Source organism: Apteryx mantelli, chromosome 4 (genome assembly GCF_036417845.1).
Source record: "Apteryx mantelli isolate bAptMan1 chromosome 4, bAptMan1.hap1, whole genome shotgun sequence".
Classification (NCBI taxonomy): domain Eukaryota; kingdom Metazoa; phylum Chordata; class Aves; order Apterygiformes; family Apterygidae; genus Apteryx; species Apteryx mantelli.
In genome coordinates, this window is record NC_089981.1 from 38100869 (window position 1) to 38172957 (window position 72089).

At 39.7% G+C, this 72089-nt stretch overlaps 1 long non-coding RNA gene across 1 annotated transcript; it reads left to right on the plus strand.

Moving 5' to 3' along the window:
* Window positions 1–19867: 19867 nt before the first annotated feature.
* LOC136991983 (uncharacterized) lies at window positions 19868–53006 on the plus strand. The gene is made up of 3 exons (XR_010884010.1): window positions 19868–19878; window positions 20578–20723; window positions 52936–53006. It is a non-coding gene; the product is annotated as an uncharacterized lncRNA (long non-coding RNA).
* Window positions 53007–72089: the final 19083 nt, after the last annotated feature.

Consider the following 72089-nt stretch of genomic DNA (forward strand, 5'->3'; position numbering starts at 1 on the left):
TAATTTGAAAACTAGGTGGCAGTAATACCCAGCCATAGAGCTCTCCTATGAGCAATGCTGGGATGACTCATACTTTTCTTAGGAATTCAGAGTGTGCTGCAGTCCCATACTGAATGGCTTAGCTATTAATAAACATTTAGAAAAAGTAGAGGACCAAGTGTTCATATAGGTTCAATCGCTTAAAAAAACAGAGTTATAACATGATCTCCTGTAACTGAAAAGGTATAACAGGAAGAACTGAAGTGCATACTATGGGAGAACTAACTAATATAACTGGGCTTGTTTAATTATTATATACATTAGAAGCAATTTCCTTCCTACTTGCTTTGAGTGAGAGAAGAGGAGGAGCTAAGATTACTTCTGAAACTCTTGTTTCTTGTGGTTGTGGCTGGGGTCCAGCAAGTTTTCTAAAGTCCATAAGCAGATTGCTATTCACATCAGATGGTTATATTTAGTCTATGGGATGGGTATTCCTCTCATGCCAGTGTAAGCTAAAAGCGACATGACTAAAATCAATGGAATTAGTGTAGAGGGACTACCAGCTTTAAAGCTCTCAGGGGTTCATGATGAACATCTTCATTTATTCAGAGGCATGGACTGAGGCTACAGTCCTAGAAGAATTAGACAACTCTAAGGTTTACTGTCTGGCTTCATTGTTTAAATGCAACATGCTCTCTTTAGATACATACAGTTTAATTGCAAATGCAAAGAAGAATGTGGTGTCTCTCTCCGCTTAGTTGAACTGCTCGTATGACAGGACTGTACACAAAAGTTTGGGGAATCCTGCCTGATGGAAGTGATTCTCTGTCTGACAGTACTGGAAATGTGTAGTATTTGCTCTATTCCCAAGATTTGTTTTGTTTGAAACTGAGTCACCTAAACATTCTCAGAACTGTCTGCACTGCCGCAAACTCATCGCATTTCAGTGGATAGCGCAGAGATTAGTTCTGTATTTGATTAGAACGTCTGCAGCTCTGTCTGCGAAAAAGATCTTTTCATATCTGCTGCTTCTCCCACAAATAGTTCTGCACTTTGCAAGATCTTGTTGTACGCGCTCAAACTCAGATTAAGTCAGTGGCATTCCTATCTATAATATAATTAGAGCTGGTGTGTTTCCTCTTGCCTTACAGTGAGAAATATTAAATACATTTTAATGCTTTTTTCTGTGCCATTTGGGGTCTAACTGGGGTGTACCAATGAACTCAGTGCAGACACTTGCTTTTTTATAGATATCTTCACAAAACTCTTTCTATTACTACTTCTGCCCTCCTGAAACACATATAAGAGGATATGATGATATCATAACTATCACTTACTGAAAAAAGGGTCTCTTTCACAGAGTATTCACAAAAAAATACCTCTGCACAGACCTAGCAGTAATAGAAAGGCAATTATCTTAGCTATAGGATCACTTCATAGTGGTGGGTACAAGTCATGGGATGACTTATATATAACAATTAATGATGAAGTTTTATCTTAAAGCTAATTGTTCATTTTATTCTAAACTACTCTTGTTTTCCAAAGCCCCCATTTTCACTTTCCCTGACCTACTCTACATTTGTATAAAAGTGAAGCCTATCAAACCAGTATTTGAAGTGCTTGGTGAAAAGTGTGATAAGATTATTTTATTTATATATTTTTTGCATATGTTCAGTTGTTTATTAGGAAAAAATTGTTAAGTCTTTTGTAACTGAGCCAAAGTCACTCTAACCTCTCATAAACTAAGTCTCCTGAAGGGATGGAAGACAGAGTTTTGACCTATTTCTAAGGACGTGGGGAATAAGATAGGCTTTGGGGTAACTTACTACTTCTGCGAGTCTTGTAAATAAGCACAGTTGGGGCCCAGCATAAATTTCTGCCTGCCTGGAGTCTCTTAAGCTGCTATCCTCACTTTTATATGTATGTGGCCACTTGTATGTACCTCACCTCAGCAGGTGGGAGTTTGCCTATAAGCACCAAAAACATACTCGTGTTTTTTTTGTTTATACACATCTTATAGGTTTAAGTGCTCTTGATGATGGACTGTAGGCTTGTTCTTGCTCTCCTGGAGTCCTAGAGGAAAACTTTTCTGTGACACTGGTGGCATAGGGTCAAACCTAGTGAATACGTTTGTTTGTGGAATTTTGACCCTGGAATAGGTATCAGCAGCAAGATGCTGTCTTCTGTCGATGAACAAAGCCAGGGGCCAACTGAATATGTTCCAGTGTTTTAAACTTTTTTTTTTAATTACTTTTACAGAATTATATTGCCTAGAGTTCCTGTTGCTTATAAAAATGAGATTAAAAAACAAACAGACCAGGCTGTGATAGGTATAGCTATCAGCAATGCAAAAAAGTTCCTAGCAATTACTTTTATAACATCAGAGATCTGCTGTGGGTAATTAACATGTATTGCCTTAAGATCGCAGCCACTTTACAATCGCATCATAAATAGTAGGATATCTGTGATCTCTTTCATGTCTGTGAGTCTGCTTTTGCTTTCACATAGAGTGTTAACCAGATGACACTTTCTGTCCCATAATTTATTCTAACAGCCTCTTGAATGCCAAAGCTCCTGTTGATGGAAACTTTGTCTAAGGAAGGAAAAAATGGGTAAATATAATCTCTATGTGAATTTACTGAATTGTGTTCTCTTCCAAACTCCATAGAAGTGTATCTTGCAGAAGTCAGTGTTACCTTTCCCTCCAGAGGGGGATTGCAGAATTGTGCATAACAAAAGTGAATTAAAGAGGATTCTTTAGCCTTTCTGGGAAAAGCAGCAGTACCTTTCTTATTTACAGGAAACCAAAAGTAAATATTTAACTTTGAAGACTTGGAAGTGAAAATACTATTTGGATCTATATATGCTGAGGGCCAAAAATCAGTAGAAGTATATAGGAAGGAAAATATGTTTCTATGCACTATTTTCCCAGTTAAACTGCATAAATTAGTAAAGAAAGGACTCTCTGTTTCAGATAGCAAGTTGTGCATGATTTTGAAGGAAATGAATATACCTGCCTTAAAATGCAACATATATCTTCACTTTTTGAATCTTCTAATGAGTTCAGAGACTTCTAACTTGCATGTCTGGAAGTCAAAGACTATTTTGCCTTTCATTTCAGCAGGGTCAGGATTGAACCCAAGTGTTAGATTTCCACAGAACTCACTTGTGCATTACATGAAAAAGAAGACTAAAAGTTTTACAGAAAAAGAAATATTTGTTTCCAAACTAGTCTTTTTTGGTCCTGGTTCTGTCAATATGTACGCACATTTTTTCAAATGCACAGGAATCTTTAGGGTCAAGGACAATAGCCCTTAAAATATTTTTTTCATATGGTGTAAGACTAAGGTAAGAATCCTGTCACTACTGGAAATGGTATACACTGATTGCTATGAATGCTTTATATATTCCAGGCAGGAAGGAGGCAATTCCTATTTCTATTTACAGAAACATTAATCTGCAAGTTTTCAAACCGTTCTGCACATGCTTTCTTTTAAGCACGTATTCCCATGGTAAGCCTACATGCAGGTATAATATTAATAAATGAGCATTTGCAGGATTGGAAGCCCTAATCTAAATGTATACTAATGCTGTCATTGTCTTCATGGGAGCTTTTGTCTACAAAATGTTTCTCTGAACTATTCTTCTAAAACAGTATAATATTGATAGTGATGCATGTGTAACATTTTATACAATTGTGTAAGTCTTTCATGATAAATGATCCCAAACACTTGCATACGTAAGAGTACCTTTACCTGCAACAGTAATCCGTGTTTTTCCTGGGATAGCCACAGCACATGACACAAGAGGATGTCAAAAGAAGTGAAATTACTAGTGCAGAGCAGGGTTTCCCAAAGGAGAAGCTGGTCAGGATCCTTAGGTTAACTTTCCCATTGCCTATGCAAAATATGAAAGCATCAGGTCTTAATGATCACATGTGGATAGGATGTAGGATTGTTACTCAATCCAAAAGGGCCCAAGTCCTCATAAGTAATAAAAGGGCAGTGATAGCAAAGGCTGAACAAAGTTTGTGGTAAACAATCTTTTTGTGCTGACTAAACGATTGCTCTTATCAACCTTTTTTCTTTTTTTTCCCCGAAGTACTAAATACAGGTAAGCCTTTAATGCAGATGTAGTTATACAAAACTAAAGAAGTCCTGTGTAACTTTTACTCCCTTTTGAACAGATTTAGCTATATGTGCCTAAAGCAACTTTTACACCACTAACTGTGGCATAAACAAACTCTACTAAGATACACTGTATTATGCACATCTCTTTAACTTTACTAGCATTCTTTTGGATATAAATGTTACAGTCAGGTCCTGAAAATCTTTCTCACTCCACTGGAATCTGGATTTTCAGGCTGGAGGATTGTCTTTAAAAAATCTAAAGACAATACCAAGCCTTATGGTAGTAGGAAGTCTTCTTTAGGCAATCAGAGTAAGAAATGTACTCTTTCTGAAATTCAGAACATTTATAGATTTTTCATATACTTAAATAAAAGAATTAGTAGTCAGGTAAAATCTCATTTGGCTCATTTATGCCAGCTAAAAGGCTGACCCTTACAAGTGACTTTATGGATTCAAAAGGCTCTAAAATTTCTCTTCTGTTATTTCAATTTTTAATGTACCATATGTTTTATGAAGTTTTCCAGCAGAAATATTGTGTGGAAACTGTATGAGATCTATACTGGTTTCTTGACTGACATGGTCAATAGGTGTATTACGACTTTTATTATATATTTCTCAGTGAACATGATAATCATTATAACCTCATAATTTTGTCTGTAGAAAGGTATATAGGGATGTGACATTCATTGATTTTGTTATAAGCTATTGTAGTTACGTGGATATCTGTTGAGTTCACTCATGTGAAACTCAGTCTCATATTGTACCTTTTATGTTGTACCTCTTATTAGGCCACTCAAACACTATTTTTGGGGACTGATCCATGAGTTGTAAGACTGGCTCCTGCACAGACCAGGAACAAGATGGAGCGCAGCAATGTAAGCTTTGTTATTCAGCCTCCTGACAGTGCTTCAATTCTGCTCTAGATTAGTTACCCTTCAGAGTAAGAGGGCATAGCCTAACCTACTTATCTGCATATGACCCTGTAGGCTCCTGCGCATTAACCTCCCACCAAATCCAGCAAGAGGAGGGTTCGCAGCCTCTCTCAGGACTGCATCTGACAAAAAGAGTGACAAAAATTCTTGCTGAGAAAGGAGGGGGAAGAGTAAGGGGAAAGCTGCGAGTAATCATAAGGAGGGAATGAATATGTCTTTACTGTGGAAGAAGCTACTTTTGCATATGCTTGGTTGGTTGTTTTACCCTACGCCCAGACCAAACTTATTTAGCATTTTCAAATGTTTTTTTGTGGAGGTTTTCTCCTCCTGATTTTCTGACCTGATCAGAGATGGCAAAAAAATGCAATCTCTTGTTAAAACATAGCGCCCTTTCGTTTTGATCTTTTTTTTTCAGTATTTTGTACTTTGGGTGCTTACCCAAACTGATGGAGAGTCTACTCAGTCTGCTTTTCTGTTGTTCTGCACTTTAGGTCTGTCTTTCAAGCAAAATGCTCCCCATTCTTCACTGCTAGGGCCCTACATCCACTTTCACAGCTCATTTCACATTTCCCTGATATACAGCATATGTATATATATGAATGACTGATCTTAGTTTTCACTTCTGTGTTGCCTTACCTTTAAGGGTACCAAAGAGCCTTACAGATTGTAATAAAGTATACCCCTCAATGTCCGTATGGAATGTGAGAGGCGTTGGTCTAATCTTACAGATGATGATTCCCCTGCAAAAGATTCCAACAGAATTTGATCAAATTAATAATGTTTCTGTAGGTTTCTGTAGAACAAAATAGTGATATTTCTGGTAAGATGTTCCAAAGTGGGTTAAAAACTGGAAAACATAAAAAATGGAAAACATTCTCTGTTAGGATACATATATGTTTAGAGAATGATATATATAACTCTATACATTTCTACACATCAGCTGAAACCTTATTATAATCTAATACATCTTCTGCAGAAAGCAAACAAGCCACAGACAAAAAGACTTTATAAAAAACACGGAGATCTTCTGTGACACTGGCAAGAACAGAATTGAAATCTCCCTTCTCTTCTCTTTTCTTGCATCAGGAGGAACTTCCTGACACACTCAAATCTCAGTCCTATTCATTGCTAACATTTTGCTGCTGTACATTTAAATCAGTGTGATATGGCTCCTTGGAACAAATTCTTTGAGTGTCACTTATGTGCTGAAGAAAACCACCTCCACGAGTATCTTCTAGAGGTGGATGATATGGGTAAAAGATGCTGGGTTTGGAATTTGATGCCCTGAGGACATGAGCACATTTGTTCAGCAGCGCCTCTTCCATACCTGCAGCCACACAACCCCAGTCCTTTGTGTTGGGAGAGTTCGGCCTTGATAATACAACAAACTGCCTGTAACTTTTACTTCTTGGCCTCCACTGCTGCTTCTGGGCAGTAGCAGAGGGCAGAGCTGGGGGGCTGGGAGAGGCGCTGCCTCTTAGAAGCTTTTACTCTCTGCAGAGCCCACCCAGCTCTGAGCAGCAGGTCTCCATGGAAGTCAGCACGCCTGCTCCCCGCGCGCTTCGTATAGCTGCTCTTACAGGTGCAAAGGCAGCCTGAACAGGTTTGTCTACACCTCACTCCTTTGGAGTGTGAGGAGGGTGGAGGTGAAAGTAGCCACTGAGCAAAGTTATTACAATGACTGTTTTCTGTGGAATGCTTCCCCTTGAGAGTACCAAGTGTCAATTTTCAAATGGAAAATATTCCATGTGCCACCACATAATACAGATACTGTGGAGTTACGGAACATTGCTCTTGAAATCTGTCATGAAATAAATATATATGTGAGGTTATAAAAATGGGTTTTGTATAAACTGCCCTCTTTTAGCAAACATTTCACTTCCTATAATTGTGTGCGCTTTTGTTTGAACTTATCAAATATGTCATTGTTCTCCTTCTCCTTCAGGGAGATAAGAAATCCACCCTCAGGATATGCAGAATGATGTTGTTGTAATCATTCTTCAAAGGGAGATCCACAGTAAGCAAATGTTGTTAGCATGTCGCCTCTGCAGCTTCTTTTGGTGAGCTGCAGAACTTCATGAAAAAGGTTGGAACTAAAGAGAAGAGAGCTTTAGCTGAGGAGTAAGTAGATATTTTTCCTGTTTCCAGTCCCAGGAAAGATCAAAATTTATAGGTCTGTGTAAGAACATTCACTTCAAAAATATTTTTATATAATTTTTTCAAGCAGAAAATGTTTTGCCTCAGAATAGGTTGACACTTTGAATCCTGCCAGCCTTGCTATAAGCCGGCAAGACTGGGAAACAAAATTTTACCTGAAAAAAAGTGCTTGGACCATATAACACTATATGACAGCAATAGAACTTCAAGGCTTGAGGTACATAAAGAATTTTACTGTTGTTGTCATGCCTGCCAAAATCACACCTCCTCATCGCTACTTCTATGGTGACATAATTTGTCAATGCAGACTATGACTTACAGACATCTTTTTTTTTTTTTTTTTCTGCAGAGCTAATGCTCCTAAATATTATTAGATCAACCCTAAGGAATCAAAATGTTCCAGTCCAGTTAACAAGTTCAGTGGTACTAGTGTGCAAGGTTTCCCAGCCTGTCCAGTAAGTGTGTTTCAGCTTTGTCATGAGGAGACTGTCTCTGAAATGAAGAACCGAGCCTCTCCAGTCTTTCACTCTAGGCCTTTTGGTTTGAAACTCCTAACAAAACCATGCAATGTTAGTGTAGATGTGGTCACTTTTTGTGCTGTGGACACAATTGAAACAGAGTGGGGCTAGGATCACTGCCTTACTCTGCTGAGGGTTTGAATCCTCTGGAGGGCAGATGCAGAACATTTGTGAGCACAAGATCAGACATGATGAGTAGGAAAGAAAATGCTTTTGCTCATAAGGGACCTATGTTCTTTCCTCATGAAAAAATGTTGCTTTTTGCATAAGCATGATGGGCAACAGAACAGAGCTAACCTTCTAGCCAGTGTGGAGGTGCTTGGTTCAGTTTTGTATTCTGTATGCAGTCAGACTTGCGTTAGTATGCAACAGATTTCTGCTCACAGCTGTTTACCACTCGAGGAACTGGAAGCTGAAAGCCCAAAAGCTATGTATAGTACAAATCCTTGTCTGTTAATATTGTCTTCTACTGGAATAGATGGAAATCTGCTCTTTGGTTTCTTACCCACCACCTCAGACTTGTAAGAGAGAGATCTCTCTCTAGTTCTTGTAAACTGTTAAGAGAACAAAATCCAGGGATTATAAATTAGAGGTTTGAAATGATTTATTGTTACATGGTTTGAATTCTTATCTGAACTGGATCTGTAATTCTGAAACTTCTGAGGTTTGCTGATCCCTTATATAATCCCTAATCCATAATATAGATCTTTAAGGTCAAACTGAAATCAGTGAAGTTAAATAGTGCTTAATGCATGGATAATAAAAACCAGAAGGTGATTCATATGTTGTAGGATTAAGCTACATTTGCTGTATAATAAGTGTGGGAAGAATCATCTCTTCTTTTCAAATTTTGAGCTCTTTCTGACAACTGTAGCTGAAAAGGGTTGTATAGTAAATCAGAGAGAGAGAGAAAAACATTCAGTGCCATTGTCAGCACTTACCAGATTTTGGTCTCAGTTAGAAAAGCACTTGCCTAATTTTACTGCTATTCATGAAAGTGCTTCTGGATATGTTTAATCTTAGCATGCTTAAAGCCACCATGAGTTGCAATGTTTTCCTGAATCTGGGCCTCAGATCTTGCAATATCTCCTTGCCTCCAGTTCTGTTGTGTACATTTTAACCTGTGCCAGGTTTCTAGAATTGAAACAAGCAACCACTGCTCACAGTATTTATGCTCTATTTGAAACAGGTTGGAGTCATACATAAGGATTCATCTTTGCAAAAGGAAGGGAAAATGTGGAATTACAGTCTTAAAATTTTGAATAGCTAGTGCTAGTACACATGGTAACAGCTGGGAACCACTGCAACAGAGTATTGAATGCTTTACTGAGAAGATGAATTGTGAAATATTATCATCTTTAAGAAAGACTTTCTATCTTCCCTTTTTCTAATCCTCCTCCTGAAAACCATTAGAAACATTGAACTTATTTACATTTGAAAAAGTCCTAACCAAGGAAAGCAAATTTACACATATGCTTTGAGTTAAGCATATGCTTATGTGTTTTGCAGATTAATCTTATTATTTTGCACTTTAATTTTATGATTTCCTGCTGTACCTTTGGTTAGAAATCTCTACCTACAACTAGAACCTGTTGCTAATATTAAAGGGCTCATGTATTCTCAATGATTGTCATCCCCCCAGTGCGCAGATGAAACAAATCCATTAGAAAATGTAAATCCAAGTTGATTTTTCTTGCTTTGGAAACAAAGGCTCAATTGTTAGAATCCAAGCGTGTCTTCTATTATCTAAGCATTTTTTGCAGAACGTACATGGATTCATATCCCTCAGCATAGTGCATCCTTTGTTTGATTTGCTTTCAACATTTTTGATGCAGATGATTTTCCTTTTTTCTTTTCTGTGCTAAGAAAGGTAGTTTCATTTTTCATCACTTCTTTTCCAAAGAATAAAATGTTTGTCTTTACAAAGCTTTCATCAAATGATAATCTATAGCATATTAACTATTAATTCATTGGAAGGATATTTGGTGACTACAATAGTGAAATATAAACTTTGTCTTTATGGAATCAAGATTTTCTCTATTTTTTACAATGGTGCCATTACCTCAAGATCAACAGGTAAGAGTAAATACTTTCAAAATTAAATCCACATCTGAGCACCTTCACCAAATCAAATTTCAATGTGTTTAGCACATCCAAATCCTGCCCAAGTCAGTGGGAGCTGTAGGGGCTCAGCAATTTCAGAAACAGACTATGTTTTCAAGGTACTTAAAGATGGATTAAGGAGGCTAAATCTAAACACCAAGACTGAAAATGTTGGCTTTTATTTCCTTTGTGCCAAACTAATTTCACTGTCCCTGATAAAATGAGGCTCTGGAAATTACGGCTGCTATTATTCAACAAGTGTGTGGATATTAGAATCTAGCCCTTCTATGAACACAGAAGTTTTGTAATGTTTGGTAACTTGCTGAAGTTCCCCTGGACACTAAAAGACCATAAAAATGCCATTTTTAATTGTCTCTTTCCAATGGTACCTCTAGACACAGAATGGCCTTAAGTAGCTGCACGTTTTCTATTTGAATCTACTTGAATGAAGGAACATTAACTCTCATACAGCCATTCTCAAAGAAATTCCATTGAACATATATAACCCTAGCTGTTGCATTTAAAATTTTCTTGAGAATCCACTGCTTTCTTGTTGGCACTTCCTTCAAATTGCTCATGTCTACTTTTGTGTCAACACAATGGTCTTATTTGCCTAGTATTTTAATTCTGGCACAAAGAAAACTAAGAAAAGAAAACTATTTACTCCACTGCTGTAAGAGAATTTGTTTGAAGCTTAAATTTCACATACCCTTTATGATTGGGTTTGCAGTGTCTTGTTTGGATGACTATTGGCTGATACTGCAAGAAAAAAGCAAGAGCACATGCTAGTATCCTTAGCTACCATTTTGAATAAAATCTAAAGCATCTAGGAATAATTAACCGATGTGAAAATCAAATTGGTCAGTCTTTGTTAGGCAACAATCAGTAAAAGGAATACAAGTAAACTTTGTAATGGTTTGAACTCACCACGACTCACATACAGTACATGCAAATATTCTAACACTCTCTCATGCTCATTCTCATGTTCTTCTGCTGTTTTCTAAGCAGGAGATCTCTGAGGAACAATTCCTGCTCAAATGAGTTCCTGGTTGCTTCCACCCATAGGAGAGAGGAGAAAGCTACAGGTGTGCATATTGTACAAAAGCATTGCCAGAAATAATTATGTCTGACAGCTCTAAATCCACAGTCTAGTTAGAGTACCTGGCTAGATATTCTATAGATGTAATACCACATGTTTTGGTTAAATGCTGAAATGTTCTGTGAATTCTACCCTCTTCATAGCTATTTAACCAAGTGGCAGTATTTACATGCATCTTTGAGAAGTAGGGTTTGATTAATGTAAGATTTAACTAAGATCTACAATAGCAAGGATAGACAGCACATTGTTAAATGCAAAAACCACAATCACCAGAAAGACTTTTTGTTTTGTTGACTGACCCAAACCACAGGAATTCTCTCATTACTTTCTTTCTGTTCATGCAGATACCATATCAGGATGGCCGAGCTTTCTTCAGCTAAGCAAATTAATCTGCAGAGAAACAAAGCAAAATGCAAGTTAACAGGTTTCTGATTTTGCCTATGAAAATAAGCTGCAAGCCTGAGGTTGTGATCTATGTAAATTAAATGTAACCCTTCAGTATCAGAAGATAACTGCACTTGGGCCACTTAAGGACAAAAAACAAGGACAAAAATGTGCCAAGGGTCCATGGTGTAACACCAATTAAGGTACCTGTTGTGTGAGAAATAAATAAATAATAATAATTTTACAAGCTTCTGTGTCCTTCATCTGTTACTTGAAATTAGAAGAAACAAAAACTCTAGTGTAATGATTTTTCTCTTTGCTTTCACAGTGCTAGCTTGGAGCTGCTTTTTGCCACTGAAGTTTATTGCTCACTTGGACTTTAAATTGGTTCCTTCTGAGTGAAGCAAAGATTGTACTGGCCTAAATGTCACTTGAATTAATGTATTCTTGTTTCGGTCTTTATTCTCTTGGAGCCACTTCTAGTTTAAATTACCTTGTATTTCAGGGCTTGAAGACAAGGTCACAGTCATGCAAAGAATTAGAAGTGTGGGACATTTCAAATTTGCTTTCAGTATTTTAAGAGAAACAAGTTCCAAGACAATTATTCCTGAGTTTAGAAAATGAAATAACTATAGCAGTAATAATAGTGATCATTATTACATAAAGTCACTCACTCAGTGATGTATTCTTCAGGAAAAGTGAGGGGGAGTGACTAGCCAAGCCATATAAAGAACAATGTGTAAATCATACTTGGAGCTGGAGAACTCCTCTGCCATGAGTAATTCTGCTGAGGATTTTCATCTCATTTTTCTGATGAACGGTCCATTCCATTTGCAGAGACCACAGCCGTCCTGAGTCTAACTGCGCTGCCACATAGCTTCCACACAATAATACTTGGTCTGTCAGCTGTTCGAGAGTGAAATATTACAACTCAGTATGCAGTTGTGCTGGTTAGAGTCATGGCTCTCCTGGCATGTGTCTGAGCACTCAGTACAAAAACAAAATATTACTGTCTAGTATCCAGGAATATTCTTCAGGGAGAATATGCACAATTATTAATCTAAGTTCACTTTCTACAATATTAACCAAGTTATTGCGTTCTGCTGGTTACATGCTCATGGCAATTTTCCTGGAAAACAAAGGCAAGGGGTGTAATCTAGCATAAGCAGGGTTTTTCTAAGAAGTGGACTCTGAAATTTTGTACCATTCTTGTAGTTCCAGAATTATTCTGTGTGTCCTGAGGTTTTTCAAAGTTTGTTGCTACAACAACAGTATTAGCATATTAGCAAAGCAGTGTCAGGGTTTTCTCACATTATGGGAAATAATTGTCTGTGCATGACAACTCTCAGTTGCACTTGTGTAAATCCCAGGGACTGAAAGGCTGGAGAAACTGGGAATAGGTATGAGTGTATAACACAGAATGAGCATGGTAGGGGATAAATTAACAGAAGCAATTACTACGATAGAGAACATCAATGAGCTCTAAGCAGACTGTGCATAATAAGCAGATAAATTAGAGGCAAGAACAATAGAAAGTAAGGCTTGAATTTTCAAGACTGGTCGACACTATCAGGCGACAAAAAATCTTGAAATCTTTGGATTTTGGTAGCGTTGAATGAAGTCCTCTTCCTTGATTTTTGTCGGCAGAACCATTTCAGAGGTGTGAACTTCAAATGGACCAAAGGAAAACACTATGCTGTCCAAGAGAATTTCAGTATTTCATTTCTGGACACTTTATATTTTACAGGTGCTAAATATAATGTGCAAAAGGGAAAAAGAGCCCTACAGCTATCATTTTACTCAAATATTAAATAAGATTAGGTTCCTTAAATAAAGCTTATATTAATATCTGCTATAAATCAATTACATAATGTCATGCTTCCTGGTCATTAAATGTCCAGAGGTTTGTACAACCTCAGGGATGCAGAAATGTACTATAACCAAGCCAGGTACTATTTATGCCACAATTCTCTAGTAGCATTTTCTTCTGTTGTCCTTCCATAGACCAGACAAATTCACCTATTGTACAACCTTCTGTGAAATAAATAAACAGACAAAATGAGTAAAAATAGCTAAGGAAGAAAAAGAGAGACATATAAATCAGACAAAAGGAGATACTTCAGAATTGTTGATAAATCATTGAGCGTGAACCTTCAGTTTCTGGAAGAAGAACATAATATACAAGGCAATAGGGAAGAATTCAGCTGGAGCTTTTGCTTTTTTTTTCTTTTGTTTATATTTGTCTACTTACTATCTAGGCCTCTTTGTTGTCTCTTAGAATGTATTTCACTTTCCTCTGCCTTATTGTTTTTCTGATGCTGCTTATGGAGACAGTTCTATATGCTGAATACTTTCTATATGAACTGTGATGTCTAAATTCAGTTTCTACTCTCAACTTCCACCATTTAAAAATTACAAACTTAGCTGTTTCCTGTGTTCTTCTGAAATAGGGGCAGCTGGGACAATGAAATCTCCAGCAAATCTCTAAGCAATCTCCATTTAGATTCATAACCTATTTTCCTCTTGCTTGTCACTCTTTGTTTTCTCACCTAGCATAGGTATATAGTTATCATGCATATTTCAAAAGGTTAATTGATTATTGCAGGCTCCAATAAACTGCTTATAATCTTAGCTTCTAAGTGGTTTTCACACTTGGAAGATACCCCCTCATTGAAAGAGGCTTTTAACAGCTGTTAATAATTTTTTTATGGACACTTGTTTAGCAGAACATTAAATGCAAAATAGAAAGTGATTTGAAAATATGCCCATTTTTATCTTTATGTTTTGCTTGTAAGACGCTCATAAAAATTAGGAAGTGATTTGAAAAATTATCAAATAGCAAAAATTTGGTCATTCAATTATTTGCATAGGGCAATGTGAAATGGTTTACATTAGCTGTTCTGAATAGAAAATGCTGTAATGCTGATAATTCTGGATGCATGGGGAGAACTGGCAGATCTGTGCTTGCTGTAAATTTGATATGTGCCTCGGATTAGGGTCAGAAAAAAGCTGGAGTAAAATGTTCCCTTTTCCTGTCCTGTTCCTTAAGGAGTTGGGTGGGTCCAACATCTAACAGTCCTATAAAGGAAAGCTTGCTTATGTTATTTGCAGCAAATCCAAAGCTTCAGCTAAAAGTTGTGGCTTATCAAGCTCATAAGTGCAGTATTCAGGGAAATATGATGTTGCAATGCATATTACATCAGTACTGTAGACACTGTACTCTTGGTACTGCTGTTGCTTGAAATTGCTGACTTGTAATTTTTCTTTTGAATCAACTGAGTCAGCAAGTTCAGTGTATTTGGAGCTGTTTTATTTCCACAGCAATTCTGCTTTCAAATGGTTGCAATGAAAATACATCACAACATTTCCTGCATTCCTTAGCAAAAGCCATTGTTTTTAATTTTGTTTTTTGCTTTGTGTACAGCTGCAACCCCTGGAAAAGGAGGAATCCTCTTCACATATATTTGACAAGCAGCAGAGTCTACATGTTAACAAACACCAGGGCAGTATTTGACCGCACTAAATGCGATAAACAGAAGTAGTTGCAGGGTCCTTCCTATTCGTTCTTTTTGGACTCAGGATTTTGCATGGAGTCACCACTCTGCACTTGAGCTAGGATAGCCCATAACATCAGACTGCTACGATACAGATCAGAACCTGGAGGAAGATTCAAACACCAGGTCTTGGTTTATCTCTGCTCAGACCTGACCTGTGTTCTCAAATGCCATTTCTTAATGATACAGTGGAGGGCCTGCATTTCACCCTACTCAACCATTTATAATGTACAGGATGAGGAAAAGTGAGATGAGGGCATGGAAGAAGACCAAATGAACATTAGCTTTACATATTATGATAGAGAGTTGCAGGGAGGGATGCAGATTCAATCTGGTTGCATGCCCTGGCCATGTAATCAGGTTATCAAGGCCTCCTGCCTTCTTTTCCCTTTGGACCACGTGAGGAGCCTCATAGCACACAGCTGCCTTGCGGTCTGGGCATAGCCTGGAGTGGCATAGACTGAGAAATCTGGCTAGAGTGCATGAACATTTGCATTTTAGCTACAGAGAGGCAACTTGGGGGACTAACCAGAGTTAGAAAATCTGTGCCCACATGAGACTGGTTGCAGAAAAAGAGATGTCTTGCAAGACCTGAGAAAATGAAAATGAATGATGTATAACATAAAAAGGTTACAGCCAGAGAGAAAAGGCCAGGCTTAAGAAAGTCATTAATGCTGAAGAAATAGACAAATGCGTGGCAGCTATGTGGGAGGAGAAGAGCTCACATCAGACGTTAAGTGGAGGGAGAAGAGAGCAGAGAAACAACTAATTGAAGAGAAATGCAGTAGAGCGGAATAGTCTGCCAATCTACAGAGCTAATACACTGATCAGTGAAGGATTTTTAAGTAATTTTGTTGGTCTTTTTATAAAGGATACATGCAAAGTAAACATGCAAATAGTACTTTCTTTGTTAGAACAAGAAAGCATTTAAGCTTGGTGCATATGTCACAAAATGTTTGAGACTATTCAAGAATAATTACAGCTTCATAAATCGCGAAGTTAGTAAGAACAACTGCAGACACCAACGTGAGGGAAAAAGCCTGTATATTCATTTGGCAAAAGGTGGGAACATATTTGTAAAGATGGTTTAAAAGCTTCTGGCATGTGGCAGTGCATAGACTCAGAGTAAATATATTCCATACATCACTGGAGTTTAGCTTGCAGGTTGGCAAATGTCCTGCAGGCTTGAGTTGGAGTTTTAAATTTGATCTTTCACTTGTATGTTACTTGTGATTATATAGTTGTCATCTGACCCCTTTCAAGCATTTCATGTCTTGTGTGATTTCAGCTGGCATCCTCTCTGCACTGGGACTACAAGAGGATCCCCTAGTCTGATAATTTTTGGTGAAAGCTACAGAGGTCTTCCTATTTAGGAACCCTCAAAAGGCTGAGAGCCTGCTGAGTGAAAGATGTTCAAAGAGCAGAAATAAGAAGCCTCCAGATTTTGTTTCCTTATATGAATTGAGTCTGAACTCTGATAGATCTCAAATCTGCCAATCACTTGTAATATTTTAGCTAGAAAATGTTTGGCTTAATCATAATGGACATGATTTTTAAAAAGTAGTTATATATGGTTCATCTGTTGTATGTAATTAGAGGGAATCAAAGCTCTGTTGCAATGATTTTTGTCTTTGCTTTCATAGCTTCAGCTTTCTTGCACTTTCCTCAAAAACAGCTGGTGCTGGCCACTGCCCTTCACAGAGTAGTGGGCTAGATGGGCCATAGCTGTGGTCAAGGATGCAGAGATGGAGGAGAGAAGCATCTGTGGAAGAAACGGTGGGGGAAGCATAGGCAGCATTTTTCTGCTTGTTTGGGTCAGGCCATTTGCCATTTCTGGAGTAAGAAAAGGAGTTGCACCAAGTGGTGCAAAATAATAGATAAGGTTTGAGTCATAATAATGGAGAAATAGAGCTATTTAAAATATTCCCTTTGTGGGAGCTAGATGGCGCAGTAGATCAATGCTCCAGCCTTTTATCTGGGGCTGTTCTGGGGCAAACCCAGTTTGGTCAGGTAACAACTTAGCAATGAATTTGCTTGTGGAAATTTAGGCCTAGATCAAAAAAGATACTCAGATTCTTAAATCCTTCTGGGTATCTAGCCTCTGGTGGACATCAACAAGAATTTAGACATCTAATTAGAATCATACTGTTATGAGCTGGGCCATAGTCTTTAGTGGACATTAGTTCTTGCTGCAACATGAACCACTTACTTGCCTGATTGTTTGACTCTAAAAAGACAGATGACTCAATTAGCAGAAATTATGCCTTTGCTGCTGGCACTGCACCTGAATTTAATCTCTGCTCATCAGCCACAAACTTTTGTTTTTTCACAATCACTTAAGTGAAAAAAAGGAAAAGTAAGAAACCAACAACCCATAACTCCCCTGACAGCATTGAGATGTATTTCCGGTTTTTCAGGCTATTTCTGTTGTGTTGTTAAAGGATACTTGCCTGGAATCATCCAAACTTTCCACTGAGCTATAAAATACAAAAAAGCACAATAGAATAAACTGAAAAGCACATCTCTGTGCACAAATGTCAGCACACTTAGACATGGGATTTGTATTCAGACAAAGTCTTCCTCTTTCTTTTTGTGGGAAAAAAAAGAGTCTTGCTTAAAAACAAATGGCTTATAAAACAATGCAAAAAGACTGGGGAAGACCACTTTGTTGTGAAAGACTGAAAATTCAAAGATCACCATGCGAGAATTTAAACAGCAAGCAGTGATGGGAGCAGCCACAAGACAATTTGGAGGGTGACTGGTGGGGACTGGAGACAGCCTAATGGAGGTTAAATATCCAGCTCAGGCAGATACAATGAATTGTTGTTCTGTGACTGATGTGAAGTAAATTCAGTGATAACCATATTGTTCTAGTGACTATAAACTTGCCATCCCCCAACCCTACACCATCGTCACTGGCCCCAGTGGTTAGCAGAAAGAACACTGAATAATTGGCCTAGGAAATGAGTTATCCTTTCATTTCAAGAACGGCTGAAACATAGTGATGTCATCATCAGTCTCAGCTCTGTGAATATGTAAAAAGCCTCAACAGTCAGTTGAAATGAAAGTCAGAGTTCAGATGCGCGTGGCGTGTTCAGTGTTCAGACCAGAGTGTTTTCAGCTTTCCTCTCTGGGGCATCTGGTACCATTTACAATTAGAAGTGCAGCCATCAGAACGAGGGCAGTGAGATGGGAGATCCAGACCCCATTGCTGCAACCGGAGACGAGCCGCTGCACCCTTCCACGGCTCTGTTTCCCCTCCCATCCTTTCTCTTTGGCCTATTTAACATGCAGGCTGTCGGAGCCCTGAGCTTTTTTGCTTGTTTGTTCAGCAATCAGTACAATAGGGCTCTGATCCACCACGTGCTACCATGATACAAATAATTGCTTTCAAGTTTCTAAAAAAATAGAAAGAAAAATAGTATCACTTAGACAAAATATCTTGGGAAGAAGCTCACAAGTTTTGTTCCAACAAAAAAAAGATGCGTCTATTTATTGACGTAAGAGAGAAGCAGTGTTGAGGGGACAGACATTCATTATGGGGCACATTCTTAAAGCTTTATTTCTTCTTCCTATTTTTTTTTTCTGACATTTGCTGTGCTTTATACTCTCTGGCAACCAGCAGAGTTCCACTGATGCTGACTTGCAGAGTGCATAGGGATACTAAGGAAATATTTTTCCTAGCAACAAGCAGCACATGAAAACATGAAGAAATGCTTCCCCTGCTCATATTTCCTTTCAGTTTTTTTAGTCATCTGGTGCTGAGATAAGAGTTGGGTGGTTAAACCTGCTTCTAGTTTGTATTTTTCAGGCAATCTGGAAAATAAGAGGAATACGTAAAATCTTTATGCCTATCATCAATGCAGTGCAGAAGAGGCCTGGTCGAAATCATGGCCCGGCTGTGCTGGATAGCATAGGGACATGTAACAGTTTGCTGCCCACCCACCAAAATGCTTATGGCCAGCAACTCCAGCGGCCGGGCTGCAGCCTACCCCCTGCCCACATGCCGTCGCTGCCCGCACTGCTTGGAAACCAGCTCAGCCGACGCTGCGCAGTGCCACTCTGTATACACTCGCAAACTGGCCTAAAACTATGTTGTTCTGATTGGTCCTTCAGTGACTCTTTACTGAATTAAGATATACTGATATGTAACATTGTCTTAAGGCGCTGGCAGAGCATCCAGCCCTGGTAGTATGGCGATTAAAATGAAATTGTGTCTTCTGACACAGGGGTGTGCCTGCCGGGTCTCAGTCGCCTCGAAGTACAGGCAGCCTCCTGCGATGAGTGCACCAAGTTTCTATCACTACAGAGCCCAAACTCAGATGAGGCCGTTAGACGTTCCTCTAGTAAAAACGAAGCAATTAGTAATGGCTGGAAGCGAACACTTCTGCCCGCCCCGGTGACAGGGAGCAGGGCTCTCTGCCTCCAGGCCGCCTGCAGCAGCGGGGCCGGGCAGGCGGAGCAGCCGCCAGCAGGCCGGCGCGGCGCGGCCCCCATTTTCTGTCAGCGAGGAAGGACCGTTGCTGCCGCCTCGTGCGCCGGGGGCAGGGGCGGCGCGCAACGGCCGCCGCGCGCGCCCCCGCTTCCCCCGCCGCGCCTCGCGCGCCCCCGCCTCCCGCCGGGATCCCCGCGGGTAACGGCTCTCTGTGAGGAAAACGGACACGGCGGCGGGGTGCGGCCCCGGCGCGCGGCCCCCCGCCTTGCCCCGAGCGGCGCGGCGCCGTCGGCGGCGGGTGCCTGCGCAGCCGGGCCTGTAGTTCGGGGCTTCGCTTGCCGCGGGTCGGTTGCGCTGGTGTTTCTTTTAAGGCGGCGGCGGCCGTGTGTGCGGGCTGCTTGCTGTGCTGCTCAGCCCTAGTCTCCTCCTTGAGAAATATTGCGGGTCTAAATCTTAATCGTTGGCGTGTCTTTTTTTAGCGGTGTGACTGCTCACCGCCCGGTGGGTGCGCTAGCCAATCCGTGAGGTTGTGCACGCTGGGATTTCACACGCTGCTGTGTATCATCTTGTGTGGTGCGTGGCTCTGTGTAAGTGTATTTCTGAGGTGGGCAGAGAAGGGATGATAGTGGCTTGTGCTCGCACAGCTCTTGAAGGGAGCCCACGGGTGGTGGGGCTCCCCGTCTCCCCTGGCTGAAAGGCGGGTGTCTCCTGGGCCAGAGAAGGCCTGCGACGCGAAACCCGGTGGGCTGGGGTGTCTCAGGCACAACCCCAGCCCCAGAGGTGCTGAGCACAGTGAGCTGTGGTGGTTTAAACCTGTGGACCTCAGTGTGTTGTTTAACAGAGATACTCCAGTATGCTTGCTCTCCTGAAACAGTTTTCCAGGGTGTGACTGAAAACTTCTCTGGGTAGACAGAGGGATGGTAATTTTTGGGAGGCAGTTAAGAGGAAGAAAAATGCATGGGTAAGTGGGGCCCAGGTGTGACCCTCTAAACTGAATATGGTCCCTGGAAACAGATTTGAATCCCAGTGTAAACACATGAAGCTTAGATGCTGTTAACATTCCCTTCATTTTTTCAAAAATCTAAGAGGGGAACTAGGGATAGTGCTTCATCCTGAAATGCCAGGATTTTCTGGTTTTTGCCTGCTAGTGGAACAGAACTAAAGTATTAATATTACTTTAACTAAAGTGTAATTTTCTGGGTTTGAATTATTAGCCATGTGGGGACAATGACTGATACTTGTGTCTGCTTGTGAATAACTCCCCCTTATTTTCTGTCCTTGCTCAGCCATGCTGAAACAGCATTTGCAGATGTGAGGCCAAGAGAATGCTGCAGTGGCAGAAAGGCTTTGTCAGCACCAGCAAATCACTGGTTCTACCTCTGCAAGGTCAGCTTCAGAAGGCAACATGTCTGAGACCACAGCTCCAAGACCGGTGAGGAACATGAATTGTCAGAAAGCATTTAGAAATTACACAGTATTGGGGGGTAGGCAGAAAGCATTCTTATGGGAGAGCTTGTCTTCGAATTTAGGGATAGCCTTGCATCTACAGGGTGTATATTTTATGAGTAACTTCAGTGGGTTTAGGATGAGGCCCAAGAGGTTCTTACTCTTTGCTTGATAGGTTATTGACAAGATGAACATTTGCAGAACATGTTCCCATGTCATCAGTGTATTTTCTGAATTTGCTCTCTAATATTTTGAAAGAATTTATCTTATTATAATAAATTAAAAAGCCTTGTCTGCAGTGGAGCATCAATGTCTATAGTTGTTTAGAAATAGCATGCATAATAATAGGAGCGTGTTTGTAAAACTGGCTTGAGAGCCACATGTAGGTAACAGAGTGCAGACTCAGGCAGATGTGTATGTCCCAAGATAAGCATCTATCCTATAGACTTGAATCAGAGATCTAAATGTCATATTTCACCTGAATATATATCTAAGTTATAAATGATTCCTACAGGCCCTGCTCAGTGGTCTTGTGGCTCCGGAGTGTTGAGCTGGAGCTGTTTTGTTTTGTTTTGGTTTGGTTTGGTTTTGTGTGCTGAAACTGAAGATAGTCCCCAATTATGATTTACCAAACTGTAAAATAAAAACAAAAGGATAAAGTTTTAAAATTAATCATTCTTCTTTTTTTTTTTTTAAGCTGAACTTGAACTGTTCCGTGTTTCAGATATGCCAGTCACTATTAGTGACTTATGTGGGAAATGTATTACAGTGAACATCCTAATATGTAGCACAAGGTAGAGGACCTGAAGACACTTTTGTGTGAGGAAGGCCATATTTTCTGCTTTGTTTTTCTTTCCAAAGCAAAGGATAATGTGAGGAAGTGGTGTGTTGACCAGTATGTTGTATACATCGTGCTCTATAGAATGAGAGCTGTAGAGCAGTTGCATTCTATCAATTCAAATAATGTATTAGAGGTACATTGGTAAGGCATGTACCATGCTCCATACAGTGCTTAATGGCTTGTTGTTACTTATTTCTGAGCTTGTGCTGAAATATTCTTAGTATCAGTCAGAATAAATTCAAAAGCATGAAGTTATTTCAAGATAGAAATGGAAACATGCCCTCCTTGCAGCTAATAATAGGATTGACATTGTTAAACAATTAAATTGAAAAATATTAATAATAGGTCCTTCATGCCTGTTAAGCAAAACCTCAATAAGCACTCTGTTTTATTGTTTAACTGTACGTATGAGTCATAAGGAAAGTGTTAATGTTCAGGATTGGATATGAATCATGTATTTGTGAACAATCTTCCAAGGCCAGCACTGAAACCCCAAGCACATTTATTTTTTGTAGTTAGTCAGCTCTGTGCTTGGAAACTGAAAGTGTAATCAAAGTGAGAGTTTGTTTATTAACTAGCGGATGCTGTGCATCTTATTTACACAGATTGATAATGGGGGTGACAAATAAGGATAAAGCTGCTAGTACGTGGAGCACTGTGTCCCTGGGGTACAAATCACAAAAGGAACCTGAGCAGCAGTAGCACTGGCCATTAAATGCTGAAAGCACTCTGTGACTTTAAAAGGAAATCCCATTTTCATGAAGGGAATCCATATGGCACCCTATTTGTGAGGAAAGCTGCCCCATTCTCTGCCCCATTAAAAGCTGATTTGCAGCATTTATTGTTTTGAGTGTTTTAGCATTAGGGTGAGAGAATTCACTTCAAGGGAAAGGAGGATTAGTCACATACAAAACAAAGTGGAGTAACTTAGGTTTTATAATATATTGTATTGATTTGCATTACAGATAGAAAATTGGGATTACTGAACTACAAGCTCTTTGTGCTGGCTGTATTTGAGCATACTAAAGAAATCGGATTCTTTGTAGAAAGTAATCTCACCTGGTAATTACTTCCAATCATTGGTAATAAGTATGTTGCTAATTGCCTTGTTTCCGGAAAGGCATAGAGAGAAAGCAAGGTTCGTTTGCCTCTTCTGGAGAAGGGACAGAAGTAACTACCATAACTCATCTACAGTAGTCTTGACTAAGAAAATTTTCTGAATGCAAACTGTGCTTTAGGGGAGACCTCTTGAAATCTAGTTCAGCCTCTGATATTGTCTAACCTTGAGCAAACTGGTTTTCATGTCTGCCTGTTTTCCCATCTGTGAAATGGATCCCAAAAAGCATTAGATCAAGCTGTCTACAGTGCAATGCACAATCTCTCCCATACTCAGGGAATTAGTATGGAATTTTAGTTATGCCGGATGCATATGATTTATGACATTATAGCATATAGCATGAAACTGCTTTGGGATATGACTGAAAATGATGTTTCAGTGTGGCTTTTGCAAAGGTATGTGTTTGTTTATCTAGGTCTGTGTTGGTATTTTAATCATTTTAAAATGTACTTTCAGCAATAATGAAAGTTTCCATGTTGGTAACTGTATTTATGTGACGGTAATGTAACATTACCAATCTAATCTTTAAGATCATAAAAATCTGGGTATTAATAATTACAGTAAAAGGAAGCAAAAAGTAGCTTAAATAACTTGGCAAGGCTTTGGCTGAGCCTGTATTCAAATGGAGAATTCCTGGCCCTATGCTTCTACCACTAAACCTTACTTACAGATAAGAAATGACATATATCCCAAAATGTGTTCATATACAGACCATTTTGCTTGAGAGCTTGAATAACTGGTTTTGCCACTGAAATATGACTTGTGCTCTCAGGTGACAGGATGCTTGGGTTCACAGCTGGCACACACCAGGCATGTTCTGGGCCTTTTTTGGAGGGTGCTGCAGTCATCTCTGTGTCGTCCCATGGCTTGGGACATGCATTTAAAATTCTGTGGAGAGAAGTGTAGTTTTCTTTGACTTCTAACTTAAAGGATGTAATGGTTAATGTGCTACTCAAAGGAGATCTAATCAAAGTGAGATTTGGTGGTGAGTGAGTGACCAAGCAGAAAGAAGTCAGAAGTACGATTCAACTGTGATTTTACTTTTAAACTTTGTTTTCCAGTAACTTTTTAGTCTGACCAGTTCTCTGTGTATAAAGCTTTCTTGACATTCTAACATGTTAACACTGATCACTCATATTGTTTAAAGCCAGGCATTTGCACAAGGTTTACAAGAATAGAACCAAAATACATAAATAAGAGCCAGTTCATTTAGCCATTGAGGTCTGTATTAATGTTTTGATTAAATAGTTTTGTCCCTTTCAAGTAGGGGTAGACCTAGGTGTAGACTTAACTATCACTGCTAGTTTCTTCTGTTGCAGAAACATAAATTGACATTTGATGAGGAATGCTTCCTCCCTCAGCCTCTGTTGATTTCTCTGTGTTTATAAGCTGTATGTCCCATCTTTTCTGCTTACACAGAAGTACGGAATTTCTACTCTTAAAATAAAAGTAAACCAAACCCTCTGCATGTTACTAAATTTAGTCTCTAAGCTGGTACCACTGTATAGATCTCATCTTCCCTAGGCAGTTTCAGTTAGTGTAAAATAAACTGTACAAACCAATGGCCTGTTGTTGCTTTATAGCAAAGTACTTGCTGGAGGCCTAAGTTAAAATCCTACATCCACATGTATTAGAACTTAAACATCCTCTTACAGTTACAGAGTCAGTCTGTCTGACTGTGCTGGCAAAATTAATTTTATTGCTTGGTATCAAATAGTGTCTCTGAATGATGATATCTCTGAGTGTACATACGTTTGTTTGTAACTAAGTACCTGCACTTACGTGCTGTAGCAGAGGTCATGAAGATGAGTACAGAGAGCACTTCCACTGCAAATCAGTGTGAGCTGATCTCCCTCTGTCCCTCTGTCCCTCTGTCCCTCTGTCCCTCTGTCCCTCTGTCCCTCTGTCCCTCTGTCCCTCTGTCCCTCTGTCCCTCTGTCCCTCTGTCCCTCTGTCCCTCTCCCTGCCTCTCTGCCCCTGCCTCTCTGCCCCTCTCCGCCGCGCTCGCGCTCTCTGCCTCGCTTGCGCTCGCTCTCCGCCGCTCTCGCTCGCTCTCTCTGCTGCTCTCTCTCTCTCCACCGCTTGCTCGCGCTCTCTCGCGCGCGCTCTCCCTCTGCCGCGCGCGCGCTCTCCCTCTGCCGCGCGCGCGCTCTCCCTCTGCCGCGCGCGCGCTCTCCCTCTGCCGCGCGCGCGCTCTCCCTCTGCCGCTCGCGCTCTCTCTCTGCCGCGCGCTCTCTGCCGCGCGCTCTCTGCCGCTCGCGCTCGCTCTCTGCCGCTCTCTCGCTCTCTGCCGCTCTCTCGCTCTCTGCCGCTCTCTCTCGCTCTCTGCCGCTCTCTCTCGCTCTCTGCCGCTCTCTCTCGCTCTCTGCCGCTCTCTCTCGCTCTCTGCCGCTCTCTCTCGCTCTCTGCCGCTCTCTCTCGCTCTCTGCCGCTCTCTCTCGCTCTCTGCCGCTCTCTCGCTCTCTGCCGCTCTCTCGCTCTGCCTCTCTCTCTCTCTCCCTGCCTCTCTCTCTCTCTCTCCCTGCCTCTCTCTCTCTCTCCCTGCCTCTCTCTCTCTCTCCCTGCCTCTCTCTCTCTCTCCCTGCCTCTCTCTCTCTCTCCCTGCCTCTCTCTCTCTCTCCCTGCCTCTCTCTCTCTCTCTCCCTGCCTCTCTCTCTCTCTCTCCCTGCCTCTCTCTCTCTCTCTCCCTGCCTCTCTCTCTCTCTCTCCCTGCCTCTCTCTCTCTCTCTCCCTGCCTCTCTCTCTCTCTCTCCCTGCCTCTCTCTCTCTCTCTCCCTGCCTCTCTCTCTCTCTCTCCCTGCCTCTCTCTCTCTCTCCCTGCCTCTCTCTCTCTCTCTCTCCCTGCCTCTCTCTCTCTCTCTCTCCCTGCCTCTCTCTCTCTCTCCCTGCCTCTCTCTCTCTCTCCCTGCCCCCCTCTCTCTCTCTCTCCCTGCCCCCCTCTCTCTCTCTCCCTGCCCCCCTCTCTCTCTCTCCCTGCCCCCTCTCTCTCTCTCCCTGCCCCCCCTCTCTCTCTCCCTGCCCCCCTCTCTCTCTCTCCCTGCCCCCCCCTCTCTCTCCCTGCCCCCCCCCTCTCCCTGCCCCCCCCCTCTCTCCCTGCCCCCCCCCCTCTCTCTCCCTGCCCCCCCCTCTCTCTCTCCCTGCCCCCCCTCTCTCTCTCCCTGCCCCCCCCTCTCTCTCCCTGCCCCCCCCTCTCTCTCCCTGCCCCCCCCCTCTCTCTCCCTGCCCCCCCCTCTCTCTCTCTCCCTGCCCCTCTCTCTCTCTCTCTCTCCCTGCCCCTCTCTCTCTCTCTCTCTCTCTCCCTGCCCCTCTCTCTCTCTCTCTCTCTCCCTGCCCCTCTCTCTCTCTCGCTCTCTCTCCCTGCCCCTCTCTCTCTCTCGCTCTCTCTCCCTGCCCCTCTCTCTCTCTCGCTCTCCCTGCCTGCCGCGCTCGCTCACTCGCTCTCCCTGCCGCGCGTGCTCGCTCTCCCTGCCTGCCGCTCGCTCGCTCTCTCCCTGCCTGCCGCTCGCTCGCTCTCTCCCTGCCTGCCGCTCGCTCGCTCTCTCCCTGCCTGCCGCTCGCTCGCTCTCTCCCTGCCTGCCGCTCGCTCGCTCTCTCCCTGCCTGCCGCGCTCGCTCTCCCTGCCTGCCGCGCTCGCTCTCCCTGCCTGCCGCGCTCGCTCTCCCTGCCTGCCGCGCTCGCTCTCCCTGCCTGCCGCGCTCGCTCTCCCTGCCTGCCGCGCTCGCTCTCCCTGCCTCGCGCTCTCTCCCTGCCGCGCGCGCTCTCGCTCTCTCCCTGCCGCGCGCGCTCTCGCTCTCTCCCTGCCGCGCGCGCTCTCGCTCTCTCCCTGCCGCGCGCGCTCTCGCTCTCTCCCTGCCGCGCGCGCTCTCGCTCTCTCCCTGCCGCGCGCGCTCTCGCTCTCTCCCTGCCGCGCGCGCTCTCGCTCTCTCCCTGCCGCGCGCGCTCTGCCTCTCTCTCGCTCGCTCTCTGCCTCTCTCGCTCGCTCTCGCTCTCTGCCTCTCTCTCTCGCTCGCTCTCGCTCTCTGCCTCTCTCTCTCGCTCGCTCTCGCTCTCTGCCGCTCGCTCGCTCTCGCTCTCTGTGCCTCTCGCGCGCTCTCTGTGCCTCTCGCGCGCTCTCTGTGCCTCTCGCGCGCTCTCTGTGCCTCTCGCGCTCGCGCTCTCTGCCTCGCTCTCTGCCTCGCTCTCTGCCTCGCTCTCTGCCTCGCTCTCTGCCTCGCTCTCTGCCTCTCGCTCTCTGCCTCTCGCTCTCTGCCTCTCGCTCTCTGCCTCTCGCTCTCTGCCTCTCGCTCTCTGCCTCTCGCTCTCTGCCTCTCTGCCTCTCGCTCTCTGCCTCTCGCTCTCTGCCTCTCGCTCTCTGCCTCTCTGCCTCGCTCTCTGCCTCTCTGCCTCGCTCTCTGCCTCTCTGCCTCTCTCTCTGCCTCCCTCTCTCTCTCTCTCTCTCTGCCTCTCTCTGTCCCCCCCTGCCTCTCCCCCTCTGCCCCTCTCTGCCTGCGCGTCTCTTTCTGCCTGCGCGTCTCTCTGTCTCTCTCTGTCTCTTGTATGTTTGGGCCTGTCTGGAGTGAGGACACAGCACAGGGCTCTTTGTACCCTCTTCTTTTAATGTCTATCCTTGTTATTGATGTTGAAACATGCCCAGGAAAAGGGATGGACCTGATGCACTATTCTGTCAATGTTGTTGTTTTTAGCCTGGAGGAGTTTAAACAGGTCTTTAAACCTTTTCTGTTATCGCCCTTCTGAGTTGTGCTGTGCAGTCCATATCCATAATTTAGGATGTAGCCTGGTGTTTTTCCTTATTTGTGTTTTTAGCAGTAGGTCAGATTTATTGATTTTTTTTCTCATTAGGAGATTAAGTTTGTCTGCCATTTCTTGTCTACAAAGAGTCTTTCAGATTTCTGCCTGCCTTTAGCAGGGTCAGCTAGCAAAGCCTGCCGCCTTCTCAAGGTTGAAAATTTAAACTTTGCTGCCATACATTGTCTGCTGGTTAAATAATGACTGTGCTGAGCTGATTAACAGAGAACATTCAGTTTCCTTATTGCTGATGAAAGGGTTGGAATACGTGTCCAAATCCCATTAGTGGAAATCTAGTCATTGCTGAACTATGCAAGATTTTCAGAACTTGTGTAGTAGAAATGTACAAATATGAGGTATGAAAGAGGAAAAAGGAGCTGATTTTTAAGCTGATTCTGCACTATTACAGTTTATTTGGAAAAAAAAATAAGGGGGGGGAGAGAGAGAATTTGCCATAATCTTTGCTGCTGGGGGGGGGTCAAATAATTGTTACTTAGCATTTTGTAGTTCAAAGGCACATACAGTATCTGTATAACACAGTAGATACACACCTTACCCTAACAACCTTCAGACCTTTATGAGGAAGTATGTACCTGCAAAAAAACCCACAGAAAACAACCTCCCACTCTCAGTGATGGGACTGTAGATAGAGGCAAGCTAAAAATAGCCCCATTCTGAGTTGTACTTTTCAGATATTTACATTTAGTGGTGCTCAGCTACTTATAGGAGTTGCTGAGCACCTGAATATATCAGGCCCTGTGATTTTTGAGAGAACGGAATGAGCTGTTCTTTTATTTCCTATACATATTAAGTGATCCCTTGTGAATATTTCATTCAGTTCTAAAGGAGTTATGAACACTTGTGCTTCACAGTGGTTATTGAGGAAGAGGGGAAAGGATTGTCCATTTTTGAAAATTCTTAAGGCTGTTTCAGCCATTGTATAACATCTTCATTGCAGTATCCAGACCTCAGGGTTGGGGCCCTAGATTAAAAACTTACTTTTTTTTTTCCCTAGAAATACAGACATTGATGTTAGGTGCAATTATTAGGGCATGTGTAATATTCAATTGCAAAGAAACTATTTGAATTCCCTTAGTCTGAGAATAAAATAAAGGGTGGAATTGGCTACAAATTGAGAGCAGCAGAAAAGATACTGGTTGACTTCAAGCATTTGCATGCTATTCTTGGTACCCAGTAAGAAAAAATCCACATCAGAGGCATTTATTGTTTAGTTAACTTAAAAGCTGTACACAATGTGCTGATTACAAAGTCTGCTTTACTGAAAGAGGTAAAAGTACCAACAATGGCATATAGATATGAAAATGAGTATATTAATAATACTATATTCTGCTTTTTCAACTGACCTTTATTCTGATTGTTGGATTTATTGGGTCACATTCATTTACTAATTAGACTCTTTCCTAGAAATACAAATATATTACTTCTATATGGCAAAATTACTACTGTGTTCTAAAATAGCAGCTTCAGGAATTGTGTATTTTAGACCAATGACTCTTTCAGAAAGTACTTTAATCTGTAGGAAGAGAGGTACAATGTGAGAAAACAATACATCCACACGTAGTTGATGTAGTCCCTATCAAAAAAGGCGGGTGAGGCCAAAGAGGGACCAGAAGGGAGATTTGGCTCTCTTGTACAGCTCCTTTGTTCCCTGGGGAGTTTTCCTTGACACTGGAAATGTTTCGGACAGCCTCCAAACAGCAACAACAGTGACAATGTTGAGAAACATGATTAGGATGGAAAGTTATTCCCCCCCCCCCCCCCCCCCCAGTGCACATGCCTGTTTGCTAGTAGCACAAAACTGGTGTGTGGCCCAAGTATTTTAAATATTGGAATTGGCACATTGGGTTCACATTCCCATAGTTCCCTGCAGCTGATACCTTTCACTGGACTATTGATAATCACTGTTTTGTGTTTGCTTCTTCCCCTTCAGCAGCTTTGTGGTTTGAGTGGCTGTTTGTATAGTATTATTAACTTAACAGCTCACATATGCCACTAGCCTGTCATTGTGGGCAATTATTTCATATTCATGTACTTTTATTATCACTCTCTTACAGCCTGCTTGTCAGTTTTTAGGTGGGGAAATGTACCTTGCTGAATGGCAGAGAAAGGTACTAATACTAGAAAACAACTCATGGATACTTAATTGCTCAGAATAGTTTATAGTGGCAGGTGTAAGAGATAAAAAGAGGAGTGTCATGTTTACTAGGATATGAGATTGTAGTGAGTGCCATAAAATCTGACCCAGGGCATCAGAGCAGAAAGTAGGTTATTTTATGACCCCCCGCCCCCCTTTTTTAAGCTTAGTACACCCACCGTTAGTATTTTGAAGTATGTTTGTCTGCCCTGTGCTTTTATTGTCTTCAAATTCGCACAGTCATAACATTCTTTCTCTCAAAAATAGAAACACAGACAAAATGCTGATTACACTGAGTAAGAAGTAGAAAAAACCTTACAAATATTGTAAGAGCAGTTTAGAATATTTGGATCCAATCTGTTCGTTCTTAAACACTGAAACATCTCTAGATAGGCTTACGCCAGATTAAGGATTCACAACTATTCCAGGGTGTGGGTTTGAGCTCTGACTTGGAGAACTGGAAGCAGCTGACAGTTGTTCTTACAAGAACTGGAGAAATTTGGTGTGCTTAGAAAAATCTCAGGTAGTCAAATTCAAGGCAACTGTATTGGCCCCTAATCGCCCTTGACTGAAATTAGAGCCTATTTTATAATGATAGATTCAGTTCCTAAACAGGAATTCCATTCTTGCTTTCCCAGGACTGAAAGGGGCTTTTAACAAATACACTGGTTTTGGCTCATCTCTCTTGGAAAGGGACTTTTGCAAGATTCATTATCTTTGAATCCTTTCTGGACACACTGGAAAACATTTACAAGCCATACTTCATTATACCAGTAATTGGAAATGTAAAGGCAAGAGTTTTACACTGAAAATAGTACGTGTCTTTTCCCTTCCCTGGTTCCCCCCTCTGCTTCTCTGGAAGAAAGTGGATTTAAGTAGCCAAAACCCAGTTTGGATAGATGTTTTGTGTCATGGCTCTCTAGAAATTTTTAGGCAACTAAGCCCCTCTATGTTTGAAAGGAATACAGCTGACATCTCTACTCTTGTGGCTGTTCCCTTCAGATTATTTCCTCATTGTACCGAAACCATACTGGCTCAAACCTGCCACTGTGTTTAACAGGACATATAATAATCCATTTAAAATTTAATACATTTATCACTTTGCTCAGATCAAAGGTGCGTGGCTTCAAAGGCTCTAATTAAATTGTGATGATGTAGAAGGTAGGCTTTATTTATAGGTTACTTTACAGACTGAGGGTTTGGGGTTTTTTGTTTTTGTCTTTTTTGTTGTTTTTTTTAATACCCATTGAGTTCAACATTGCAAAAGTTCTTTAAAGACATTTTCCATCATTGCAGATGATAATGATGTTAAAATAAATCCAGAGTTTCCCAGCAGATCTTTTCCTTTTGCCTAGCTAGGAGAACTTAGTATATAAACTCTTCTATTTTGTAAATCATGCTATTAATGTCCTTCCTTTTCCTGTTGTCTCAGTCTTCCATCTCCCTTGTTTGCTGTCCAAGTTCCAATAGCTTCCTTTCTCTGACTTTGGTGAATGCTGGAGCTTTCTAAATCTTTTATAAGGATACCACAGACTAGAAGTGTGTCTGTTTCTAGTTCAGTTTTGGAGGTGGAATTCAAGCCATACTGGCTCAGAACGTGACCATGTACTGGAGTCAGTAGGATAACTCAGAAGCGCTGCCTTGAACCATGGCTTCTTCAAGGTTTTGGATTGAAATTAAACCCAATTTAATGATTTGCAAGGCTTTGATCAGTGTTTATTTTATTTATTTATTTTATTTTTTTTTAAGAGATGGTTAGGAATAGTGTGAATAGGTGGGAACCAAATCAGTTAATACTTAAAGGGTAACAAAATTCTGAATAGAACCTGTTGATTTTACACAGTGCTGTTTAGATGCAACTAAAACCACTTTATTCAGGAAAATAGAGTTAATTGTAATGTATCATTGTCAACCATCTCTACAAATCGTCTGAGAAGTGTATGTCTAAGTACTGTTAATTTAGAGAGATGAATAATAAGTTATTTCACTTGGAAGAAGATATATAGGCAGATAGCATTGAATTGCTGGATTAAAAGTAAGGAAAAGAAATGGTGTAAGAGGGTGTGAAAGAGTCATCTTGTATTGTAGTTAAAACAGGATAGGTGCTGAACCAATAAAAGAGTCAAACTATAGGTAACAGAGGTTAGGATTGTGAAATACAGGGGAAAGTCTGTATGTTTGTTAGAAGTCAAATTCATCCTCAGTACAGCTCCTCTGTAGTCTTTGGAGTTGCACCCAGTTAAGACAGGTATAATTTTAATTTTATAACAGAACCATTGGCAAAACAGAGGGATTAGTTGCAGCCAAATCCAGGACAGAGTCCTTTGCTATAAATGATGGTACATCATTGAAAGGGAAATGTTAAAGAATGGGGTAATCTGTGGCATCTTGACACAGTCAAGTGTATGCTGCCAGAGAGAATGCTTCTGGGATAGTACAGGTGTTTCCCGAAAGTAAGACGCCCAACACCTCAGTTCTGCAATTTAATAATAATTAATAAACTCAGTGTTGGCTGTTTTTTGTGGTCAGCTGTTTAGAAAAGATGGTGAGGATAAACTGATGATGGAAATACTAATTTCTGTAAAATGAGATACGATTTTTCTATTTGATTTCATAGGTCTGCTTGTTAATTTCTCAGAGGTGATGAAATTCTCCTAAATATAAGGACTAAGTAGCTCTTTCTCATATTTTTTTTTCCTTAGGGGTAGACAGGATCATATATTCTACTTGTCTGTGATCAATGAATCACCATTTACTTCAGATTGCCATGTAAAATGACATATTCATCTAAGTCTTGTGTGGAAAAACTTAAAGGCCCTGTCTTGCAAGCTTGCGTGAGCAACTATAGTCGAGTGAACCGTTTTGTTTAATTCAGTGGAAACACTCACATACATTTTTAGCAAGATCAGACACACCAGATGATAAATTGTGATTTATTACAACATACCCAGTGGCCAGTATAAAACAGTGATGTTTTGACTTTTTTTTTTTTTGGCAAAACTTCATTGATATTCAGAAATCTGGAAAGCAGATACTGTATAAATAATAATTTACTATTTCAATATGAAGGGAGGGGAAGCAGATTTATTAGAATTTTCCTCACAACATATTTAAATTTGGTATGTATGGTCTTAAAAAGAGCGTAAGTGAGAGCTAACTGCCTACAGAGAACTCTCTTTTGCTTTTTTGGAGCCTTCTCTTTCAGCGCAGCCAAGTCATCTCTAGTAGTAAACTGCTGAGTCAATACATTTAAAAACCTACCAACTGTTTCATATTTCTGTATAGTTAACTGATAAGGACCTGTTTAAGGGTTACACCCTTCCGTATTTACAGTGTTAAGGCAAACATGGTTATAGGAAGCAATTACTTTTAAAATTTACTGTGTATGTTATATGGTATCACAGTATTCTTTTGGTGTATTTAATTTAATTTGTGTGTGTGTGTGCGCGCACGCGCAAACATAGTGCTGGAAGCTGGAGAGCTGGGTTCCTAGTGAAAGATACTGCAGACAGCTGCTGAGCAGCTTGCCCACAGAAACTTCTCTCAGCCTTTAAATTGACCTAATCCTCTATGCTTCTAGAAATAAGAGAGTCCTTCAGTCCCCCTTGCTATTTCAAATTCTGGCTTGAAAAAGAAGTTGCTGTTTATTGAAATGAAGATACAAATCATCCTGGAAATGGCACTCCCAGCCATGGGAAATAATTCAGTTTCCCCATCATGTATTAGTGTCCCTTCTGTAAGGCAAAATGACAGCAGCAAGTCTCTGTGTGGGAATTTAGGAGATTCTTAGGTGGGTGTCAGAGGAACGTGGAGAGGTGCTGTGAGTTCCAGGTACAGCATGAGCTCTGTGCAGTCATGGGGGCATTCTGCTGAAATAACAAGAACAAGCATCTGTAAGGTTTATAAAAATTACTCCATAAAAATATGGGATGGAATGGAAATAGTGATTCTTTGAATAGCCTTTAAAGCATTCTGCAGAATTCTGCAGATAATTTTAGATAGAAGTGTCAGCGCAAATACATCTAGAGTAAGGTGATTTTTTGTTTTCATCAAAACTATAAGCCATAACCCAATGGCATATAAAAAGATCTTTGAAAGCTCTATTTTGGATTCCTAAAAATTGCACGTCAAAGATGAAATAATAAATATCTTGTGGTTTGAGTGTTTAATTGTAAACAGTCAAGAACCTTCACCCCATCATCCCTCCTCTTTTCCTACTCTCATGGATGATGTTCAGCCAAAGCCAAAAAAAGTTCTAAATAGCACTGTTTCCACGCTCCCTCTGTCTCCTCCTTTCACCTTTTGGATACTTAAGAAAAAGCAGCTGTTTTAAAGGGTGACAAAATTCAAGAACTATCTCTGGGACAGGGCAGGCTTAAAACAATGTGGAACATACAACTTCTTTGTAGGATGAACTGCTAAAGGGAAGAGCTGAGACCAAGATTATAGTTAGGAAATAATGTTTTTTTTCAATAGATAAAATAGAAGACTGGAAGTCAGGTTTTCTGGTGTCTTTCATCTTAGTTTTCTGTCTGGTTTCTTCTGTCTTCTTACCTTTAGAATAAATGTTCCAGTGACTAAATTCAGTTATAAAATGGATTGGGGTCATTGGTGTTGCAGTCTTTCTTCCTCTTATTGTAAACCTAAATAGTAACCATTGCAAATGAATTTTGAGATGTGTTCTTGCAGTGTATATTAGGAATAACCTGACAAAACCCACCAAATGGAAGTTTCTCAGTCCAGACAGACAAAAGAAGACAACCTCTGGACTCAGGCTAGGTTTGGCTACAACATATGCTCTGAATTCTTCAGCCCTGTCAAGATTGAGACCTTTGGGTGTATTTGTAGAACAGAATTTTAGATGATGGCATGTTTTATGTCCAAAGCTAAGGCATGAGTGACATTGAGGCACCAGCAGTCAGGTGACAGCTCAAGTAAGAGTTTTGGGGGTTCCAGTTCTGCTGTCAAAGATCTGCTCAAGATCTGCTTGTAGTACTTGTCTCTTTTTCTGTGTATAGCTCCCTCCTTTGCACTTACTTTCATGGGGAGTTGGGCACTCTGATAACCTTTATGCCTTTGAAAATCTCCCTCAATAATACTTGTCTAATGTACAATCCATTCAAAGGATATTATGAAATTTGACTTGACTGCATCTAGGCTTTTTGAAAACCTTGGATTATAGAAAAGCTAATAATTATCAGTTGCTTTATTGTGAGCTCATTCACAATCTTTTGCCTAGACAAAGCAGTGTGCTTTTTGTTGTTGTTGTGTTGCCTATGTTTTCCACTTGGGATATCAAACTTAGGCTGATTTTTGGGGATGTTTTGATAAGAGTCCAACTGTTTCTCAAAAAGAGAACAAAATGACATTTTGGTTGCCAATGCCAAAAATAATCTAATCATCTTTTTAATTTTATTAAACATGCTAATGCTTGAAGCTTGAATTGAATTTAGGATTTAAAATTTGGCAGGATTGTGGACTTTCTGTGAAGGATTGTCTTTTTTGCCATAGCTGTGAACAGGACCAGTTTTTAAGTCTTGGGCAGAAAAACAAGCCATAATTTGGATGTGCTTAGTAGAGATCTGTGATACTCTCATTGTTTCATTCCTTGAAGTGTGCAAAATGTAGTTGGACTCTTAAAGTCCAGAGCTGAATAGGATCTGCCTAGATCCAATTGCAACTCTAGATGACTGTCTCATATTAAATATGAGCAAGTTTGCAGGGAGATTTTTGTGCTCTTAAAGAGGTGTTCCTGCAAAGTGTGAAGGAACAGTCTGCCTGATTGGACTGCAGATGGGCCATGGAGATGGAGAGGAGAGATGAAAACCAGAATCTGGATGTTAGTTTAAGGAATTAGAAGTTGCAGCAGAGGGAAGGAAATGATGTTTAGAGGTGGAGTGTCAAAGGGTAAAACAATTGGACAAGAAACATAGGATGGGGAAGCAATGGGATAATTGATAAGAAAGATTTTTTTGGAGGACTTGAGCTTGAAAGGAGAAGTAGGAGTGCAGTAAGGAGCCTGGTTTCTGGGGACACTATGAAACAGATGCTAAAGGAGAACTAGAAGATGGCGCAAGAGGAAACAAAAAGGGATGTTGTGACTACAGAGAAGAGGATAGAGGTTTTGCTGGGGTGAAGCTTCTACCTTCCTGAGTAGAAAGACTGGGACAGGGATAAGGAAAAGAAACAGAACAGGAGTTGGGGTAGGATACCGTAGATAGGGAGTGTGGAGCCTGATTGGGTAAAAAGTTAAGAAAAGGGAAGTGGGGCTAACTCTGTAATAAGGCTAGGCTGCAATGAGGCACCCAAGGAATGGAGACTGGGACAGGGTGGGCTGCACAGGCTTGGGAGTGAGGAGGAGAAAAATGTTGAAGGGAACGGGACAAAACCATTAAACAGGGCGGAAATGTATATGAGGGTTTTTCCTCCATTACATAGAATGAAAGGAAAGGAACCAAATCTTTCCCTTTATACAGATATGTTGCCAGAACATGTTCATATGACTTACTGGAGAACTGTCTTGTCATCCCTCCTGTTGGTCCATGTAGTAATAAAATCTTGTCACCTATTATTTTGCTCCAGTGTCAGATACTAGTAGCAGGAATCTAAGAATTGCAAATCTACTGACATCCCTGGCAGAAGTCACTTCATTTCATCATGAAAATTAATTTTGTTCAGTGCCACAAAGAAATGATGTATTGGTGCTACTAAGCAGTTCCATGTCCTGACCAGCATCCTGATTATGGCACGTCTAGAACTGAAGGTGAGTAAGCTGCTTTTGGAATTGAAGGGTGGAGAGAAAGGGTCTTCCTATGTAGCTCTTCTGTATCCTCTGACTGCCTCTTCTTCCTTTGTACTGCTGAGAAGTCAGATCACAAATACCCCCTCTGGTTTTGGTGTTGGTAGAGTAAGATTGTATTTGTTTGTCCTCTTATTCTATTTATTTATTTATTTACTTATTTTGCCCCAAAACTGCAACAAGTAACTTCTGCAGGCTTGCTAGTGACTCCGTGTGAATTAGAATGATGGAATTTGACTCATATGTATGACCCTTCTGTCTTTAAGGACATGCACTTTGGTGCAACACACCACTATGATAGAACATATTAGATGGACCAAAAGATTTTGCATTGAGCAATGCTGGCTGCTTATCCCCTTCACAAAGGAACACCAACATTTCATTTTGATGCCTCCAGTCTGTACTGGGCATAGTTCTGCAAAAGGACAAACCCTGTCATCCAAAAGCAGCAGCAGGTGTAAGGGACAGCCATATCGCTGCTGTAACTGTGCCCATCTCTTTGTAACCAAAAGGGTTTCCCACTCAGCTGCAAATTGCATCTCAATGAGTGCAGGGATATGCTTTGGCAGAGAAGGTGAGGATTTGCGTGATGGCTGGAGCTTGAAATGGATGAAGGGGGATCTTTCCATTTGGTTAACAATTGTAGGGGATACTACCAGAATGTCTGGCTGCTGCTTGCAAATGCAGAATGAAGCATCAGTGAGCCTGGTTGTTTGTGTGCCACTTCTGAGCTGAATCATCAGCATTAGAAACCACAATCAATGCTTTACTCAGAGTGCGCGTGGTATTTCTATAAGGGAAGTTACAGTCACACGGGGTGGAGGAACCTCCCTGTCTAGCTATGGGGATAGTGAATACAAGGAAATGTTTGCGGTTCTGGACACGATGGCATCTTTTGGTATTTCTCTGCTATTTTTTGCACTGATGCATTTCATTTGACAGTTCAGAATTTCATTGCAAACACTCTTTAAGATGCAAACACTCTGTTCCAATTTCTTATGTTTTGGAATGGTGATTTTTTTTTTCCTTTTTTTTCTTTTTTTTTCTCCCTGCTGAATGTTTCTTTTTCTTGTGGAGGTAAAGCTGTATGTGAACTGCATACTGAGGGGGGCTGCTGTCCTCAGTGAGGCAGGCACACACGCTTTTAGTGTTCCTGAGCATCACGAGTGGACTCTGGGAGCAGATCACAACCCCTCCTGCCCAAGACTGGAGTGTACTTTCCTTTCCCCTCTTCCTAAACATTGTGCAACATGCATATGATCCCCAAAGTGTTTCTTAAAATTCAGATGAGGAAAATCATTATTTATTCTGGTCAGCAGCCATATAGGCGGAGAACAGACAGTGCTCTGCTTTACGTTCTGCTACAATTGCCACCTCCTTTTTCCCCCATCCCAGCAGTTTCAGCTGAGGGTGAGAAATACTTGATGCCCACAGTCTCTGTTCATATTCTGTCTTTAATGAGACATTTGGGATCTGTAAGGAATGTTTTGTGGGATTCAGTAAGTGTAAGTTCCCATGTATTGTGATGAGAAGTGCATATTACTTAAATTTTTGTGGTTGTCATTGTATTGGCCTAAACTTTGACCCTATACCACTATGACCTAGCTTCCTGGCAACTTCTGAATCGATGCCCTTTCATCCCAGCTGTGTGATAGATCCCAAGCAGGAGTGTGGAGTAAATGTGGTCTCTTATTCATGAATTAAGCCTTAAATGAATTGAGCAACACTGATGTATTGTAAAAGGCAAGGAAATATTGAAAAGGTCTTTTTAGAGGACCAGTGCTGAAGGTGTTTGGATTGAGACAGAATAACTTGGAGGAGTTACAGCTGGGCAGATCAGTTTATTATTTCTTTAGATTTTAAGGCCTCCTTTCAATTATTAATAAATTCTAGTCCATGATCTTTACCTATCTAGTTTTGAAGAAAAATAAAAATGATCTGTGGCATAATTCTTCTTTCTTTAGTCCTTGTTCATGAAAGGAGTACTTGCACACAACTTAAATAACAAAGACTACCAATGTACACTATTTATATTACCTCTTGTCTATACATATGCTTTAATGAAAACGAAACTTGACTGAGTATGCTTTTCATTTCCTCTTCAGTATTTCCTTAATGCAGGAGGACAGTTTGAGTTTTACACAGAACAAAACGCAACCCTGAAATGAAATTAGTCTCTTTTGAAATTGGAAAATTAAGATATGATCCCTTTTGCTTTCTATGTCATTGAGTCTGGGAACAGACAGTAGATTTGACTTATAAAATATTTCTGTGAAATATGACAAATCCTCAATTTATCTTTCAGAAACAATGAACAGCTACCATTGCTGTCATTGATTTCTTAAATTTTGGGGTGTTTGTTGCTTGGGAAAATCCATTCAGTATTTTGAGAAAGACATTTATTTAAGATAGAGTGGTATCTTGTAGCCATTGTGTAAGACAGAGAAACCTTACCTAGTTAAGAGATGAGTGGAAGTACAGGAGCAAAAGAACAGCTATAGTACCATGTGCCTGTTACTGGTTGTAAGCACCACAGCTCGTTGCATGGCTGGAACGCCTTCAAACATTGTCTCCAGAATTTTGGGTTGGTCTTGGTTACTGCTCTGCTGCTAAGAGCTGTTAAAATGCTAGCCAATATATGGATTGCACCCAGGCTGCCTGTTTCAGGTAACTAATGTTCCTGTCATAGACTTACTGTCATGTTTTCAGTAGAGTTTAAGCTGCATCTGATATGTGTATTTGAATAAACAGAGCTCCCTCCCCAGCCCCCAGTGGACTTCTCTCCACTGGAATGGGTAGTTTTAAATTTATTTGTAGTTTTAAATATGTTGCATAAAACTTACATTGATAAAATGTGTACTTAAATGTTCAGGATGGCTGTGTATATATTCTAGTTCCAGTTTCTGCACTGGCATATGGATGCCTTTAAAAAAAAACAAAAGCAAAACAAAAAAACCACCACAGGCACGCACACACAGCTGTAGATAGTAATTTTGTATGGTTCATCCATGGTTTTAAATATGTGACTCCAGGGTACTTAGGGGAAGCGAATATTTGACTTTCTTATTATATTTTACTCCTAATAGCAGGATTTGCTGAAGTGTGTGTGCAGCACTAGTGGGACACAAGTCACTTCTGAAGCGGTGTGTGGAACACTGCCTGTTGCCTTTTTCAGAGATAAGATGGGGGACAGCTGTTTGGAGAGCAAACACTGCCTCAGCAGCAAATGTTTCCTCCTGCATGTGGCCTGTGGAGAGTCTGGAGCTGTCATGGCCATGCCCACCCCTCTGTGGGCAGGAGTGGTCGGGCCAGGACCCTGGTGCTCACCAGGGGCCAGCTGCGGTCATGGTGGCACAAGACAGTTGTTTCTGTTGGACTGTCCATGCAAACTGCATAGGAGTTCCTGCTCCAGAGAAGGGCACTTGTGTGGTCCTACCTGACTTCTCTCCTGAAAGAATGCACCGAAGCTTATGCAGGCATACATGAAGCTGTTCTGCTCCTACAAGGAGCTTTTGGCTTTAGGGTTTAACTGGTAAGGAGTTTTAATCAAAATGTCTTCTCTCTTCATCTATTCGATGTTTTATAACAAATAGTTAAATAATGTGAGAATTCTTCTCTTGGTTCAGTGTGTCTCAGCTGAATTAGTGATGTAATACCCTGGGGAACTCTGAGTTTAAAATACGCTATTGCTGTCATTATAGCCTTATATTCCATGTATTTTCACGCTGTTCTCAATCTGTGCCTTTCCAGCCATTAATGCCACACAAAGCTTTCCCTTGGGAAAGTGACCAGAAACAGCCTGTAGTTGATATTAGGGACCTCTGGGGAGAAAAACAGAGAAATGGAAACTGAGTGTAGCATGAACAATTTCTTGATGAAACAGATATTTTGTGGAAAGTGTGGGTTTTGTTGTTGTTGTTTTTCCCCAAGCAAACTTTCCCCTCTAATGCTACTACTGTAGCAAAGCTATTTGTTAGTGGTAGGAAGAAAAATTTTCAGTGTAAATCACGCAGACCTGACTCTGAGCTTCACAGGTGTTACTCAGATATCATTTGGAAAGTAAAGACAGAGCAATTGCACAGTAAATGTCTAAAGATTTGATCCTGTGAAAATATAGGATAAAAATAAACCAAATAAATTCATAGTATTGACAATAATAACTCTTCTAAATAGATTTTGAAGAGACTATTATTTTACCAGCAATTAATAAAAGGGAAGGTGATGCCGCTAGGATTAAAGTATCTTTGCTCTTGCATATGAGTGCCCTGTCCAGTTAACTTGGTGGAAATCATACATACATACAAGGAAAGAATGTTTCCTGTGCAGTTTATTTCAGTAAACTATTGTGTATGAGAATAGATGCCTGCATTCCATTGCAATTTAGTTTTCAGCAGTTTGTTCTAAGAAAAATAGAAGATGAAATAGCGGAAATATCTAACTTCCATGTATCAGGAAATCATATGTAAAAGTGTTGTTATTGCTGGCTTATCCCAATCTGCTGTTAGCCCGGAATCCTTGTTAGTGACCTGATGAGACCGGATTTCATCCCTTCTACCTGCTGGGTGGAAATGCATATCACAGCAGCAAAGGCATCTGCTTCCTCTAGTTCAAAGCTTTGGCAGTGTTGTGTTTGATTTTTAAATTGGTCTTAGAAGTTGTTTGGCAAGCGTGTGCTTAGTTATCTGTATTTTTTATTTTTGGTTCATATCACTCAGCAGCAGCTCTTGGTTACATTCTTCCATTAAAAATGCACAAGTTTGCTTTCTTTTATAGCTTTGAATGTCTCTGTGTTTGTATGGTTAACGCCCTGAACACCTGGGTGGCAATAAGAAATGAAGAAGCTTTTAATTCATAAAACCGGAATGATTGATATATGCACCAATAGCTCCCCTGCCTTCTCAAAGAAAAAAAAAATTATGAATGGGTGAGTCATGTTGGTGCAGATGGTGATATCAAAAATAATATCTAGTCAAGAACAAATATTTAAAGTGACTTTTACCTGTGTACAAATACACCAGGTGCCTCTCAGCAGGCAGAACACTGACAGCCAGAAAGATGTGCAACTTGTAGGTTGATTGAGTGGTATCTGGTACAAAAAGTACTTTCTTAGTCTCTCCAAGTTTCAGGGCTGTTGGCAAACAAAATATTTCACCATTCTTCTGCTTGTGTTGACCATATATTCTCTACCCTTTGGGTTGTTCATTCTACCCAGTAGGAAGGGCTCTCTCTGGTACTAGGTCTGTAACTCTAGAAGCAGCTCTTTTCTTTGCGACTTTAATTAAATTAGACTCTGTTGCATACAACTCTTGCAGGAACATAATTGGTAGAAGACAAGTTTTTTCCACATTGCAAAAGAATGTGATAAGGTTTTGAAATAGCACAGATGAGCCAAGTAATGTAGTTCTTATTCAAGAAAGAAAAATCACGCTGAGGTTTTACTTGAACAGAGCTTCAGTCAAAATTGACTATGAATAGGAGGATGCTCACTGCTCTGCTCAGCCAAACACCCCAGTCCTTTTAAAGAGGTTAAGAGTGGGGATTATACCTAATGCCAAATCTATTCTTGGCTTTTACAGTACAGTCTGACAAGTAGAGAATATTCATTAATGTCTATTATGGCTTTTAAAAAATACTATGTGTTCCCAGTAGCAGCTGCAAGGAGACCATTAGATAGTTTGACTGGCCACTGAGGAGTACGTTTTGTATTTCTAACTAAGTGAAAACTCGGAACCTGGCCGATGTTCAGTGGAGGAGCTGAACTACCCTAATATTTCTGACTGGAGGAAGGACTCTAGAATTGTACTGGCATAAACTCGCCTTTAAAACTCAACATGAGTATAGAAAAGTATCTAAATATATAAAGCTGTATCTGGTAAAGGAAGAAGATTGCGCTAAGTGGCTTTGGCTTTTGTCTTAGTTGGAAAACTCTTCAAGGTAAAGGCAATAGCTTTCATTTGTGCAGCGCAAAGAGGAATGGGAACATTACAACCCTGAAGACTTGGGTGCTATTGCAGCACTAGTAAATAAACCAATAATTTCTTTATCTTGCTTCTTTTGCAGCTTCATAATAAACATTCTTAGTATTAACACTTAAACAGATATGCATATTGTCAAATAGTAACTAAAATACTTTAAAAAGCCCCTGTAGATGTAATTTTATTTTGTCCATCATGTAGCTAGGGAAATAGTGACAGAAAGATTAAGTTATATAGGTTGTATTTACATGTAAACAATGCTTATAATTAGTCTTTTTTTTTTTTTCTGGTTTCTAGCCTTATGGCAGTTCTCTTTGCCCCCAGTGCCTATACTACACTAATAAGGATTTAGGGGTGACTTTGTTTTATAAAACAAAATGTGGCCCTTATGAAGAGAGACATGAAGACCCCCTAAGTAATAGAAAAGACATGGCTGGTCATCTATTCCAAAGTCATGGCATATTACTTGCTTAGTGTACTGTCTTGTGGGTGCAGATAAAATTCTGAGGTCAGTGGAAAAGCTGCTTCTGAAATTTGTTTTTTTTGTAGATGGGGAGCACAAGACACTGATTTGGCTAGCTTGACACACTGCAAAAATATTTGCAATAGTTAAAAAGGTCTAGTACCTTTTGTCTTTTGTGGTAAGATTATTTGCCCTCTCTTTTACCTCTTTCCCTCCCATGCCCCTTTCCCCCCCCCCCCCCCCCCGAGAAAAAACAACCTCTGTAATTAGTGATGGGGGAACTTACTGGATGTAGATAACTGACCTATTTTTGATTCTGCTGTCATATCATGGAGATGGTTAATCATGAGAAGCTTCATCATGCTGTGAGATATAATAAGGGCCATTGAACTCCTCTTAAAAATGTAATGTCACAAAAAAAGAATGTGTTTGTACTATTTCCTATTAGCTGTGATGTCGGCATTATAAAAGCTTCTGTACATGTTGCACTGTTTTATGTTTTCGTTGCAAACACAAGACGCTGCTCATTAGAGAAATGGGAATATCAAAATAGCATTTTAAAATAATTTTGGTGAAAACATTCATGGAATGTATTATCCATATGTAAATAACACTAATAGCACTCTTCATTCTGGCCTTCTTTCTAAGCAAGAGATTGTTCCTTTATACAGTGACATCTGTAACCAGACAGAATTGAAAGGCAAAAGGATAGAAATGGCTAAACTGCAAAATAAGTGGGAATTTTTTAAAAATAAATTTGGAGTATGGGGACACTGAAAAATGGCAGCACAGTTTATAATGGCCCTGAGTGTAATGCTTATGAATCAATTATTTGCATATAAATCTTATGAAGCATTTTATACTTGCAGCTGTACCTGCATGTGCTTGGGTTCTCTTAGCCCTTAGCTGAGAGCTCTTTGCTCTTCTATCACCCGGGGTCAGCTCTCTCACAAGGGATCGCTGAAGGACCTATGATGCTGTGAAGGGCCGTGCTGTCCTTCAGGAAAATAAAACTAGCTGGGGTTTCCTTATGGATTTTGGCCATTGTTGTATTCCTGCAAGTTTCTAGTTCTAGGTAGGATGTAAAATGGAGATCCTGAGCAATCTTTGATCATACTGCAAGGGCTAGGACTCCTAATGCCCCCTTAGCTGGGGCAGCAGGTAAATTACCCCATATGACTTCAGTAATTTGGAGCTGACTGGGCAGATCCAGCAGGTCAGGCCTCTGGTACACATCTCATAGAGGTAGGTACATGGTAGTTGGAAATAGTCACAGAATCAGAGTTTTCGAAGAACTCTTCTGTGTGAAGAAAATATTATTTTAGCAGGGTTACCTGTATGGGGACAAAACAGGTTTGATGAAAATGTAAGCAGTACAGGACTCTCAAATATAAATGGTTAATTTATCTCTGGATTAGTGGAAGGCTCTAAATGCCGATTAAGCATATGGACACTTTTGTTTGCTTTTTTTGTACAATTATGTCAATATAATACAATTCACAAAATACAAAATATACAGTTAAGTCAAAATATACAGTTAAGTCAATTTATGGACTTTATTAACCTATCCAAACAAGAATTTGTTATTTATGCATTAGGGCTGTGATTATACTACTTTCCATTATTGGAGTACCTTCCTTATGTGAACCCTAGGATTCCTTCCCTTCAAGGTCTGTCTATGAAGGAATGACTCTGGCAACCAGCTTTCTTCTTGACCTGGTATGGGTAGCCCGGCTTCAGTTTGCCACTGCTGGTCTGCCTGGCTCCTAAAGGCAATTGGCAGGGAGCAGCTGGCAGATTAAACCTAGATCAAGTTGGAAAACATGAATCACCATTTTGCCCTCTGTCAAGTAAGATTCTCCATTTTTGTGAGCTGAAAAAAAGAGAGAAATAAGTGCAATTACAGCTCTTGTAATTCTCTCAGCTTTAGCTGAGCTAATTTTTAAGGAGTTACAGGTGCTGAAATAGTCAGCAGGAAACAAAGTACCAAAAGGGCCCACTGCTACATAACTTACAGGTTAATCAATGTTTCTGAGCTCAAAAGAGAGGAAGGTCAACATAGATTCTGATAAAGTTTATCTCACGTCAATAAGTTTAGAGACTGAAGAGGAAAAATGAAGTGGACACTTTTAATTGTATAGTAATTCCCAAAAGATCAGTTAAGAGGATGAGATAATGCTGAGCTGTGGCAAAGATCATGCGGTGGGTTACTTTGAGAAAAGAAGAGTTATACAGGGTGTAGTGCAGACAGTTATAGTTCCATGTTTTCAGTATTTCTACCTTCATTCTTGTGTATAGGCTCCAAAAGGTAAAACAGGCATACATGTACCCACACTACTGTTGTAACTGAGAAAGCAAGTCTTTTAAGTATTCAAAACTCTTAATTCCTTTTGAAGTTAAGCGGCTTGTTTAATTCAGATGAATTGAACACCATGCTAGAAACAAAAAATGATGAAATCCAAAGCCCATTAAAGCCAGTGGAATTTTCCCAGGCTTTTGCTAAAGACCTTCTCCACTTACAAGTAGTCAACCTTATTTGATTTGTAATGTTAAGATTCTGTTGCTAATTCGCTCATGGTTTAGAGTGCACTATTCACCAGGGAAAAAAATTGTGTCTTAGCAGACAAGCAGTTTCCATTTCAGCATCAGAAGAAAACATGCCTGAGAAGAGTCTTTCACATACAGTATGAAATGGATAATTGCATGCATTGCAGCATTTTGCAGGAAGATGCATCTGGAGATGCTGCAAGCAATGCTTTTCACTACTAGGAAAAGAGAAGTTCAGAAAACTGGATCTTTTTTGATTTGGGCCTTTAGTACTGAAAGTTGTTTTGACAACAAATATATTTCCCAAATGAAATTTTTAAGCAGGAAATATTATAGTTGATATAAAAGTTAGAATGATGTCAAAAAATATGGAATGTCTGCTAGTTAACCTAAAGTTCAAAGATTTACATACAGAGACAGACCAATATAACAGAGACCTGACTATTATATAACAGGGACCCAATGACTATTGGCTTGCAGGGATGATTCTAGGAGTGTGTGCGTGTGTGGGGGGGAGGTTGTTTTTGGGGGGTTTTTTTGGACACAGGCTGGATCAAGCACATTTTTCTTGGCCACGTGGAGGTATATGGGGAAAATGTAGTTCATTAAGAATATTGATACTGGCACATAATGTTAGAGGTACTGGCCAGTCTCTCTTCATAATTATACCGTACATCTCTAGGTTTCTCCTCTTATTTCTTCAGAGCTGTATATTTTCCAGCTAAATTTGACATCAGTTAGTAGCTGAAATAAACTGAAGCAGACTTGGTAAGGCGTATTTATGTTAGTTGTGATTTTTAAATGTACTTAATCATTAGTAAATTACTGTCCCATACAAAAACATGGACTTTAGAGATGGATTTACTTAAGTTAGGGCTTGAATCTCTATTGTTCAGATTGTTGTTCTGGAGTTGTAATGATCTAAAATAGAATATTTTTTAATGTGAAGTGGAAAATCTGTTAATTTTTCACTAAAATGACAAATTGGTCTAACGTGGTTTTTTTTTTTTTCTTAAACCAAAAATATCACTAGTTTGTTCTGATTTATTCTTTGGGGTTCCATGAAAATTTGTCTAAATATGAAAAACAATTGCCTCAACTGTTAATTTCAGTTTGCTGTAGACAGTGTTTGCTTTGAGGCTTGCTTTAGCTGTAGTAACATGAAATTACTAGACTGCTATTTTATAAAATCCTTCAGGAGTGCTGTCTCCAAAGCTGCATGTCTTCTGTGTTTGTGTAGCAGAGGGAGATTGATCTGTTCAGAAGCAAGTGGATTTAGTTGAATGCTGATCTCCTTCTCTACCACATTGTGAAACAGATGGATTTTTTGACCAATTAGTTGGGCATAATTTCTTGAAGAATTTCTTAAATAACTAGACTCCGTGGCAAGAAGTGGTTGCTGTGTTTTAAGTCAGGAGGGGCTGTTCAGATCGTTCAGGTTGGCCAAGGCTCGCTGCTGCTGGGCCAACCTGCTGAAGTGGCTGCTGGGCTCCCTGGTCCCACCGTTGCTGTGCTGGGGGCTGTGCCAGATCTTCTGTGGTCCCCCACTTTCAGAAGCGATCGGGCCACAACCACCCTTTTAACACTGCTTGTACTAGCACCTTGTCTGCAGCATGATCAAGTTTCTTGAGCTTCAGCAACTAAATGGTTAACAGAAACACCAAGAATTTATCTTTTTTGGCTGTTGGTAAATAAACCTCAGCTGTATCTCTCTGATCAGAAGGGTCTAAAAGGGTACAAAGGGGGTCCTAGTTTCAAAATAGTTTCTGGCTCCTCCAGTTTCCTTGCTTCTCACCTGTGTAGCTTCAGCCTGCCACAGCCTTTCCACCAGGCAAGCCTCTTCTACCTGTTTTTCAGATTCCTCATTGTTTCTTTTGGGTGGTCTTAAAGCTGTACAGGCTGTACAGGGTGAGGGGGAGGTTGTTTATATTTTTTCCCCTGTGTTTTGTTTTGCACACATAAAGCAATGGGCCAACTCCTCCAGTAGGGGACAGGGAATGCCTTATCTTATCCTGCATTTAGCATATTAAGGAATGTCGGTATAACAGAAATGAGACACTGAGACACTAAAACATGCAACCTCTACTAATTTTTGCACAGAAATGGACAGAGTTTTGATATAACTGCCATGCAAATGGAGATTATACAAACTAAGCACAAAATATGTAAATTCCTTTGTCTATAACACAGCTACCTAAAAATGCTACAAAACAGGGGTTTATAATGTCTAAACCTACCCTTTAAGAACCAATATGAAGGAAAGTCTACATCCAGGTTAATTCCACATGTCGCCTGGCTGTGAAAGACACATATGAAATTTGAGTATATGTCATTTCACTGAGACGAACAGATTTTCCTCTGCCTTCCTAATTTTACAGGAGAATTTAAATTCCACAAACACGTCTGCCTTTCAAAATCTGTCTTGAATCTCAAACTATTTCACTGTTTGATGTTGAAGTATGCCTAGGTCATGCTGTAATCACATTCCATACTTGCCACGTCATCAGTTCCTTTTCTGCTTTGGAATAAGAGCTGTGTCTTGTAGAGATCCCTGTCTTAAACCTGCACTAAATTCTCAGGTAGAATACTGGTTTTCTCTGTATTACATATTCCTGTGCAGAAGAACAACAAAGCTTTGAACATCATTAAACTTGAATGTGTGTGCATGCATACATATTTATACAGTATAACTGTTTATTAATAACCATCTCTTTCTGCTGGGCTGTTTTTTTTTTCTCCAGCCTTCCCTTAGGAATTGCTTTTGAAGGTATTTTGATTAGTCATGTAATTAGCCACTTACACAGTTAAAAGCAAACTCTCAGGTCACATACTGTATGTTTACTCTTTGGCTTTAGGAGAGTTTCATTCAGAAGAAATTGCTATTTTTTCTTTGCCTTCCCATGGGAAAGCTTTAGTTTTGGAAACCATTCAACAAATGCAAGGTATGCAAAGAAAAGTATAAAGACAGTTCTTGAGTTTGCCACACTCTTTGTTTATAGACAGTAGTTACCAATTACTTTCTCACTTCTGTATAAAGGCACCAGAGACTTTCCTATGCATGCTGCTGTGGACCGAGCTTTGATTTCCTGATGACCCATGAAATTGATAAACTCCCCTGTTTGCCGTGTCAGTGTCCTCTCCTGCCTCTGTTCCCCCTTCCTTCCCCCCCCCCCCCCCCCCCGCAATGGCACTTAAAAAGGATAAAAGAATCCATGACCTACCTTAGCAGATCTTTACTGTTTGCCTCAACCATTCTTGAGGGGGGAAAAAACTAACATGGCCATAAGTATGGCAATGTAATTGTCTTAAGTCGTGATATTTTTACAGTCAGGTCCACCGATCTCTCTTACTTTCAGTGACATGCATGTATATTTCAACTATAGGGACCTCTTTAAGACTGGGAATTCACTGGAGAGATGATTATGTTCATCAAGAGCTTAAAATTGTTTTTCACCAGGAAAATGCTATTTGTATGGCTTGCCCACAGTGATCACTATATTCAGTGTTTCTGTAATCATTTTCCTGAATCTCTGCTCATATCACAAGGATGAGCCCATCGCCTTTTGATTACAGATTTAACACAGCTGCATTGAATCCAAAGATGTTAAATATTCCCCATCCTTAAATATACTCAAGATCTACTGCTGAAATCTGTGGCTTCCACAAGATGATGTGGCATGGCTGAAGATTTGGCGATGGCTCATTCTCACAGTTTCTGTTCTTACAGACCTGCCAAACAGTCTGAGCGAAGGGGTATGTGACACAGAGCCAGCTCCGATAATTTTAGGCTACCTGAGAATTATCTTGTGTAATGGCAGCCTTTGGCTAGCTGCTTTGAGCAGCTCTCTTGTCATTTTTGGTACCTCTGAAATGGAGTTATCAGATTTGGCAAATAGTTTTATGTGTTCAGTCTTTATCAAGGGATGTCTTTAGTGGTATGGATGGAATATTCTCTACAAAGACTGTAACGTGAAGGATATGGTTTGCAGCTAGGATTGCAATGGTTGCATGTACCGGGCATGATCCTGAGAGATACCATGCACATTTGTACACAACTGGATTAGTAGATGACTGGGTGTAATGCATTGGGTGTACATTCATGATTTTACTAGAGCAGTGGGTACATCTATATCTCTGAGGAAAGAGCTATTGCACCGAACCCACAACTCTGTGTAAGGCCTATTTGGTCATTCATCTGTATAACAACAAAGTCTTTAATGGTGCCTAAAGGATTAATTAGGCTCATAAAATATATTATTTCAATTGAAGTGGATGTGTAAGCTCTCTGGTTTGCTTTAGTTCTGGAGTAAATTTCTCGATTACTTAATCCATGTTATTATAGTGATAAGGTACTTCCTAGAGAAAATTCTGAGCATACCTCCTGAAGATAATTCTTGAGCACTTAAACCATGGAGATATGCACTTCTCATCTGAACATAATAGTTTTTTGTTTGTTTTTGTTTTTTTAAGGGGTGTACATATTAGGTTGAAGGGGGAAGAGTTTTTTTTAATAGGCATAAGTAGACTTTCCTGTAAAATAGTATGAATTATTGTATTTAATTAAATGAATTAATTAATGCTGTCTTATTGTGTTTTTTTGGGGGAGTGGGAGGGTAAATGTTCATCTTTTAAAATCCAGAGTTATGCTATCTTGTAAGTGGCATATGGGAAAATCTAAGGAAGCTTCCAGTTGCTACATTGGTTGGTAGAGTGCAATTTTTTCAGAATTATATTATCAGTGTAGCATAAACCATAGCATTGAAATAAATTTGGTAACTACATCTCCTGTTATTTAAAAAATAAAAATAAAAAATAAAAAAATTCCATTAAAGGCTACACCTGTCAATATAATTCCAATGCAAATAAAAGTAAGCCTCTACAGTAACAGTTCTAATGCCAGCACTTCCAAACTGCACCATGATGGTTTGGCTGTAAGAGACTGTCATGAGGACGCACTTGGACACTAGTGTTACATAACTTTTTACTATTTAAAAACTTAAAGCTCTGCATAACTGTCATAGATTTGATGACCTTTACCTCTATTGCTGTGTCCCAGCAACTGAACTATGAATTAATTTCTGTTAGATGGCAGACTGAGATACCTCTTGCTTGTTAATTCACCTTTCTTTTTTTATGCATTAAAAAATCCTCTTTGAGTAGAGCTGCCTGCATTCACAGGAAGAAAATTTGTTCCTGGGTGATTGTAGTTCATGTCTTTTGTATTTGAGTTACTGAAGGTGACTGAAATGCAGCATCTAACTGGTGCTGAGATTCATATTCTCCTTGACTTACATGAAAGCATTCATTTGTCTGCAACTGAACGCTAGGAAATCATGCTTTTCGTGCACAATCTTGCCTTAGATCATTCTTTCCTGTGTTTTAAACTAACAGTGCTTAAAAGATTGCAGGGAAAATTTTCAGTAGTACTGAAAAATTCCCTAGACTTTGGCTAATCTCACCTGATTTAGCATGGAAAGAAGCCTAAGAGTTGCTGATTTCCTCCTGGAAGTGCATGACCAGATTGCATCTGTTGTTATCTTGAAGACCTTTGACTGTTGAGCAAAATACTCAGTAACACGTTGGCTAGCATGGTTAGAAGGTGCAGGATGGGGTTATTTTGGAGCACCTATTCAGCTCAAATCAGGTTGGGTAAGAACTTCCCCAGGCAGGCCGTGGTGGCTGTATTTAAGAAGGTGTATGTGGCCCAAGAGAAGGTTCATGGGTAGGGATGAGATACAGTACTCCCAGTGGGCTGCATTACTCCAGTATCCAGCTGTTACATTCACACCTTTGCTAATGAGTGGATTTTGCATTGCTCCAGACCTAAATTGTATAGTATAGTACACTCTTATGCCTTGCTCTTATCACTATAACAGAAGGAACTGCAAGCCTAGGAGGAAAATAAAGCAGAAGTATAATGAAGGTGTGGGTGTTTGTATATATAAAGGAGGGACTCCATCTCAAATGACCCCGAGGGAAAGTTAACCATTCCCAGGCAGAGGTGTGGTGGGAACTGAGATAAAGGCTTGTACATAGCCTGCAGGAAGGAAAGCTCAGAGTAAAATCTAGTGTGTTTAAATTCATGACAGTCTTACAGCTTCTAATATTGTGGCTGACTCCTCACTCTGTAAGTCAGGACTGAGACTTGGCTTCCAGACATACCCCAGTGGAATTATCAGTGAAAGGAATGCTCCACAAATGGAGACAACATTGTAATGTGAACATACTTGTGTCATCTTTTCAAGAATATGCTGATTATGCCCATTTCCTTAACTATTTGTAGGTGCTGGTCTTTCCCCAGCTTGTGTGTATGTTGTGATGACTGCCAGAGAAATCAGATCTTGTTACCTTTAAAGCCCATGCTTCAGAACTTGCTTGCAGTATTTTGACCTTCCTCTATCAGAGCCTGTGCCCAAAGAGAGGGGAGACAGAAAATGGAGATGTCCCATGAATTTCTGTGAATGTCAGTTCTACACGTAGACCAAGGATATTCAATTATTCTGAGAATATTGTTATTCTGAACAAAAGAGAATAGGCTTAGTCTCCTCTCACCCACTGTTCAAGTCTTATAGAATGCTTTGCTTTAACTGTGATTTAAACAAATAAGTAAACAATATATCCATGAAACACTCCAGATACTGAGAATCACATTGTAATGTAGCAGTTTAGGAGGTGGAGCAATAGCTGTTATTTCTCCTGCTTCTCATTAAACTAATTGTTACCAGTCCTCACAGGATCTTATTACCTGTAGGTGGGGCAGGGGCAGAAGTATCTGAAAGGACTTTTTTGGCTATTGCATTTTCTTTATTGTGAAGTACAGAACTGCTCACATAGATCTGACCAGAGTTCTTCTAATCGATATCTTATCATCAAGTCCCAAAATATTGGCCGCTGTAAGGTACGGTAGAGTTTTATGAATGGAGTGATGTGAGGAATCTGTTTTTTGAGTTCGAGAAATGATATGAAGCTGCTGAACTGGAATTGCAATAATCCAGAGTGTGCCTTGAGTTTCCTGGTCTGATTAAGACTGAGAGATTCATTGTGTTAGGTTGTACAAAGCTTAGGCCAACAATTTTTTCTCTCTAACATAGTGGAAAAGATTCAGTGATCTGTTTGCCTAACAAAAAATTCATTTATAAATGAAATCAAATACTAATCATCAGTGTTTAGGAAATGTTTTTGGCAAATGAGAGGTCATGGTTCAAATCTCCTGAATCAAGCAGAGAGGGGAAAATGAGTTTGATCTCCAGCAGTGCAGGTGAGCACCAAGTAGGGAGTATTTGGGAGTGGAGCACACTTAATCTTTCCTCTTACATCTGTTTCATTCTGTATAAAATAACCAATCATCATGGAAAGAGTGTGCCTTTTTAAGAAAGAATCTGTATCTTTTGTTAGGGTGCTCATCAAGGAGTTGCAAATTCCAACTTTTATTCTAAAAAACCAAATAGATAAAGTGGATCAGCAACAACAGGAAAAAAATGGAGATTTCTTTTCTTCCCATCATCCTCACTTGCAGCATGACTCGAGCAGCAGTTCCTGCATTGCTGTGATCCTGAGTGGAGTCGTCATCGTTAGGAAGATCAAACAGAAGCACCAGGAAAAATTCAGTTGGGAGGGGGTTTGCCACAGGGCTGAAGCCAAACGCCCACTGCAATTGTGACCAGTAGAGCCACAACTGGAAAACAGCGGAAGTGAAGACATCCTCCTGGGACATAGGTCCCCTAAGGTTCAGATCCCAGCAGTTAGAGGACAGAATTGAAAATGGATTTCCTTGGATGTGAGTGAGCGTTCTCATTCCAGAACTGCTGAATGCACTGAGCAGCTCTGTTGTTCCATAACTTTGTCAGTAAAATCCTTGCTTTTCTTTGCTTTTCTTTACAATAGACTGAAAATAAGATCTTTTATGGAATATGACTTTTGAAGCACAGAAGTTTTGGTCTTTGTTTTACCAGAAGAAAATAACAAATGTAAAATTTTCTCTGAATAAAAACCATTTTATTTATTGGGTCATTAACCATACCAAAACCACTATTTCATGAAGCCCTATTCATTATATCAATGTGCTGTAAAAATTCAGCTTTTTAAAACTTTTTAAATTAAAGACATGTTCTCTTTAATATCTCCTAGAAAGGCCTTGATGCATTAGTTGGAATTTATGGGGATTAAAGAAGTCCTCAGACTTTGGTTTTAATCTATTGAAATGCACCAACATTTATTTAAAGTGCTGAAATTCAAATGTCTAAATTCCAGAGTTCTACTACATGCAAATGGATGTGCAGAGTTGGAGCAAAGGTCCACCTAGTGCAGTATCCTGAATCCGATAGCAGATGCTTAGGGAAGAGAATAAAATCATGGCAAGTGTAAAAGTGATACTGTTTCAGAATATTCTCCTGAGCCAGAGGAACAAGTAGTATTTGAATTTTTCTTTCACAAATGTGTCCACTCATTTTTGAGCACATGTAAACCCTTAGCTTCTATAGCATAAGGAATTCCCCAGCTTAAAGGCAGTGTGTGAAGAAATATCTCCTTTTGTTTACCCTGAACTTGCCACCTGCAAGTTTCTTTTATTGTTCATAGTCTTCTATTGACAGCTACAGGGAACAGTCATTTCCTGTTCGCCTTTTCCATGCCAGTCATGATTTTAAGATCTTAACCACACGTTTCTCATAATTAGCTCTTTTCCAGGCTGAGGACTCGTAGACTGTTATTCATTGTGTGGAAGCTATTCCACACCCTTGATCGTTCTTGTCACTTTTCTCTTTCTAATCTATATTTTATAAGATGGGGAAATCAAGATAGCAGTATTTGAGATGTGGCACACCATGGACTGTTTTGCTTGGAGGCTTTTTAGCGAGGACTGTTTCTTTCCTAATATTGGCTGTCTATTTGTTTTCTGACTATTACAGTAGATTTTTAGTGCCTGCATTATGGCTGATGTGTTATAATGAATTCATTACCATATGGAGAGTTATTCAGTAGGTTCTTCCTACTGTTTACCCTAAATAACCTTGTTCATCTCTGTTTCCTACTCCAGTTTCCTCTACTAATAATCCACACACATGTACTTGGCTAGGCTACCTACAAAAAGCACTTGTGCCACTGTGAACTTTGATGTTTCCTGTACTAAGGTGTTTACCGAGAAACTAAAACAAACGCCTAAACCCATGGGACTGACCTGTCATGGATCAAACACTGCATTAACTTTCCCTTCCTATATTCCTTTTCTATGTTTACTTTGCCTGAGAATTCTCTGGAGCAGGCATCTTGCCTCTTTTAGCCCTGCAGCCACAAAATAATCAAATAAAATGTAAAATAAAAGGATAACTGAGATGGGCAAATGTAATTCTGATACAAGGTGCTAAATAAAAATTCATCTTGTAACTGAAAATGAAGAATGAACATCCTATGAGACCCATGCCCCCTGCTTACCAGCACAGGTATTAGTTTTTGCCCTTCCTGGTGTTGGTCTGAATGCTGTGAGCGGTCAAACCATCAGTCGTTATGACCTTGGTCTTTTTGCCCAGATTGATGTTGAAAGCTGCTTTTAGTGTTAATATGGATGATTGCCAATAGGAATTGGCTTAGACCCTCAAACTTACTTTAGATAACTTGTTGAATATCTATGCCTGCTACCAAGATCTTGACATCAATTTAGAAATTAAAGGTTCTATTGTCCATGTAAATCTTGTGGTGAAAAATTATTTATTAATGACATATCTGGCAATTGCTCTTCTTGCAAACTATATGAGATATGCTTATGTGTTGCCCCTTACAGAAATATGTCTTACAAACAGCTTCACTGCTCATATGAACTTAAAAATGTGACTTGCAAAAACAATTCTGTCATGTAATTGCATTCTATTAGTAACTTTGTTTGCTTTACATCTCTTTGAGTGTAGACTTAGCTTAAAATGAAGAACTGCATGAGATTCAAATCTTTGCATTCAAACAGCAAGAACATTTTGAGACCACAAGGAGGGGAGAGTGTGTTACCTTAGCACACAATTGCTCGTCTGCTGTCTCCTGATCTCTCTCTCTCTCTCCCCTCCACCCCCACCCCAAACCAAATTGTTCTCTGAAATGTAGTTATGTGATTTTGCTGCAGGCAGCTGGTTGAGTTACAAGTAAATTACTGCTTTCTTCCATACCTGTCTTTCAGATGAGTTCACATATTAGAGTAGATTAAGATAAACAGTAGAGACTATTAATGAGAGACAGGAAGGATGGTGGGGAGAAATCACACAGGAACACTTTGCTGCTTTTTTCCCCTTCCTTCTGCTATTTTTTGCTATGGCACAAAAATAGGCAAAGAGCATAGCACTGGGTAAGTTCTGAGAATCTGCACTGAGTATCAGGTGAACAGTAGTTAGCTTGTTAATAAAAATACTCACCACAATTAATATTCTATCCATTTAAAAGAGTATTTTTTTGACTATTTTACTAGTAGAGATCTCTGAACTTGCATGCTTTTCATCTTCCTTTCATTCTTTTGGGAGGAGACTTTTTTGAATAGTTTTTAGAAAAAATTAATAGTCAAAAATAGTCAACTGATTTCAGACACTAGGCTGGAGTGTTCTTGAATGGTCCTTGCCTTTTCCTGAAATAAACATCGCAAGCACATTGACGAATTTAATTTTTTATTCAATGATGTTATTTTAAACCCCCAAATTATTCCTTTGTTTTGAGAGAAGCTACTCTTCCATTTTTAGCTGACTTAGTCTGGATAAGAATTTATTATAGGAAACAATTTGAACTGATGTAGTGGTCATTAAAATAGAACCCAAGACCTCACAGTCCTCTCTTCAAATTTGAGAAAACAATGCATCTGATGTACCATAATATTAAAAAAAAATAATAAAAATTTTGATTTAAACATGGCAACTGTTTTATGGCAGCTTCCAGCTGAGGACCAAAGACTTTTTTTAAACATTAATGAATTCTCACAATGCTTTTTTAGGAGAAAAGTTACGTGAATTATTGAAGATCACACGGAAAGTCTCTGGCACGGACTGGGAACAGAAGCCAGATTGCCTGACTCCCAGTTCTGTGTGGTAGCCACAAGATCTTTCTCCCAGCAGTTGCTTTGTTAACATAGAGAATTTATGAGATGATTGAAAAAGTTTGTATTTCAAAATTTTTTTCATTAGATAAGCAAATAATAAAGATGTGATGCAAATAAACAGAATAGAGAATAAACAATGGCAATGTCCTTTGTTATGAGAACAAGAATGAGAACCTGTAACAATGTTGCAGAATATTATAGCAACCTTGTCTTGAGCAAACCTGCTTGCAGGATTGTTTTGCAGTGGGCCAGCTGGTAGCTTTGCTTTAAGTGCAGAAAGGTTTGTACTGGTACCCCAACTTCACAGAGCCCAACTTTGAAAATGTCTGGGTCAGGATGCAAATTGTGTGGCATCAAGCCACTCAGACTAATTACAATCATGTGGAGCTGAAAAGAGTGGCATAGCTTTCATTGATAAATAAGGAATGTGCTCTTAGTGTGGGAGGATTATCACTTTTTACTTTTGGTGTTCTTTGAATTTTGAAACTTTCTGGGAAGAAGAAAAACAGATGAATCAAACATCACAATTTAACCCTGACCCTATTTAGCATCCATCCAAAATAGACTAATGATCTAAAAGTACTAAGTGTCAAAATAAATAAATAAATAAATAAATAAATCAGTCTGTTATTTTATCAAGCATTCTTTTGGTAATGCAGTCTCCAGAAAAAAGTCTTGATTGCAACTTTAAAAAGGGACTTCACCTCTTGTCCTTATTTCTGTGTCACTAGTACACCAGTGTGACTAAAACTGATGTGATTTATCATTTCCCTGCTACCTGTCTGGCTAGCATTTGTTTTACAGCAGTGCAACAGCAGGGTTCATGAATACAGACCTGCACATGGACTCTTCAATGTTGAAGCTCATAGTCCTGTTTATTTTTTTAAAGCAGCATGAAAACCTTGACAGTGTGTCTGCTTACATATGCTGATTTGAGGAGGGGAGGGGTGTCTAGCAAAATTGACTGCAACTTTATAATCCTGATACAGGCCAATGGTGAACTGGCAAACGTCCCTCCTCCCCAGTATGCAGCAGGAAGTACTTTGTCATAAGTGGCAGGGTGCACTAAATGGTCAATCCAGTTCGCCTTTGTCCAGTGAAGCCCATACATATGAAAAAAGCCTCTTGCTTGCCTTTAGGGACCTATTTAAATGAAACCTAGAGGTAATAGTTTCCAGTCATAAAGGAGCCTTACATTCAAATTCATTTTTCTACTCTGTCACAGTAGCTGAAGATTATTCATGCTGTTCTTCGGGTACCTGGAAGAGTTAGATATGCATAGTCAATATTTTACTGCAGTTTTGTATCTGTGATTCATGTTTTTTGTTTTGATGTGAAATTTTCAATTAATATATTGAAAAAAATTCCAAAGCAATTTTTTCTGCTGAGCTGTCTTTTTTTTTCCTGGCTTAAAAAAAACCCTTCAAAACTTTGAGGCCAGCTTATGAAAAATGTGGCTAATTGGTACCTGTTTTCAAGCAAACACTCCTAATACCAAAGGAGCTTCATCTCAAAGATAAAAGCTTCATCTTCAGCTGTTAAAAAAATGGCATTATGTGTAAATGGAAAAAAAATAATTTTTTTACATCCAACAAAAGCAATGGTGGTAATTGGCTAGTTGCACATAAATTTACATGCACTTATGGTAATAAATGCAGAGATTATGTAATACCCGCTATACAATTAGCACTGTACAAGTATCCCTAAGTTCATAACAGTTTTGAATAATATTTTTGTCCTTTAAATTCCTTAATTCTTAGTCAAAAAATAATGATTCTAGATATTTTATTTTTGTTTATGGGTAGATTCTTTCTGAATACTATGAACAGCATAACTCTTATTCCAAGAGTTCACAATCTAGAAGACCAAAAGTCAGTCATAGCAGAAATGATTTGCTCCATAATTTAAGTCTTGAATAGTGAGAATTTTTCATGCAAGATAATATAGCACAAATAACGCACATCGGTTACACTTTTTACTTAAAAATTACACACATCCTATGTGATCAATGATCAGTTTATTTTAAAGGAAGTGTAGGTTAATTAGCTTAGATGCTTGTTTGGTTCTTCAGTGTAAATTTTGAGACATTCATAAACAGTCTGATCGTTTAGATGGTTTCTTTAAACTTGTGAGGTTTAAACAGGTAAATGCTTAAACAACACCTGGTAGTCAGAATATGAGCTTGCTGGATTTTTTTTTTTACTATTATTATTATTATTCCTATATTTCTGTGGACTTCAGTCTTTAATCAGAACTGAGAACTTCAAAAGCTGTTTTCTAAGAAGGCTTTTATGTACATCCCTCCCTTCCTCAGTTTAGGTTAATGAGTAAAAAATCTATGATATGATGTGTTAGGTCTTGACTTCACCATTGATAGCTCTACTTCCTAGAGGTCACTCCAGCAGCCAGTGTAAGCAATTTTATGTGACATCCTCCTTCCAAAACTCATTCCATCCTGGGCTTGTGTCATGTGGGCTCTTGTATTGGTCTTTTGAGTTATGAGTGAACATCACAAAGTCCTGAAATTGAGGTCTCAGTCTGTGCCTTCTTCACTAGAAGTATGACCACAGCCTGCCTTAGTTACGCTGGAGTTTGGAGAGGATGCACCAAAGATAATTGGGGCCAATGTATAAGAAAGATTTTAGCTTTCATTTAGCCCCTGAAATGTTGTATGCCAAATATTTGGCACCCAGTAGTTCTCTGTGAAAAATGTAGAAGTTTAGAACTAAAATCTGGTCTAAATATGGTGGTAAAAAGGAAAATGATGACAAAATTCAAGGAGATGGCTATTCAGGGCTTATGTAGAGGTCTTAGTAACTGAGTACTAGTTAGCTGAGGTTAGGTCTGTCAGCCTGTAGAAATGTATGTTCAGGAGCCTGAAGTGAAGCACAGAGTTTGTTGGCTGGCTTTGCAGACTGGATATCAGCCACCTCTTGGCATTCCAGGCCTGGGAAGCCTTGAGACTGGAGTCCTGTAGGTGTGCTGTCTACCATCCCCGTGGTTGCTGTTTGCGGTTGCATTTACCGGGAAATATTGCATGTTCTTAGTGGGGTGTTAGTGGTACAGTAACAAGGTGTCCATATTATCCAAGGAAAACAAGTTAGAAAAAGCCTGTCACTGTTAACGTCATTCCCATTCACAGACTGTTTGTGATACGTATGCTGAATCCCATATATCTTTTTGGACATTAGGCATATAGAAACCATTTTTCTGGATGGCTAGCAATAAATCCTTAAAATTGAATGACAGAAGATGCAAAGTTGGAATCTATGGTATTTATATTCCTTGGATAAAGTTCATATCTTTAACAGACTTTTAAGGAGGCATAAACCCTGTTCTTGGCACTCAAGCTGGATTTGATGGGACTTAAATGGAACATAGACCATAGATTAGGTACAGTCATGAATTGCATACATATCAGTACTTGCATACAATATATGATTAATACTTCTCACTTTTAAGAACAATTTGAGATGCTGTGGCAGTGGTGACTGCAGCATGTTTACCTGGAAGTCATGGGGATGTTTGAGATAAATAGCTGCCTGAAGAGTGGAAGAACGTGCATCTCATGTTTTTTTCTACCAAATCCTTAACAACAAATATATTCCTAAGTAATTTTATTTCACTCTTAAATAAAGCCCACTGATAATATTTATCAGACCAATTTGCTAGACAGCAGTATATGAAACTCAATGAGATACAAATCAATTATTCAGGGAAAGGGTTCCATCCTTCTAATGTATTTTTTTTACTAGGAATGCTTTCTGTAGTAAATGTAAACAATATGAAGAATGATAATGGTTGTCCCCTTCCCTTTAAACTCCTACTATAGGGAAGAAAACACGTGTGTCTTATAAGGATCTCTTCCTTTCCTGCCTCTCTGAGTTACTTGACAAAGGTGAAATTCATCTTCGTATGAGGGGATTTAGAAACATGGCAAATCCTGTGCTATTAGTATACATCATAGTGCCATCACCTCAGACACCTTTCCTCTTCAGCATGTGGTATCAGGCTTTGTAAAATGTTGGCCATTTGACACAAGAGCAATGCTTTATAGAAAAAGGAGATCACAGAGGTGAAGTTCTCTAAGTACTTTAGCGTCTCCCTCTTTCCAATGGATTGAGTGAGTGGTTACCATGATGTTATTGCCAAACCCTAACTGAGTCTCTGGCACCACATAGATTTCGGCTCCTTTTTTCAAAATGCTAGCTCATTTTACAGTGGAACTGAGTATAAGATATCTATCTGCCCCTACTCTTATTTCACAAACCCTAACCATTTAGTCTGCTCATGCACTGTGCTCCAAATCATTGTTTGGATTGTCTGATTTTGTATTTTGGCTTTTTCTAAAGGTACACTATTTATATAATTTAGGATGCTATGTGGCAGGCATACTAATTTAAAAAAATCCGTCAGATATTGCTCAGTAGACTAGAATGGCTTCTTCAGTGTTGTTATGATCCATCAGGTAAGTACATACCTTGGAATGTGTACTAATGTCAAAAAAAAAAAAGTTATTTACCAAGAGATGCTGTTCCAGTGTACTAGGCAAATATATATCTAGTTTTTTTTTAACAGCTGATTTTTCATTTTTTCACACTGAAGAGGCTGTATCAACTGTGAGAAAGCTGTCATGAGTGTTTATTGGAAAAATACACACATTTTCAAAGCTAACGTATGTGCCAAACTGCTAAACTGTATGCTGTTATTAATATACATTTAAATAGCACCATAATGTTGCATGTAACAACCTCTGGAACCAGGTTCCTAATAAGCCAATATATTATTGTAGTCTTATGTAATGCTGGCTTTGTTTTGCTGGTAATTGAACAGATGGATTGTTGTTGCTCACTCCCAAGCAGCATGGGTAGTCAGACTAGTGCCAGGTCCCTGCGTTAACTCCTCACTGCAGCTGAAGTCCTTATGAGAGATCAGAAACAGTATAAATACATAGCATACATAATATAAACAGTGTGTTTTCTGAACATTAACCACTTCATCTCCTCATTCTGGTTAGTTGGGTTCTCTTAGCCTTTTTTTACAGCTAAGGAATCTGTAGTATTGACAGGTTAAATGACTTGTCCAAGATGAGCCCTGGAGTGGGGATGCAAATCACATTGTTTTCTCCAAATGAAACTTTCTGGACTTTCTGTACATTTTATCTCACGTCTTCCTTTTTTTTTAAATAAATATACAAGCAATTAGACAACAATACTGCAGACTTTCTGTTCACATTGCTGAGCAGGGGCTCACAAAACATTTTCTGAAAACATCTGAAACTCAACAAGTGTATGGACCAAGGCATTTTAATGTGACCTGTGATTTTGGATGACTTAACTTTTTCAAAATACACCTCTTAAGACCAGATCTGTGGTGATGCACTCAAACTGAGAAGATCTGTCTTAAAATGTGGGCCCCATTATCTTTTTCCTCTTTGATTTTACTGCCCTCTCAACTGCCATCCTCCTACTCTGATTTCTTAACAAAATAGATCCTAACTTGGCACCTTATTTGCTAAGTTCCAGCATGCAGCTAAATTTTATGGGCAAGCTGCAACACTAATTATGGCAGTGGAGAGAAGGGAAGAGGGTCTACAGTAAGTATTCTGACCCAGCTTTTTCCATAGCAGTGCCAACAGCATAGCTATATTAAATTATATAGCACTAAGCCCAGAGGGTTGTTAAAATGGTTTGAAAATTCCTCTGTTATATGGTTATCTTTATAACTTAGTCCTATTTTTAGTTGGCGGAACTACGACTTTCATTTATGTGCCAACCATACACTACAATAATTACAATGCTACACTCATAAAACCCAATTGCTCCATGCATGTACAGATCAACTGAAGCTCAGCAGATGGGTTTGTGGTTATAGCCCCATTCTCAAAGGAAAAATCTGTGATATTTGGAGCAAAAAATGAGGCTGATGGTGTTATTATGCTACATGTTCGAAGTGTCATTACAACCTGGTAATTTATGTTTTGCATGCTAACTGAACAGCCTTTCTTGTGTGCGTTAGTTTGAACGACAATGCATTTTTTCATATGGGAGGAAGCAACAAAATAATAGAGTGAAATTAACCAATCAAAATCATGGTAAATAAAAGTCTCTCTCTCTTTCTCTCCCTTTAAGACTCAAGAGGCAGCTGGCACTCTCAGGCTTTGTTATATTGAGGAAAGAGAACAGCAAACTGCATGCAGTATAGAGTCAGTCTCATTGAAACTAATGGCATGAATGATCTCACACCATTGTAATAAGACGGAGATTTACTGTGCTTAGTAGAGAACCCATATTATGGAGAAAAGCATCGATCTACTTCCACATTTTATTCACATGAACGACAAACAAGTTATTCACTACTATGCAGTCACATTCAATCCCTTAGTGTCTGAGTCACAATGCCTTCCAAGTCCCTCACACTTTACAGCTGTGCAGAGCACCTAGCCAGTAACTACTTGTCTCCACTTTACAGCCAACAGAAAAGGTTTATTAGCCCCTCTTACTCGACCAGTTTACAGTTTAGGCTTGTGCTTTATGGATGTTTTTCGCCACAACCTTTGATTCCTACAATAACGTGTTCACCAGTACAAGGTTCTCTCTTCCTCTCTCCCTGTTTTTTGTGTTAAGCACTAGCAGGCAGAGAAGCAGTGACTACATTGTCAGTTGAACATTTTTGGTCAGAATATGAAATTTCTGTAGACATTCTGCTTCCAAAGTCCCTCTGCCCATTTTCTGATGCAAGCAGAGTGCATGTAAAAACAGTGGTAATAGGCTAAAATAAATTAAGATAGGAAAGGCAAGAAGGTATTCAGTGCAGTACAGATGCTTTGTTCTGGGCCTCTCTGTATTTACTTATTAATGCCACCTGATAGAGTAAAAAAGAAAGGAAAAAATCTGTAGCTGTGCTATGGCAAAAACTAATGGAAGTGTTGTAGCGGTAGTTGTTTCAAAAGAAGGAGAATACTGGCAAGTGTTTTTATTTAGGTTTAGCATTAGAGAGAGACAAAATAGTTGTGAAAAGTAATCTAAAAGTACAAGATAAACCACACAGAGAATACATTTGTGCTTTAATTCCCTGATAATCTACTTTGCACTACAGCATCTGTGCAAGTGATGCTCCTAAACCTGAGGATGCTCTTAGTACATGAAGAACTGTGGAAGATTCGGAGTCCCCACCACTATCTTCCTCCTCCTCGCTTTCAGTGCAGTCTGAGGGGCAGCAGATTAAGGACCTGACTAGGAAGTCTGTGGGCCCTGCCATTCCTGACTATTCTAATGGTCTCTTGGGAAATATGAAGCGGTTATGTAGAGCACCTGTAGACAGGAAAGCTTGAAGTCACCTTTGAGCTCTCCTTCTCAGCTGTAAGATAAGAACATGATTATAAGAATGAGAAACTTAGTTTTAGAACTGATACTCTGCTGGGAGCTGAGCGTAGTAATCTCAGCATAATAAGTGAGACAGACTGTTGAGTTTCTTGCTTAAAAAAAACCCCATGAGTTTGGATTGTTTGAATTACAAGCAGTGCAGTTTCATAGTCTGGAAACCCTTGAGGATACAGTGGAATTGCAAATGGAGGCAGGGGAGAAGAATTTCCAGTCCCAGGAAATGAAGACTGATTATGCAATGACCTTATCAAATCATTTAATAGAAAAAAATAAATGAAAAAGATTTCCTGGAGAAATCAACTCTAGGCACATGAAGTGCCTCATGCCTGCCCTTCTTGCAGGAAAGGTGGCTTTGGCCTTTTTGCTCTGCAGGAAGGCAATGGTGTTGGAGCTGAATAGGTTTAAGAATCTCATTTTCGAAAGGGTAGCTTCATACCTTTCCTCCATGATTGAGGAAATATGTGAGAGCACAAGCTGCTGCAGAAGAAGCTAATTGGTACATGGTATGGCCTCACTTTTAAGACATATTTTTATGGTTGCACCTATACCTGAATGGAGATTCATCATTTGTGCCTGGGAGTAGGCCCAATTTGAAGGTTTAGCTATAAAATGCATGTATTGGTTTTCCTTTTTCTGAGGCTGGATATGTTCAAGAAAATCAAAGTTGATTTTCAGAACAAAGCTACATTATGCACCAGCTCCTGAGAGGCAACATACAGGACATGTGTGGCAAACATTTGCCTTCAATTCCAAACAGGTTTCAGAATTTGATCTCTGAGTCTTTTATCTTTCTTTGGTCTCAGTTATTCTGTGCTATTATATATTAATCTGGAAGTTATTGCAGCAGAGGACTTCAAACCTTTGGTACTTTCAATTTCTAATTCTAATCCTAGTTTAATATGTGAGTTGCAATCAGTTAACAGTTTGTTCCTAATTGCACAATTACTTCTCCTCCTGTTGTTCAGATATTTTCTGTGATTCTGTGTTTTCCCATTGCCGCACCTTGGAATGGTTGAAAAATAGGACTGGAAGAAACCTCAAAAGATCTTCTAATCCATCCCCCTTCCCCAAGGCAGGATCAACTATTCCTCCATCATTTCTGGCAGATGTTTGTCTCATTTGCTTTTAAAATCGTCCAGTGATGGTTATTCCACCATTTTTCTGAGCATTACATTAAGCCTTTAAACTAAACTCGAAACTCCTTGGGTGTCTGATTTAATTTTAAACCAGCACTGCGAAGCATTGGATGTAAATGTGCTGTGGAATATGACTTAAATAGGGCATAAATTGCCTATAACCTTTGGGCATATAACTCAAATTCATCTTTACATAGGGATCTACCCAGGATTGAAATTCATCCTTAATGAACTCTGCTATCGTGAATCTTTCACAGCTTTTGCTATCCTTTTAAACATGATAGTTCTTGCCATTTCATTACAGAAATTAGTTTAATTATAGATTGATGCCAAACGTATGACGAAACACAAATATGCATTCAGCAAATTTAAATACAAATTCTTACCCACTCAACACACACAAACAGATTCCTATTAGATAAATGTGTGTTTATGGAAACTGCCAATTTTGTAATTCTAGTCTTGCTGAAAAAACTAGCAAACTTGCGTGCAGATGGTGGAATATTCTGTGCTTTTGTTGTACTTTTGTATGTCTTCCATTTAGATGGAATTTGTTCTCAAAAATATGCTGTAGCTGCACTTAGAATAAACCTAGGGTGACCTAAAGGAAACAGTAGTCTTAGTATTTTAAGACCTATGGGATGAACTGCCAATCTTCTGCAGCCAACATATGACACTTCTGGTGTTGAGGCTCTGGGGTGTAGATACAATATTCTTTTAATTTCTGAAAATGTAGAAATTTTATTAATAAGAGAAACGTATTAAAACTGTAAAACATCAGAAATGGGTCACATCTTAAAGGGAAAGTTCCTTGTTTTTTTGATGCTGAGGAATTAACAAAGAAATCTCATGTTCTATGAAACCTCAGACTTGGTAAGGAACAGAATTCATGGTTTTATTTATGGCTTACTGTTACCAAGATACCTCTAAAGAGGTGCTTAAATATACAAGATTTGTATGTATGGTTAGATTTTTTTTAAAGACATTTATTAGCCATCAGTTGCAAAAACTGGAAAATTAGTAACCACTTTATCCTGTGAACTTGCTTATCTGATTATTGGCTTTATTTTGTACATTACTACAGTTAGCTACAGATGCTTCCAAATTTTCTGTATCCATTTCTCCCACCTTTGCTTCCTTTTACATGGCGGTTTCAGTTTTCCTAAAATTATATCCATGTTTGCTGTTTTATTTTCAAAAACTATTTTCATTCTGTGCTTGAAAATGAGTGTGTTTGCCCTGGGGCTGCCTTACATTCACTGTCTTTCTAATACTGGAATTACCCAAGCCAGGCGAAGAATGGAAAGTCTCTGAGTGGGATATGCATCAGCTGGGTCAGCTGGTGGCAGTGATGCTGCTCTCAGCTAACAGGGTAGGTTTGCTCTAGTGTCTTTAGTCATCAGCTGGGGGAGTCCGGGAGATCACCTGCAATCCATATATCCTTTTTTGTTGCTCGCCCTCTGAGAGCTCTGAGTATGTTAATAGTTTTTCAATGGTAGATGAAAGGAAGACAACAGACGAGTAGAGACACATTGGTATTATTCAGTACAGCAGTACATGTGTGACTAGTTTTCTCAGGCTATCACTTAGCACTCATGCAATGACACTGTGCAGGAGAGTTTTTTGGATGGACAGTAACCAAGCAACATTGGCTTGGAAAGCCGTGAATACCATCAACACCTCTTACATTTTTTGGTTCATGAACCAGAACAAGCTTCATTGGCTACATAATGAGGATGGACCTGCAAAGCATGACTCAAGCCATTATTCTCTCTCATGATACAGTCCTCTCTGTGTTTAATATCACTTCAAGCTGACCTTATTAAAAATGTATCTGTGTTTGCAGAGGAGTAGGAAGAAGAGATTTCACCAAGATATAAAATGCATTTGATGTCCTAAAAGAGTGAAAAACACTACTTGCAAAGGGTGTTGACATATCTTATCTTAGTTGTCAGAAGTGGCTTGTGAAATACAGTGAGATGAAATCCATGCTCTACATATGGACAGTTCAGGCATTTCTTGAATTTATTCTAACTTCATTAGCTTTCAGACTCTCAAAAGGTACTTGCAGTGACAAATGTAAGTAGTTTCTTCTTTGTCCTTCAACTTTTTTACCTTGTTATTTCTTTCCTCTTTACCTCCCTGTTCTGCTATTCTATCCTACTTTTTGTTGCCCTTTCATACCTCTAATAGTTGTATGTTAACAGAGAAGTGGAATGGTAACTTGTAACATTCGTATTTTGTTGTTATAGCTAGGGAATAACTGAACACTGGAGATACAATACCCTTTTCCAAACACTATCTGAAGATGAAAAAGCAGTCAAAAGGACAGTGAATTGAAGGGAAGTAAAGCAACACTTAAACTAACAAACAAGTGTTAAATAGGCACCTAAGTGTAAAGCTGAAGTTACACCAGTGCCAGTTAATGAGTTTCTTGCATGGTATGCAGATGGTATCCAGGAGGGCCGTGCCTGCAGGGAGCGGAGCGTAGGTCTTAATGTGCCTCAGCAGCTTCATGAGAGAAGATACAGAAACATTTGTGTGACAAATGGGCAGTTAAACCTGGTGCCACTGGTGGAGGAAGAGCTCCCTTGCTTCCATCATTTAATTTAAAAATGTTCTACATGGGTAGTTTGTTCTGCATAGGGAGTTTGTTCTACATAGGTGGTTTTTGCTATGGGCTTTAAGATGTGAGATATTGAGCTCCCTGCACGTGATAACATTGCATCAACAATGAGCCTGTTCTCCAGAGTGCCCAGGCAGATCTTTCACTCAGGACAAAGGAAGTGTGGTTTGTGTTAAAGATATAGTCCAACTTTCATAATAAAGCAAGTTGTGAATGATGAATGAAAGCACTTATTGAGCTGAAAGTACACACACCAGATTGAGCAATGTTGATCTTTGTGCAACAATCAGCTGAGTAAGAGAAAGCAGGGACTGAATTTTCAACTGTCTCAGCCTGACCTTCATTTTGTACTTTTTTAACTGCAAATTAACACATCCAATTATGAGGCAAGTGGCTGCTGAAATTTCTGCCTGTTACTTATTTGACGGTGCAAAAAGATGTGCAAATTGCACCCACAAAACGGAAGCCCAGTCTTCTGACAATATAAGCTACAAAGTCCATTTATATAAATTGTTATGCAGCTATTCAAATTGTTAATTTAGAGGGAAAGTTTCCACACTCCCAGACTGACTCCAAGTTACTTCTCCTCCGTATTCACACCCTCCCCCCAATATTTTTCAACAAAATCAACCACTGTCTTTTTCGTATTGTTTACCGTGAAGAAATACCTGGATTGGAATTTAAGTTGAATCAGATTTTAATTTACAAGGAGTGTTTGACACTGATTTTTGAATGGCATAGCAACACAAAGGTAATTCACAGAGGCGCGTGTTTAAAATAAGGGGCTAGTTTATAGGAAAATCCGGAATGTGGGCTGAAACGTGTTCCAGAATTCCACCCTCTTGTCCTGGCTACACAAACAATATGACCGAGGCCTGCCAACAGTTGTCATGTTTAAATAGAGAGAGAGAGAAGGAAAGTGGCAAGAATTCCCTCGGTGCCATAATCCCTGCAGCCTTGCTACTTAGCACTTTTAAGAGAAAGGCGGATACAGGATGCAGGAATAAGACTTAGCACACTCCATCTCTTCTCTCCAGTAAACACTGCTTAGAATTCCATCTCATCTGAGAGAATAAACATTTTCAAGGCTTTTCTCTGAACGTTTGATCTCAGCGACTAAAGCAGTTCATTTTTTAGCCCTCTCTGCTTTTCTGCTGCAGAGTCAGCATTGCACATCTTGCAATCAGAGACGTAACTTGAAAACCTAATCCTGGGGTCCTTACTCGGAAGAAATCCTACAGACTTTAATGGGACTTTGGCTTTAGTAAAGACTACTAGACTTGGCATTATATCTGCTGCTGAGCTGACAATTATGGGGAGAGTTAAAGAACCTATCGCCAAGGCAGTGACTGTTGCATAAGGGAGTCTTAACCTATGTTGAGCTAAATTCCTCACAAGGCAATTTGAATTGATGGCCCTTTATAACTACTCAGTCAGAAATGAATACATAATGCACGGGCACAAAAATGTTCATCCCACACGGAGGTTGGCAGGTATCCCTATGTTTTGAGGTAACCAATCTCTTATGAACTGTTTGCCTCATTTCTAATTGAAATGAAAGGAAGGGGTTTATGGTCTCCTTTAAAAGTTTTTTGTAAATTGACTGGCTGCCCTTTAGCATTTACGAAAACTTTATTTGGGGAGATATAGCAGGAATTCTTTTTGTGGGTTGTACCAGTGAATGGCTGAAGGTTTGACATTTTCCTTTTAATGCTCTCCCCAAAAGATACACCCTGCACAACAACTGCTTCTTCCCTTTTCCCACCTGTATGGTAGGTTTGCCTCCTACCATGTCCTTCACAAAGTTTTCATCAGTTACTTTCCATTAAAAGTGTCAAGTTCATCTTCAGGCAGTTATGTACTAAAGGGTCAGAAAACTTATGTAGGAAGAAGTTATTAATACAGAGTCTTTCTTGACAGTGGGCTTGGAGCTTCAAATTCATGTACAGAAAGGCAGATTTTTCTCTGCTGTTTTTATGTGCCTCTCAGTTATGTGTGGCTTCAGTCTTGCATGAGGCTTTGAGGTGTTGCTGTGTTCTAAATATTCACCTTTCTACTGTTACTTTGTAAAGAAAGTACAGGCAGTTGTGGAAATTGGCATTTGTGCTAGCTTTTGCTCTACACTGATTGTTACAACAGGTATTTTAACCTTTGTTTTACCATTTATAAAATAGTAAAACTAATGACCAGCCTCCCAAAAGCTATTGCTAGACTTGAGCAACTGATGCTGTAGATCAAGTGAGATTTTGAGTAAAAGGCGGTCAGTATGCTAAGTGCACCATAGCTATTAATCCCCAGGCCAGCTTTTTCAAAGAGCTGAGCATTCAGCAGTTGTTGTCGGTTTCCAGTTCAACTCCTAAAGAAAATGCCAAAATAATCAAAAGTTCTGCTGGAGGCTTAGTGCTTCAGGAAATCTAGTCATTTGTTTCAAAGATGCATGTGGGTGATTGAGTTCTTCAGAAAATCTGGCCCCTAACAGCTACAGTTAAGACTGTCATGTCTTTCTTACACAACCAGCATATTAACTGTTTTGAAAGGTCTGTTTTAATATTTTTCTCATTTCTGAAAAGCAATGTTTGAAATGCAAGCCTTGAAATGTATTTCTTTCTCATTTTGCTTTCTGGGAGACCAAAGTCTCCTATTTTTGAACTGAACAGGCAATTACAGCATGCATCCCCACCCACTTCTCTCAATGTGCCTGCATCCTGACTTGGGGGGGAGGAAGTAGTTTGTTCTTTATGCCCCATCAGTCCTTGGCCTCTCTCTTCAGCTATCAAGAAGTGGTTTTTTCTCATGCAATGTCACCAACTAGTTACCAAATGGAAGCCATTAAAAGAGTTTGCACAAATATCATATGGTAATGACTTTAGATTGTCAAGTGTAAGTCTCCAGAAGCTATTAACAACATTTTGAACTAGTCAACACCCCTCAAAAGAACTTTAAAGTCTTTTCTTGGACAATTGATTATGTCGTAGCCTTCCCCTTTTAAAACCGAAGCACAGAGCAAGTGTTGTACGACCGCTGCCATAAGTGTTTGAAAATTAATTGCAATGCATAACTCACTCTATCTGTACTATTTTTATAAACGCTGTTTTGAAGGATCAGGAAATTTTTTTTCTCAGTTCTACCTTTGTAACTAGAGCAAATCAGATGAATAAATAATACTGGAATTGTAACCACTAGTAGGCTCTTGCTTGTATTAGCTTTGAAGATGTTTGCTTTTGTTTGGGAAAAACGTACGTTCCAAGTGATCAAACCCTCAACTATTTGTTAGGAAGAGTCTTTGTTATGCCTGTTCTCATTTATGAAAGCATGAAGTGCTTTCACAAAAAATGATCTCTAAGAAAGAACTATGAAAGCTATGACTGATGCTAGGAAAGAAGAACGAGTTGAACCTGTTCTTAAAAACTCCGTTGTTCTTCTGGGAGCTTAGGACCATTTCATAACATATAGTAATATATATAGTAATATACTTGCCACTGTGTTACCTAGATACAACAGAATGGAAGGCTCTTTATCTCTTTTTCTTTTCCTTTAAGTTCTTGTATTCTAATACACAATTGTTTTTGTGGGATTTGTATGGATTATATTGACTTGCCATTTTGTTGGCAAGAGAATTTCTTCCTATATTTAATCTTCCTTAAAACTGCTGAAATTGTTATATTAGGCATGCCTGTTACTCATTTTGAATGCAGAGAAAAGGGCAGCTGCTTTAACAGTTGTCTTTTCTGATCAGTCTCATCGTAGGACCTATAAAAATATGTATGTCTATTTTTCTGTATGCATAATTTTATAATCATGAATAAGCTTTGTGTGCACTGATTCCTGAGAAAACTAAGCTTGCCACTGTAAGGCTGGCTCTTGTCAAAAGCATGTGTGTGTACACGCGCACACAGGCACATGGGGATCTGTAGAGAGCTGCTGTAAATGTACAAAGTACATCTTCTTATATACTTAATACCTCCTTTAGGTGGTGCCATTGTTTTTTTTTAAGATAAGATTGCAGCCTCAAGAAAGCATAGGACAGGGTAACAAAAAGGATGCAGTGCACAATACATCCTTATACCCTAAGTGACTCGGAAACATCTGAGTGTACAGAGCCATCTCCACATACAGGATGTAATGTTGTTAGAGTAAATATAGAGCGGCTGGTGTCAACAATGAAGAAAGCAAAAGCTAAAGGAAGAATGGTAGCTTGAAATAGCCAGGAGTCTCTTTTTTGAAAAAGCTTTCTGAAACACAGTTTAGCTTCTAAATGTTAATGTCAGTGAGGAAGGAAAAATGAAAAGCGGAGGGGAAGAGATGTGATTACTAGCAGCAGGTGTGATCTGGGGAGGTTGGATCTGAGCTGCCAGGCAGTTCTAGAGCTATCCAAAAAGTAAAGTATTTGGATATGTGCTTGGGTTTGTGTCACTCTTGGTTGATGATGAATCATGAGGAATCTTAGAAATATGCACAGAG